Here is a 72,089-nt window from a genome sequence, read left to right on the forward strand (position 1 = left end):
GTCATCTGATAGCTCCTCTGCTCAGTCAGCTAGGTTGTCCACAGATTGCTCATCCATGCATAGGGATACACATTAATCAGTCACTGCCTTTTTACAGGAATAGGACATCATAATAAATTGCAAGCAGACTCCTTTAATCTATACAGGAATACCTACCAAGGCTGTGCCACTTATGTCTTTTTAGGCTGGATGCAGTCTGCTGCATTTTTTTTTTCAAACTGTAGTTTGCTTTTATTTTCATAAGTATAAGAGAGAAATTTCGTATACCTTCTGTCTAAAAAGCAATTTTAAGTTGACTTATTTTTTTTGTTTTCTGTTTTCAGTATTACTTAATGCTAAGAGAGATGGGATCTGTATAATCCATATCCTGACTTCTGCCCTTCCTCCAGTAGCAAGTCATGGAATGGCTGCTGTGATCTGAAACTGATGAATAGGGTCAATATAATTTTTTGAACCATCTTTGTTTTTTCAGGTCCTTACTATACAAGGATATTTTAGTCTTATCCAAACATGTATACTATAAAATCCACCAGCCTATGAGAATGTTTACTAGCACTTTTTTCCTGTTTTGACATTAAAATTGGCTTCATTTGTTGAGTTCACTGTTTTAAAAAATGCTACAGATCTCCCCAGACACACTTTTTAATATGTCCAAATTCTCTTCCCAGGCCTGTAAATTTGTCCAAACTTTTATTTTTGCTAGAGTAAACAGGACCTGTCTGTTTTCTGAGAATCTTTTTACATTGAAAAGTCCATGCAACAAGTCTACCTTTGTCTTTTATTCCTTTAGGTTTTTTTTATAAAAGACAGCAAAATCATTGAGTATTTCCCACGGCTTTCAGTACAGTAATGAACTGATATGTGAAAGAGGCACCATGCTGTAAACTACCTGTGTATAGTGAATTTGATTTCTGTCTTAGTCCTGAAATCTTCTCTTGGTGATATATGAGGATTCCTGCTTTATGACTACTTATGTAATGAAAATTAGCAGAACTCTTGTGGCTACAATTGTCATAGACCGTTTTCATACCTGCTTTTCTCTGATATCTACTGTAAGTCAAAAACAACTAATAGATGACTACACTGATTTTAATAATTTAAAAAAATTAATAAAATTAAGAAAGTATTGTGCTGTCATAATTGCATTCTTTTATTTGCAATCATCAGTTGTTCAGTAGTGGAATTGTCTGCAGTGAACAGATGATAATAACATAAGCAGGTTGTTAGCTGTGTAAGACTGAGTAGCTCAACCCACCTGAGCTTTGCTGCAGAGTTTTCCCTCTCATCTTTGAGAATAAATGTTGTACAAAGCATTAGCAAGAGGCCACACACCATTTAAATTCTGGTCAAACTCAATTTCGGGGGCAAGTGGCATGTTGACCACCAAATAGCTCTTCACCAATAATGAATTATTTTCATCATCTGATATGATGTATATCTTTCACAGAGATCATAGGACAGTGAACTTCCAGTACAATTGATAACACTGAGAGAGCAAGCAATATTATCTGCAGAAAGTCCGTGTTTTATTGCACAAGAAGCTCTTTATTTTTAATCAGTAGTATTTCCAGTGACATTTAGACTATGCATTATACATTCATAGCTATGCAAAGAAACCATGCAAAGCATATTAAGCAGGTTTTCCAAAGAAGACAAAGGAATTTAGATGCTAAACTCCCACTGAAATCAACCGAATGAAAGCACCTAATTCATTACTTTTTGAAAATTTCAGATCAAATAAAGCATTTCAGATACAAATATTAACTGGAATTGCTCTGCCTTATGTTGCTTTTTTTTGGCAAATAAAAAAGTTTTTAAATAATTGTGATGAAATAGAAATATGATTGTGCATATGATCCAAAATTAAATAGTACAGCATTATAGATAGATGTTGCCATATTTAAGATTTATTTTAAATTAATATTTTTCATTAAAAATCCACTGTAATTTAAAGTTAAGATAATGCGGTAATTTCTGTGCCTATTGTAACTTTTGATACACACATCTTATACATCACACTATTCAGAAAAAAGAAGTCTTGTGAAAGATTTATCATCACGCTAATCTCTCTAGTTTATCATTTACTTGAAGTGTATGCACTATATAATTTACTGGAAGTGTATGCACTGTATTTTATAAAATCCCTGGTCTGGATTTGCTAACTGCCCCATGCAGAATTCCAGTGCCCACTACTGAACAGAGAGTTCATTTTAACATCATCTGGGCAAAACAAAAGCATTAAGAAAACTCAAGCAAAACTCAGCTCCTAAGAAACTATAGAATTTTTGGAACAGTAATACCAGCTGTTAAGTGTTGTATGCTACTCCATTAAACTAAGATTTCTCTGGCCCAATTTGAGTTTTTCTTTCCAATTTGAACTTAGCTTATGAATAGATTACTATGTCTGAAATATAGTTGCACAAATCAATAAACTCATTAAAGGTATGTAAAACTTTGAAGAAAATAATAAAATCACTTTGATTTTAAAAATGTTAAATCACGTAAATATTTACAAAAATAGTTTTCATTAATTTCAATTTTTATAAAACACATTAATTGACAATAGTTAGGAACTACTTGAACAGTATTTCTGGCTATAAACTCTAATAGGCCTTGCCATGGCAAAGACAGATATGGTGAGTATGGAAGCTAACTGGGAGTGTAGTAGCTGACTGTCAGATCATAGGATATGAACAACACCATCTGTACTTTGTGAAGGCTATTCTGATTAGAAAATGTTCTTAGGTAAATAAGTATATGTTAAAAAAAGTGCGTAATTTCAAAATTTTTCAGCATTCCAGAAATACAGTCCTTCAGAATCCTTTCTGCTTGTGATTTGGCTGATCTTACCTTCTTAGTCCTTCCTCCCATCCTTTCCCAATAGTACACCAAGCAGGCTTGATTTTTGAATTTATTACACTATCTGAGAAAATAGTAATTGTCACAAAAAGTCCATTAAGTTACTACAAAGCTCAAAATTGTGTGTTTTTAGAGACTTTGAGTACTGCAAATAATGTAGAAATTTTCTTGAGTAAATATGTAAATGTTTAAAGCAAATCATTAACAGACTGAGATATAGGGAATAATGTTGATTCAGGATCTAGTAAAGGTAAAATAAAATTAAACCACACAAATACTAAAGCGAAAATTAAATACATCTCAACAAAAATCATAGATACTTTCTGAAATATCCCCCTCTTTACTTCCATTATGGTGGTTTTTGTTATTGAGATTTGTTTCTCAGCTTTCATTCTGAATATGGACTTACTAGAGCTCAGTTACTAGACAGCAGTAACTCATAACAGCAGTAAACTGACTGCTGTTACCTATCTGTCTGCAACTTGTATATCTCCATTCTCCCAGATGATCCACAATTTTTGTCATTAACTACTTGAATAAATAGAACTAGAGACACTTATAAAGAAGAAATATTTTGGTGTTAAAGTTTCCTCCATCTGGTTGACTTTAGCTGAGACTTAGATTCAGAGAACCTAAACTGCAAGATCCAACATCCCTATGACAGGTCTGTAACAGCTGCAGTTTTGGTCCTCGAATAGTAAAAGTAACAAGCAAAGATAAAATGCTGGTATGAATGGGTACTGTGCCTTATCTCACTGGAGAGAAAAATCACCTTAGTCTTTTCTTCTCCTCCAAGCTGTTAAGGATACATATCAATCTTCCAAGATGGATGTTAGGTCAGTAGCAACTTCACAGCAAAAAAATTTATTGCAAAACTCAAAGGGAGAGTCACTCTGTGGGGAGGAAGGGAATGAGGATATTGTGGTTTAATGTCAGCTGGCAACGAAACACCACACAGCCACTTGCTCACTCCCCTCAACCCCAGCAGAGTGGGGGGAAGAGAGCTGGAAAGGTAAAAGTGAGAGAACTCATAGGCTGAGATAAGAACAGATTAATAACAGAAATATAATATAATAATAATAATCCAATGAAAAGGCAAAAAAATTTTTATTTTTAGAAAAGAGAGAATAAAATCGAAGAAAACAATTGCTCACCACCAACTGACCAATGTCCAGCCAGTCCCTAAGCAGCAGCCCTCAGACAACCTTCTCCTTGTTTATACACTGTGTTGACGTTATTTGACCTGGAATATCCCTTTGGCCAGCTGGGATCAGCTGCCCTTGCTGTGTGCCCACACAACTCCTTGCACAGTCTCAAACATTGGCAAGGGTGTGAGAAGCAGAAAAGACCTTGAGTCTGTGAGAGCACTGCTCAGCCACAGCTAAAGCATTGGTGTGCTGTCAGCACAGTTTTTATCATAAACCCAAAACATAGCCCCATACCAGCTACTATGAAAAAAATTAACTCTACCCCAGTCAAAACCAACACAGAAGACAAGATCTCAAAACAAGCTTGCTCCTGTATTGATGAGAAACCTCTGTGAACTTCACAGTCAGGAACAGAGCCATTATGTTATCAAACTTTTTCCCTATTTTGAATGAACAGTGCTTCTTTGTAGAAAGTTCATTGACATAATAATATACCTGGCAGGTACTGCTCAGGATCTTTTTAAAAACATAAAGCAATGACATTTCTCTCTACCTTTCTTCTCAGGAGCTGAGCTGGAAGTCTTGACATCTAGAGAAAATTATTTACCTTTATTCTACAAAATTTTCAGAAATTTTTGTGATGAGCTTGGAAAAGGTTAAATATTGTTTAAAATTACTATGAAATACAGGAGACAGCTGGTTTATAGTTACCTTTATTCACAATCCTCTGGTCTAGGACCACACGCTAGGAGAGATTTTTCTTCCTACATTGTCTTGCTATATGCCTTGTCAGAAATTGTGATTATAATCCCACTTGCATTCTGTAAACAGAGTGTAATTCTAGTGTCAATGGAGCTATGCAGCAAAGAAGTTAGTAAGAAAAGAGATTCAGATCCATGTATAGCTACATTCACTGTGAATGGAGACTCAATTTCTAAAATTTCTGCTTCACATTGAGATATTCAGACACTGTTATTATTTTTCTAATCTTTTATTTTGTGACAAAAATGAGATTTTTAATGGGTGTGAACAAACATACATATCAAAACTTTGTGCTTTCTCTCTAAAAAGTATTTCCATCCTGTTAGTATTCCTTTGATTTCTATCTGTCATGAGACAACAACTGAATAAAATGCAAAATCGCCCAGTTTGACTAGAAAGTATGCTGAAGAGCTGATCTTTCAAGATTGTCCCTAAAAAAGAGAGAGAGCTGAGTTAATTTAGAAATAGATATATATCACCTGCTTTTTCACACTGCTCAGTGTGATTGTAATTTTTTTCACAAAATCATGTTGGTGAAACACTGACCTGATTGCAGCAATGGCAGAAGTTCTAAGATTTCAGTGTCTAGAGTCAACTCAGCATTTAAAATTACCCATAGTCTATTATCAGCCATTTCAAAATTAAGTCTTCTGGAAAATATTAAGGAAAAAGAAAAAAATTGATAGTTTCATGCTATTTCTATTACTTTCTTATTTTTTGTCTAGTTGTATATTTTGTAGAATGGAATTAACTACTCTGTTTTTTCTATACTTCAGCATATGCTATGGTCAAAACCAGGATGTGAAGACCCTAGCAAAACCAAACATGAAAATTAAGATTTATAGTCAAGAAAGAGAAACTTGTACTTCAATAACATCTGCAAACATGAACGCTACTCAACATATTTAATCTCTGCCCAGGTATCCTAGTCACCATCCTGAGAGTTACCAACATCTTTACATGTGCTGGATTTTATTACATTTATTCAAAAGAGTAGATTTTCTTTCCATTTTATCTCAGTGCTTTTTCACTGATTTTACTAAACATACACAGACAGGAACAAATTAAACGAGACCAGAGGTGAGTTTTATGCTTCTTTCTCTAAAAGAAATTACTGCTATTCAACATAAGGTGTATGTCAGGGCTTTTCCTTGTTAAGAATCTACTTTCAAATTAAGCTAAGGCAGAAAATTCAAGTAGTGGGAGTCACTTTGTTGTTATGATAATATTGCAAACTCTTAACTTTGAAATATTATATCAGTCCAAATGATGTGATGATTGGTGGGAGAAGAGGAGGAAAATTTAAAATAATTAGTTATAGTAATTTTTCTAAAGTGTCTCATTTCAAAGCTTTTTGGTCGTGTTTTCAAGATTCTGCTTGTAAACCTGAGACACATTTCCACACATTTCTTACAACAAAGCTGAAGAACAACATATTGGATTATCTGGGAGACATTTGTGAAGATTTATACCTCAGTAATTATATTCTTCAACAAGAAAATATTTTTTTCTTAAGTTTATAGCTTTTTTGTTGGTGGTTCGTAAACTGTGCCTTGACTTCTGAATTGTCAGATGATCACTGCAGAGTGGATTTAGCATAAAGACCCTGCTCAGGGGAAGCTAAAGGATTTCATAGGAATCAGGGAGAGGGAGGATCAAAGATGTCCTAGACACATCATTGCCTTCTCACCCACTGTTTCTCTTGTGCAATTGCAGCTATCTGCATTAGCAGGAGAAGACCAGGATACTATAATTCTGGGAAGCAGCTGTGGAGCCTTAAGGCTTGTTCACACATCCTCTTCTGACTGCAGCTGTGCAGGCAAAAAAATACTGTTTTGTTCCAGCCTTCCTCCAGTCGCCAACATTTTAACCTTCCCAGCTTCATTTGAACCGAAGCTTAGCAGGGAAGGTTCAGATGAGTTGCCAGTTTCCAGCAGCAGTAACCTATGCGTGAAGGGACAGTGACAAAGAGCTGGTAGAGGAGTGAGAACAGAAACTTCTGCAGGCAGAATAAAATTATGTGTCAACAGACTTGCTAAACAGGGATTTCTCCACGTCTTTGAAGTTCACCACTAAGGCTAAGAGCTTGTCTCTGTTACTTCATTTCTGTCTTGTGATTCACCAAGGGTAAATAAATGCAGTAAGAAGACAAAAAAAAGAGTAGTATTGTCAAATGTTTTAAATTAAAGATTTGCCAAACAAATATTTAAGTCTGTGCTTTTCTATGCTAGTATGACAATATCTGGATCTGAAAATATCATTCATCCTATGGAAGTTTTCATCTGCTTTCATGGGAAATTTATGTGGCTGGATTTTAGTGAAGTCTTAACTCATTCCTTTTAAACGTTTCATAAGTCCTCTATGTTTAAATACTTCACAAACACAAGCTTTTTAAATTTTATGACACAGCAAATAGAAAACAGATTTGTTATCTGAAGACATAAAATCTATGTTTATAAATACAGAAAAATATTTTTATTTCAAAATGTAATGGGAGGAATGAATTTTGAAATTAAATACCAGGAATACAATAATCCTAGACTTGCAAAACCTGAAATAATCCATTCAGCACCAGTGACTTATTAAAGTGGAATGGGTTTGAAAATAATGAGTATTCTCCAGATTCTTCTATGAATTCAGTTCCTTAATGCTTGTACCTTTTGATTTGAATTGAGTTCAATGGTGAAGAAACCTTGTTATCCATGAATAGCAGTTAGCACTATACTTTACCCTTTCCTTCAAAAAAGCCAATAATCTAGCACAATTCTGTTTAGGAGTGTATAAAGGATTTATTCTGACTGTTTTATGAGACAGTTGCCTCCAACTAATTTGTATAGACATTGGACTCTCTCACAGGACCAATACACAGACAATCAATAATTAACTTCGTCAGGTGGCTAGCAGCCATAACCAATTATGTTACTATGCAGACAACTTCAGCCTCTTATAAATAAAAAGGAAAGATGCTATAATAGTGGAAAGCTGAAAAAGTAAATAGAAGAATTCTTTACCAATATGATAAACAACCTATTCCTTATTCAACTGACTTTCACCTTCAGCAGTTCTTGTCTTACTGATTGTAAATAATCGGTACTCTGAAGCAAGATAAACAGGACTGAAATGCCTACAATCTGTCTGATCTGTTTTTCTGTAAGACTGATTTTACCATTTAATCCTTTCCTCTCCCCAGCTTTCTTTATCCTTCATTACCTTTGTGTGTCTCAGAAATGACACACACATTCTCTCTGATGTTAAGGCTAAAATTCCCCACAACTGGCAAAATAAAATTAATTACTTTTGGCTACACAGTCTAACCCTGCCCATGTCACTAATCGCTCTGCTACAGACAAAACAACAAAGATCAACAGGGCTCATTACAGATTCTCTACTGCAATTAAAATCATTTGGGTACCAGAGACATACTCTTGCCTGCCTGACTCATATGGTATGACTGTCATCTGAGCTGTCATGTGGGTATGAGCTTCCACCGCTCAAGTAAATAAGACTTCATCCTGTAGTTACTTTGGTGATTCTCCTACCGGCTGGTGAGATCTTTGCTGAAGATATTAACACATGCACTCTCACTTGCTGTAGCAGCCATATTTCCATGAATGATGATAGACACATGAGAGATGTAACTAATATGTGGACCTATTTAATCAGTTTTATAGCGAGGCTGATCCAGCTGGACCCAGAGGACCACATTAGCAGAGAGCTATCTTCTGCTGCAGCAGGGCGCTTTTGTGTACCTGTGAGTGTCTGTGTGTCATTCTGCCTAGCTCAAATCCCAAGTACCACAACCATGCTACAGCTGCTACTTGTGTGCCTGCGCTTTCTCTCAAGAAGAATCGGTCCCCATCCTTGCACTGCCATCATGATCTGGCTCATCTCAGACAACCATGGCAAGGCTGAGCTCATTTGCTTATATTTTCTGTTTATTGATCTGTCCTTTGATATTTAAACCTCAAATTATCACTATGCTTGTAAATTATAGATGCTTAGATTCTTTCTTGCCACAGTGTTTTATCCTAAATTAAGTCTTTCTGATACTGAGGGATTAAACACAAAACTTTAACTTGAAACTAAACCAGACTGTGTAAATCATACTTTTTTTGTTGACTGGCACAGCTGGTCAACAAGACGTGTCTTCAATACTCAGGCTTAACAGATGCTCTTCCTTTTCAAAAATGTAGTGCTTTCCACAGAATCAACTCTAAAGTTACATGGCTTCCAACTCAAATGGGGGTAGAAAAAACAGCATTATTTCACAGTGTTGAAAGTGGCATACAACTATATAAGGTTTATGGAATTCATCCACACATTAACATAAAAGATTCATGGTGAGTAAATTGTGTTTGGCCAAGAAGGAGCTTATTTCTCCCGTAGCAGTCCTTATACGCAGACTGTAAGCATTTCAGTCCTGTTTATCTTGCTCCAGAGTATTGATTATTTGCAATCACTGAGACAAAAGTGGTGAGCTTGGCATCTGAAGCTAGAAAGATGTTGACTCACCAGTGTTTTGGGTACTGCTGACTATTGGTCCCACAGCATCAAGGCTGTCTCTCCAGCATTCCTCCCCCCACCAGTAGAATAGGAGTAGGAAAGAACCTGGGAGGAGGACAACTCACCCAAGCTGATCAAAGGCATATTCCATACTGTGCAAGGTCTCATCAGCAATAAAAGCTAAGAGACGTGCAAAGGGGTAAGGGGAGGAAAGAGGAAGAGGATGGGTGGGTGTTTTGTTATTATATTTGTCTTCCAGAGTAACTTCTGCACATACTTAAGCCCTATTTCCTGCAAGTGGCTGGATATTGTCTGCTGAGAGGAAGTAGAGAAAAATTCTTCCACTTTCCTTTGACTTTGCTTGCAGACATTGCTTTTTCTTTATTAAACTGCCTTTTCTTGATCCATGAATTTTTTCCATCTTATTTTCTATCCACTCTCTTGTTGAGGAGATGAGTGAAAGGAGACCTTGGTGGGCACCTGATGTCCCAAAGCCAAAGTCCTCCCACCACAATGTACAATCAGAGAAGTTTGAAGTGAAAAAATATTTAAACGTTCAATCAAGCTCATAATTTTCTTCCTCCTCTACTTTTATCTCTACTTATGTCATTCCTATTTCTTGAAGTGTATCAGGATGTAAAATTTGCCATATTTTATATCTGATGATGCACATTTAATTATATTTTCAGATCTCTTATTACATCTTGCTATCTTTTAAATGCAACAGGCCAGATTATCCATGGAATAAATGGACCTTTTAAGACTGAAGTGAATTTACTACTTTACCCAAGTAAACTGGATGCCTAACTGAATCTCAGTTTTGGAACCATGATTCCAGGTGGCCTTTATAAATTAATTCTTCAGTTATGTCTGATAGTTTTGCGCGAGCCACAAGTGTTGTTTTATATCTATCAATGAATAGTACTTTAAAAATTGTAACTTTAGAGATTTTTTTTTGATCACTATCCAGAATCATGGATGCTCAGGATGATTTTCTAGTCTTCTAACTCAACTTTTTTTACTTTCTTCTCTATTATTACCTTCTGAAAACAATCTATCTATTCTAATTTTCAGGTAAGCATGAATTCATCATAGTTTGTGTGTTTACTTAATTTTTCTTTCAAAGTGGTTTATTTATGAGTGCAATCTGTTCTAGTTGTAGGTTGATTAATATTAATCTTGTCATCTGCTGCATTATTGCATAGTCATGACTTTCTCTTTTGGATATAAGCATTCATTACTTCACACATTTCTTTTCCCCTTATCTCCTTCCATATATTAAAATTCAAACATACACTCATAATAACAAAAAAAAAAAGAAAAAGAAAAAGAAAAAAAAAAGAAAAAAAATATGATGATGATGCAAATATCCAAAGCATTAATGAGGAAAATTTGTCCAAATTTTACAACATAAAAAAATAGCAAATTTAAACAACAAAGATTTAGGCACACCAGGGAGCTTAGATAACAAATTACAACAAGGCTTAATGGCTCATGATGGAAATGTAAAGAGATATGAACACAGAGAGACTCAAGCTCATAGCAAGAGAAAAGCTCACAGTGTTCAGCCAACAGCTGAAAAACTACAAGTCAATGCACCTTTAAACAAGGCTGTCCATGCTCAGTATTAGCATGTGCTTTTACCAAACATGCAGAACTATGTGCAATATCATGGAAAAAAAAAGAAAATTGAATATCCAGAATAATGTAGACTTTGTTGTAGACCTCACCAAAGCTATGGCTATGTTAATGTGGATAAATATAATGCTATACCATTTTGGGTGAGGCTGTGATCCTGCGTACATGCTCAAAGAAGAGGAGCTGTCACGTGAGCTGTGGGCTCCTGGAGGCTCTCTCTATTTTCCCAGTGGTTCCTCTCAACAAGGAAACCCCTTCTGCACTGCCCTGGAGTGCTCCACTGTGAATTGTGCCAGCATCAGAGCTGCTCACCTGAGAGACTGAATTTCTCTGATCTCTGGGAAGCAATGAGCAGTGGTCCATGGCAGTGTTTCATGCATTATTTTGCTCATAACCCTTAGATCCTACAACACTAATTAATAAGATGGACAAAAACAACAGAGCAAAGAAAAAGCAGACAAACAATTTTATCACATCCTGTGTGCGGATGAGTGACTCATCCCGAGGTAAGTCTGTTTTCCTCATCCAGATGTGAATTAAGGTTGTGAAAAACTTCAGGAGTCACAAACATTCAGCCCAGATATTCAAATGCTTAGGTAACTGTGGCACTGCATGGATCCTCATAAATATAAAGAGTTATTGCCTGATCAGGCAGAATAAATCCCGTATAGTGGGTCTCACTTATAGATTAGTAGTATAGTGTATAGTAGTATGTTTTAATGGTCAAATAAATACTAAAATTACTTACATATTCCTAAGAGCTATTTACATGCACTAGTATGCACTTATAATGTACTCTTGTCATAAGTCTGTTCTAAAATAAGCTTCTAATACACATAGGCTTGTTTCATGTTATGCAAACCTATTTTTTGGTTGTGTGCTGAAAAATAATTCTCAGTGCTTGATGATGTTCTAAAAAAAGACGAAAAACTGTTCTGTAGCTTTTAAAAAACCTTACCAAAACAAACCAAAGAAGAAACCAAAAACCACCACCAAAACAAAACAAAAAAACCCAACCAACCAACCAAGCAAAAAAAGACAAAAAAAAAACCCAAAACAACAAAACACCAAAACCCAAACAAACAAACAAAAAAACCCAAGCAAAAAAAGCACCCACCAAACCAAAACCAACCCTAATGCATCTGAAGTCATGGAACTAGACTATAGAAAACATATGTTTATAGTACATCTGTGACATTTCTCTCATATGCACCTTCTTATCTGCTTCATTGTCACAGTAAAAACTTAAGCCCTGCTCCACAACAATTGTAATGAAATAATGTTCTTCAATGTCACAGTGCAATTACATGAAACTTTCACAATTCTGCTGTAGGAAATGATAGGAAAAATTTTTTTCTGGCATGGTAACATGGTTGGTGATGTGACAGGAAAATCAAAGGAATCGTGGTGTGTACTTTATAACCAACTTGATGGCAGCAGTACGTGGCCAGGCTCCTAATTTAAATTTTTTGTATGTATTTATGATATGTAATTCATAGATAGTAGATTATTTGGAGATTCTTCTGTGCCTACTATAGAATTTTACCACAGCTCCAAAAAGAAGGGATAAATTGTACATGGCACTCACTGAGTTAAGTATAATGGAAGAGATATGTTACTCTCTACTTTTATGAATCACAGTCACAACAGTGTATTTCCAATTTGTAGGTACATTATTTGTAAGAAAATTAGATTTCCTATTTCAACTAATGGTTTAGTTATATAATGTCCTCAATTTTAAGTAGCTCTGATTCCAGTCCATCAATTTCTCCCATCTTATTAATATTTAAATTCAATAACTGTTTTAATACTATTGATTTGGAACTTTTCATATTTTAAATTGACTCTCTTGTGAAGATTTAAATTACATCCTTTCTCTTCTCCATTTTTATTCCAGACTAATGCTTCCATGGGAACATGAGAGAGGAAACAGAAGCATCTGAAAAAGCACAGAGATTTCTGTCTATGGAATTCTTCCCCACTGCATGGATGAAATATAAAATAATTTACCCTCATTGTTTTAAGCATTATTATAATCATAAAGTAACTATTGTTGCATCTTCCCTGATAGATCAAATTTGCTTCAACTGTTTAGGTATAAGAAAGCAAATTTAATAAATAATCCTGTGAAAAATGTAGTAACAGCACAGGGACTCTAGTGTTTCACCTACTCATCTCTCAGTCCATCAGCACTCCTAAAAGCCATATTATTCAAAAATAATGCGATTATCTATACAAATTTCATGTATTTTCAGTATTATTTTGAGGTTTTAAATCACTGAGATCTATTTACTCTTCTACAATTACATAAAATTAGATTTAGTAGCAGTGAAAACAAATCAGATTAAATAAACGCCAATGAAGCTTTTATGTCACACTTAAGCTAAACTCTTTTAAAGATGAACAAAAATTCTTATTCCTTTCTAAATTATTTTTTGTTTCGCACATTTAATAACTTAAGCAGACCACCTCAAAAGATTTTGTTTTTGCTGCAGAACAGGCATTATTTAAGAACAAGGTATTTTTAGTTTGATTTTCATACACTGGTGGTCCAAGAAATCATTAACCAGATGGATTGCAAATATAAAGTGGCTGCTCATGACAAATTTGTTTACATGTCTTGCAGAAAATAATATGCCAGAGTTTTGGTGGGGGTTTTTTTGTATTCTAAACAAAAGGATATTACTAAACTTGTAAAAGTCAAGATGCTCAAAGTTAGAAAGTGCAACCTTACTTTCTCCTGCCGATGCAGTCAACTTATACTACAGGCTCTGATTCTATATTTGCATAGTCTTTCTTTCTTGACTCATCAAATGCACCATTATGGCTGTAGCTATAACTGACAAGCACCTCCTGTCTGTGCCTTAGTACCATATTCCAGCATCCTATATCTCAAGCTGAAATTCCACATGCATAGATTTTCCTTAGAAGTGTGAAAAGAGAATCGCACATGTGAGCAAAATCCAAACTGTCTCCTCTTGCTGAGGATCACTGCGGTACACAGCCTTATGTGACTACAAGCAGGAAGTTTTCCTGTGAAATTCCTGCCACTGTCCATTTTTGAAGAGAGTCTAAGCAGTGCATTGGAGAGTTCAGAAATCCTCTGACTTGCTCAGGTTGATGACCCAAAATGGGCTGCAAGGAGCCAGTTTGCTAAATTGAACTGGCTTTTGACTGATATCTAATAAAAGCCAGGTCTGCACAAGGAGAGACACAGCAACTGATGTCCAGCAGCTATAAAAACCTATTTTCTCTAACATTTTGTTAAGCCCTCAAGAAGGTTGAAGTTATGGAGCTGACCTGAGTCTGAAAGCCTGATCTGTGCAAGTTTTCATACTCTCTCAACTGCTGCTTGAAAGAGTCGAGTTACTTTTTTCTTCAATGGCAAAGTCACTTTCATCCTAATCGGAGGTAGTGTGAACGTTGGGTAAATTAAGAAGGTATGTGCTCTTTAGACAGACTGCTCCAAGCACTTTAGTGAGACTGTGCTGAATTAGTTTTGGCTGGCCATGGTTCTAAAAGAACATTCAGAGATGGAATCATTTTTTAGCTCCAAGCTGCAACAAATAATTTATGCTTTTAATTTCAAATTCTAAAACGTGGTAGAAGATGTGGGGGGAAGTCAAAGGAAAGAGTTGGCGGGGAGAGAGAGGGAGCAATTACTTGTCAAAAAATCTAAAACAAGGATATTGATCTGGCATTGATTGTGACTTTTTTTTGTATTTTGAAGATGTAAATGTTTGTAAAATGTTAGTTTTTCCTTCAGTTTGAGTGCAAGAGAGAATTCAGATCAGATTCTGCTTGTGTCTCATTTCGCTACTGAAAGATGATTGAAAAGAGCATTTTTTTCTCAAAACACTACACATCCATATACTAAAACCATATAAGTGACTCTCTATCCAAAATCTTATTTTAAGTAGTGCATTAGAATTTCAACATTTAGTTGAACTCCTGACCTCACTGAAGTCAAATGCAAAACTCCCAATGGCAAGTGGTAGTTTCCATGTGAAGTAGAAGAGCTTCTAAAGGGAAGAGCCCTCAACATAGAATACCTGAGAGTCCTAGAGGTTGGAAAGACTATCAGATAGAGTTAACTTTTCTTGAAACAAAGAGAAGATTCAGCCCCCATTTGCACACAAGAGGTATGATCTAATCTCTCAAATTTCATAGAAAGTCACTAAAACAGATAGGAAATAAAGACAACTCTTATGCTACATCATTACCTTGTATTCAATGGATGGATGCACAGGGAAAGGATAAATTCTGAAGTGTTTATTTTTCATATTATTCATTATTATTTTTATTTTACATTCATTTATGCATTTTACTATTAAAAGGAAGTGAGTAAAACCATGTACCATAATAATCTCTCTAGATGTAAATTTTTGTGGGTACATCAGGATTCCTGTATGCACTTAGCACACCCTATGTATATTCCACATTCATTCATTCTTTCACAGTCTGAATCCCAGATGATTAGAAAAACAAAACACTATTCATTAACTCCTAATCTTAAACATTTTACATATTGAAATTTAAAAGCATTGGAATGCACAGGATTTATGGGTGAGAAGACTGAGGGACAAAATTGGAGAAAAGAAAGGACTCAAAATCTTGACAGCAATACCTGGATGAGCAAAGAAATCCTTGGGTTTCAGAATTAGATTGATCCATTAGATCGTACTGCATTGTGCCTTCTGTTCATGAATATTTTTTCTCCATCCTCTAGGAGGAATTACAAGCATAAATCTTCTATGCACTGGAGAGAGAAAAGTCTTTCTTTCATCTTAGTGAATACACATCTGCTACCTTGTATTCAAACAGATTGATTCTTACTTTAAAGACTCATTATATTGCATTATACAAGAAAGTGTTTTATGCCTTGAATTATATTTATGTGTGCTAGAGTATGTAACAAATAGTATAAGGATATGAAATATTAATAACAGGAAACATAAAACTTTTGCTTTTCAAAAAAGCATTTTTCAATTTTTCTCGTGACTTGTCTACATGTTAAAAATTCAGAGTCAGTTGTTTCATAGTGAAGAGATATAAGTCTATACCACAGGGACAGTAGTTCATGTCCTCTTTTGTTAATGATATTAAATATCTGACCTGATTTGTCCTAGTGTCAATTCAACACCAGTTGTGATTAGTCTAAATCTTAAATATTTTTAATACAATAGTAAATATTTATAAGCTTCACAGAGTCAGATATGTGGTACAATATTTGAACTTGAAAGCCATTTTCCCAAACTCTTAGATTTTTTTTCTCTCTGTAGTTCTCATTCATGCTTTTTTATTTTCTTTATAATGTTTTTGAAAGCTGTCCTACATTCCTTGGCCATTTTATTGGCCATGGTTGGGCAAGAAATGTAAGAATTGCTCCATAAGAAGTCTACTTCAAAGTATAAACTTCTCATCAACTTCCGTTGGCCTGAGATCAGACACTACAACCATATTTCAAGCTGAATGCAGAGAAGCAGAAGCCTAAGTTACTGATGCACTCCCCAAAGTTGTTTGAGTGCCCAGACAAAATAGCTTGCAAAATTCTTAGTGCCTGAGTTTGGTTAACTGGCCACAACCTAACAAGATACTCAGACATGCTTTAATGCATTTAAAAATGCTTTGGTGGCTAGCCATGTACTTAAAATGATGCCTACTTGTATGCTCATGTGTTCTCCTGGAACAAGGTCTATCATTAGTAAGGTAATGACTGTTTCTACATTAGTTGTTTAGTTTCCCTTAAGTCTTCAAGGGAAAGGAAAAAAGGGCTTTGCCAAAGAGAGATTTAAATCATATATATTAAGTTCCTAATTTATCCAACTCTGAAGAAGCATATCTCTGTTCCTCTGTGGAGTATAAATAGGAGGATTTGATGGACTAGCATATTGACGTTGATATCTAAGTACCTATCTTTTGCCATAGTGTTCAATATTCTGTAAAATTCCTGTTTTAGCAATCTAGCTCAAAAACTGCGTGGGAGTGGAGAACAAGAAATGGCGTCATAGGCACTCTGAATGCTACAGCCATGTGTGACTGTCTCCAGTTGTGGCTCAATTAGATAATTTTCAGAGAACACGCAACATTTGCCCAGTATGTGTGTGTGTGGCCTTCATAATTCTAGTAAATTTCTGTTCCTTTTTTGCCTACACACAGAAAATGGTTAATTTTTTTCTGAAGTGATGTGTTCTTAGTTTTCATTACTTTAAATGCTTTCATAATAATACTGCATTGTGTGGCAGGAAACACAAAGGAGGCCAAAAAAGAACACTGGATGAAAAGCAGATGAATGAAAGATTCAGTTCTACATTTCAAAAGATGGAACAAAGTTTCTTTTTCTCAACAATTTAAACCAGCATCTCAACTAAAAAAAGTTAACAGAAGCATTGAAAAAACCCCACCTACTCTACCTTATAATGCACCTATAATGGCTAAACAAGCATGTACAAGAAGGAAATAGTACTGCATTACTGAGAAGTAAGAATTCGTGTCCTGACTATAGGTGTAGCACATGATGTCTCTGCTGCTGGCAGGATAGCCATTCCATGATACATTTCCATAAAATAAAAGGAATAAAAAGCTGTACAAAGATAGTTCCTTCCTCTTTTCCTGCTACTTGTGTCCCCTTTGGTGTAATTCACTGATCTCATTTGGAGTGATGCAACCCTCTTTGTTGGGTTATACCATAAGCCCAATGAGGAATATGAAAAAAACACTTGGAAAACCACTTCCAACACTACTTGTTTAATTCAGAATATTTCACTGATCCAATTTACAGTCCATCCTGCAGGCAACCAGCTGAAAAGTAGATGTGTAAGTGCACAGCCTCCTCAATGAGAAGGAGGATATGGGCAAGAACCTCTGCAGTCAGCTTCACTCATTGGGGAAAACAGTGCACAGCTGCAGACTTTATGGAAAAGACATTCAGTGTCACTTAAATAGTCCCTGTTTTGTGCTGCAAGTATGTGCCTGCTGTTGGACTAGATGATCATTGTAAGTCTCTTCTAACTGAAATATCCTATTTTCTTCTGTAGTAAGTCTGTGTCTGCAGAAATTGTACCCTTACAATTTCTTTGATTGTAGCCTATCAAAAAAATGCAGTCATTAGATTATCAGTATGTAATTAGCTCTATGGATTTATTTCCTTTTTCAAATTCCTTTCTTTCTACCCCTAAACCTGCATTAAGAACTTAGCATAAAATCAGATTCTTCTGTGGTTTGGGCAGTCAAAATCTTGAAGGAGCTTTCTAAGAGTTACACTATTAATAAGACTGCTGTTAAGCAGTCCTATAAGCTCACCTTTCCCATATTCCTTTCTGGTTGTATTAATGTCATGTTTTGCCTTGAAAATACAAAAATGAGGGCTACAGAAATCAATAAAAGATTTGTATCATTCTTCTCATATGTAATATATGAAGCATGTAATAAACTTAAGTATTGGTTCCAATAATAAAGAACTGTAAAGAATATAAAGAACTATAAAAATGATAAAGAATGCTAAAAAAATAAGCTAATTGAAATTTACGGAAGAAATATGAAAGTTACAACATAGAGCTGAAGAAACCATACAAGTGCATTTGCATTATGAAATGTGTGAAGGAAAGAGATAACACAGAGATAATAAAAGTATATATCTACATATTTATAGTATTTTCTTTCCCCATAAATGCCTAGTATGTTTTATTTGTATTTTGTTGAGGTACAAAATGAAAAACAAAATATGAGTGCTTAGAAAGATGATGGTGAAGGATAGAAGAGTGGGTTAAAAAATGAATTCTGACACAATAGTTACTGAGTGAAGTTACAGTCCAATTACAGGACACTGCCAAAAAAATTGCTTCTTAGAAGAAGAGACAAACTGCACAATTATGCTGGAGGTAAGCCCTCAATTTTGAGAACTGAGGGAGGTGACCAACAGAAAACCCCTATATAATGGCTAAAACCAGACTTACTCCATGGGTATACCCTATTGCTGAATTAATTTATTTTTCCTTTTTTTAACTTTGTTTTCATAGAACGATAGAAAGGTTTGTGTTGGAAGACACCTTAAAGATCATTTAGTTCCAACCCTCCTGCCATGACAGGAACACCTTTCACTAGACCAGGTTGCTCATAGCCCTATCCAGCCTGACCTTGAACACTTCCAGGGATGGGGCATCCAGAATTTAACATCTCTGGGAAAACTTCAATTTTGTAGCTAATATTTACCATAAGAAAACATATATATATGCACAAACACACACACATAAAAAATTTTCCTCCTTCATTTCATCTACTAAGATAAGATATTCTAAAATGAACTGAGAAACACTGTTATCTTCATTCCCTAAAAAACAGCAGTTTCATATGCGTCAATTATCAGGCATTCTTTTTAGGCTCTGCCACCCAAAATGTGTTTTGACTTTTTGATTTCTTCCTCAATCAGTATGTGTGGATAGTAAGGATGCTGGTATCAGCATGTCTATTAATGAGGAAGAAGCTCCTGTGACAGGTGCAAATGTGCATTTTATGGATGGGCTAAGTGCTAAGGAGACAGTCTCTGGCACAGGCATGATCCTGGCGGGGTGTGAGTCACCTGTGGACATGGGACAGCTCAGCAGGAATGGCCACTAAGAGGTCTCAATACAGTAACCATACTTTCTCACTCCGGGGGCCTCACAAAGAGCCATCATCTATCTGCACACCAAGTTGCTGTCACAACCAAAGACTAGCTTAATTTTTAAGAGTTTTTTTGTAATCTCTTGGGGTTTTTGTTGTTCTCTGTATAACTAAAAAAATATACTTGATTAGTCACATAGGGACCTCTTCTTTGGAAAATGCAAGCACTTCAAAAATACATTATTGTTTGTTGGGGTTTTTTTGTCAGTGCTATGTGGCATGCATGTGTAATATGAACTGAATCTTGCTGGGTTTTGAGTTTAGTGAGTAGTTTGGGTGTTTTTAAATGTGTTTAGGTCTTGCCAGTAGTTCCCATTTTCATGCTTCCAGAAAGTGAACACAGTTAAAAACTACAATCTAGATTCTACCAAGTTTTTGATTTGTCACTTATAGAAAATTAATAGATTTGCCATCTAGGCCAGTCAATAAAATGTATATATCTGGAAGTTTCATAGGTTAGATTGTAGTTTCATAGCCTTCAGCCTTCCTGTATATGAAGGGATTCTACAAGAAAGATGAAGAGGGACCTTTTACAAGGGCATGTAGTGATAGGACAAGGAGGAATGGCTTCAAACTGAAAGAGGGTAGGTTTAGATTAGATATTAGAAAGAAATTCTTTACAGTGAGGGTGGTGAGGCACTGCAACAGGTTGCCCAGAAAAGCTGTGTTCCCTGGCAGTGTTCAAGGCCACGCTGAATGATGTTTTGAGCAACCTTTTCTAGTGGCAAGTGTCACTGCCCATGGTAGGGGAGTTGGAACTAGATGGTCTTCAAAGTCCATTCCAACCCACCCCCTTCTATAATTCTATGACTTGTTTTCATCAAATTTAGTAAATATTTGTTTCTCTAGATGCTAGAGGGGAGGATTAGAAATTTTGTCCTAACTGTTTTCAGGAACAGTCACCAGAATGGTGTTATATAATAGGCATTTATCATGAGAACATGGGGAAAATAAGGGTATTACTGTGTTGGTATTGCATTTAAAAATATGTGGTACCCGGGGTAAACTTCATATATAGCGATAGCCTGGAAATATAGAAGATTACTTCTGTGTGCACACAGAATACAAGACAGGCAGGTATGCCATCCATCTGTCCAAGGGATTATTCTAAGATTGCAGTGTTGTCCCCTGGATGCGTGGATGTTGGGAAGAGAACATCAGGTGGCCCACCCTCATTTAGATCCCCTCCTGGGACTGCATTCTAACTCCAAACCCTGCTCAAATTAAGCACACGTTTTCTGTGGGAATTTTCTACAGTTAGTTTAGAAACACTGCTTCTCTGTTTTCTTTTAAAAATCTGTCTGTTGCTTGGCTGACAGAACACCTGAATATACTTTGAGGAAAGAGGCGTATGTGTATACTTCTTACTGAATAGCTTTTTTTCTGCTGGTTTCACCTCTCTGTTTATAAGCCCTTTGTGAACAGATTGTGATAGTCTCAACAGCACTTTTTCTATTTAAATAATGTAGCATTCCTTTTCAGGATGATTTCCCTGGCTTACTGATAATGCCACAGCACTTTCTGCCTTGTCAGAACCTGTCACTATCCCTGCACCCAGCACTCTAAACATCAAAATGATTTGCAACCAATTTACTGAAAAGCTCAAAATGTCTTCTAAAGTAATCTCCGCCACTGGAAAAATGCCATTTTCATAAGAGGCAGCTTCATATTTATCAAGCTTTATAACACTCATATATAATAGATTGGACATAAGACTACAATAGCTCACACTCTTAAAGATCAGGTGTGAGAATCCTAGAAAGGAGTAAATGACTAAAGCCTTGATGAAATCTGCATTAATTAAAACATGCAGGTGCTATATTTAACTAAGTTGAGTGGAGCCCTGACTAGTTAACAAGACCAATACACTTAATTTGAAATACAGGTGTGTAGTCTGCATGGTGCTACATAGTTGCTTCCATTAGTTGTTCCTGTGGTAATCTGGCATCAGTATATAATTACAGATTCAACTATTAAAAGAGCTATGCAATTTCCTGAGTAGCTGGCACTATTTTTTTCTACTCAAGCCTACAAAAGACAACAATTATGTGTAATGAAATATATTTAATCTCTGTTGGCATTCATAGGAATTCAAGGAAGAATTGCCACTATAGCAAGAATGTAAGAACTATATTGGGATGGACCAATGCTCAGCCTAGCTCAGTGTCCTGTTCGTGACAATGGTTTGGAAAAAGAATGAAAGTAAGACAAAGGTCAAAGATGCAAGATATGTTTTTTCCTCATATGCATTTTAAATCTCAACAATTCATTGAGAGCTCCTCTATTCATGTCATGTTAATTTGACACCAGGCAAAATATAAGCTTTTTGAAGCAGTGGTAAAATTGCAGAAATAGTTACAGAAAGAAAACCTCCCCTCAAATTCAGTTTTAAAGTTTCGAGGTATGGAATAGCTGCCACTGACTTAGAGAGGTGTCAGATGCAACCTAAACTTGCTGTCATAGAAGCTACATCTCTCAACTTAATTAGTGTAACTTCTAGTTCCAGTCATTAAACCTTTTTTTTATGGGCTGTGACACCATATTATCAATTTTGGATCCTACTGCTCGTACATTTAGATTGTGACTGAATTGCTGAAATTTTTACCTATTAATTACTCGATGGGAGCTCCTCAGATTTCTTTATATAAGGTTTTTATTTTATTCATTTAAGCATTTGGTTGGACTTTCAGTATGGTAAACATATCCTTCTTGAGATGTGGACACCAGAACTGGACACAGCCTTCAAAGAAGCATCATATCAATTCCAAATATTGTTCATATAGGCTCATTACTACTGCCTTATATTGCTATCTGCACCCTAAATAGTAAATTGGCCTTATTAACATTAATAATGACTACCACACCTACAATGCCTATTTCTCTGAACCTTACTTCTAAACCCTAACCAAAAAAAATAAAATAAAAAGAGTCAGTGTCTCCTTAGCATCTATACTTTCCATATGTGTTTTCTCTTGTTCCAAAATTAATTATTTGTACTTGGTCTTTTTAAATACATCTCATCCTGAACTTATTAAATGGCCCAATCAATTGTATTAGTGGTCTGTGGTCTGCACAATCCCATGATGCTCAAAAAATTTCATTTTTCTACTTTGCCACAGTATAAGGTCCTATGGCCAGAGATTTATTAAAAATTTTCAGTGCTGCAGCCCCTCAATCCCTTTTGAGGACAAAAGCCAAATGACACTGTCCCCAGTTCTGGCCTTTTTATTTGTTTCAAAAGAGGACATATATCCTAAAGCGAGAACGGATTTATGGTCTGACTCAGTCAGAGCAGAGTCATTTTCACAGACTGACCAGGTACTCAGATGATTGTCTCTAAATACTTTACATGTTTTGCTTCATCACCTTTGTTCACTGTACCATAGAATCCAAAACATTCAGAACTTCCTCTGTACTCCTGGACAATTAGGAGAAGGCTCAGGGAGGACTTCATTGCTCTCTATCACTACCTGAAGGGAGGTTGTAGTGAGGTGGGGATCAGTCTCTTCTGCCATGTCTCAAGTGAAAGATGAGAGGAAATGGCCTTAAGTTATGCCACGAAAGGTTCAGATTAGGTATTAGAAAAACATTTTTCACTGAAACAGTGGTCAGGCATGGGCATAAGTTGCTCAGGGAGGTGATAGAGTCACCATTTCTGGAAGTGTTCAAGAGACATCTGGATGTAGCACTTGGGAATATGACTTAGGGGTGATTAAGGTGGTGCTGGGTTGATGGTTGGACTAGATGATCTTACAGGTCTCTTCCAACATTGATGATTCTGTGACTTTATGATTCATAACAAAAGTGTACAAAGAGAGGGTGGTTTACATGCAAAATGCTCACCAAGCCTGGGGCAATGAAAACCAATCTCAAAAAGCCCCTCCACCTACCATGTTTTCCCCCAAGCAAAAAAGGAATACCCTTTCTTCCAGGAAGCGAGAGAAAGGGTCCCTTTCCCCTGCCCCCTGCCTATGATGTCAGATGATACTGAATAACATTAGGGTCTTGGCCATGCACACTCTTGATGACTTGAGCCAGAACCAGGACATACTGTTAAAAAATCCTTTCATGTTGTCCTTAAACTTTAGTGGTCATGTGTCTTCTGTGCCTTTGCTTTCCTTCTCAGTTTTCTACAGTTTATACTCAGTTTTGCCTTGTAGTCATTCACATCAGCTACCTTTGTTTTCATCATTGGCCTTTAGAATTTAAAAGACCCTGTAAACTTAGGAGTTTTTTTCATTCATCATTACAGTATCATTTCTTGACACAGTGATTATTATTTTGGCACACATAGTGAAACATTCTTTAAATTCTCCCAGTTATCATTCAGATTTTTTCAATTTATTGCTTCCCAGCTGATTTATCACACAACTATTTAGAGTTTCTTAAAGCTATCCTTCCTGATAACCCAAAAAAAAGAAACAAAAAATGATGTATGCGTGTTTACATATGGAATGCCTGTGCCAATGTATATTCTGTTGGTTCTAAAAATGATCTCTTTTTACAGAAAATTACATTCCTAAATAAGCACAAGTTCTGTGATAATTTTTCCCTGTATATAAATGAGTCTAATAAAATTATTTTCAGATATACTCTTAAGATATGAAAGTAATTCATATTTTTGCATTTTTTACAGTGAGAGAATGATAGCTTTATCTCATACTACTCAGCTCAAATAAAGCAACAAAGTCTACTTGTTCCTTGCCTCCCACCCTATCCTAGGGGCCCATATTCTATCATTAATTTCTCTTACTGTGCAAACGGGGTGACCAAGTACAAACTGCCTATTTGGAGTGGTCCCTGTCCAATGCTAACATCCACAATGTGCCAGGGAATTGTTTGGAAAAGTACTGGTTGATGCAGGCCAAAACCACGTCAGAGATTTTTCTAAGCTTTTAGCAGGATGGACAATGAAGTCCCAAAGTGCAATAAAGTTTCCCAACGTTGTTGAATTTACTAATATAGATACAGATGGAAGGTACAGAGTACCTTTTTTAACAGAGTATACTGCCATCCTCCTTAGATACTTTGGAACAAGTGATTTCATGTCTCTAATCTTTCAAGAAAATGTCAGTGATATCATGTTAATAAAAATTGCTCCGGAGTTGACTAATAGTGCAATATTCTTTGTTGTAGTCAAGATGCTAGCAGAGACAGTCCAGGATTTCTTGATTTCATTTCCTACAGTGCTTCAATTAATTTTTTTCTTGATTTTATGCTAAGAAATTTTTATATTTTAACTCCTTTTCTCACTCTCCTCTTGTGGATTATTTAGCACTGTCCTGATCAGTTTGGTTGGGGAGACCTTCCAGATTCCACAGTTGCTTCTTTTCATTGAAAGTGGTCCATTGCTTGAAAATACTAGTCTTTATTTTTATCCAGCAGTTCATTTCCAGAATTATATAATTCCTGCTTTCTGTAATTCAGAAGATACAAGGAATCTTGAAATTTCCTGTCCTTTCCTTTTTCTTTGCAATTCTTCAGAACTATCTGATTCGCAGAAATTCAAAGAACCCTTCTACTGCCTATTTATTATTGAAGAATGATTTTTTTTTTTCTGCAGAACTGTCTCTTCTTTTGCTTGCTTATATGATCTCTGCGAGCATGTGTAACAGTACTTGATTGGGTTAAATGTAGATTTTTGTTTGACCACCAGGCTTTGAAAGATAGATTTTGCAGTTTTCCTTTAGAAACTTCATTGATATTTAAGAATTTAATTTCCTCATTTTGATTCCAAAATCAGTGTTTCTTTAAAATAACAAAAGTTTTTTAAAAAAAAACATGTCCCTGCAGTCAGAGAATGCTGTTTGACCTCTGTACAAAACAGTGTTTTGAGAAGAGCATACCCTACATACATTATTATATACATGGACTTTCAAATTTTAAGTAACTATAATGGATTAAGAATTATTGCATGAAGGCTCTATCTTTCCTCATAACAAACTTCAACACTGCATCAGTTTTTACATAATATTTAAAATTTTCTGAAGTTTCTATGTCTTTCCTATAGATGGTCATCAACATTCAAAGTAATTTAGGGGAATCTACCCCGTGCTAAAGTTGTTACATGATCCTCCTAAAACAAGGACAATTGTAAGAGCAAAGAAAGGTAAGAGAGCTTAGAAATAATTCTCAACCTTTTTGTATGAAGAAAATCCACCTCAAGACATTTATGAGTTGCATTTCAAGCTACAGAATTTGGCATTGTGAACCACAGTATGGAAATCACTACAAGTGGCGAAATAAACTCAAGAAGCAGAATAAATACTCAGGTGGTTAATCCCTGCTGAGTTTATTTCTAGTAGTTTTATAAACTGCTGATGTAGCAGGGACTGGATCCCTGGCAATGCAGAGCCCCACAGCCACAGCAGGTCTATGACCACTTACAGAACCACAAGCATAAATAAGAACTTCCATGGAACTTTTAGCAGTCTCTCTAGCTGTAATCAGTATCTAATCTAATCTATCAAAAAGCTTTTCTGATTAGGGGGCATGTTCATATAAGAGGCATTCATTAAAAAGAGCAACAGGGGGAAGTATTATTGTCTGGCATGTGAGATTCCTTGTGGATAGCAAGACCATTAACAAAACAATTTGAGGGCTTTTAGCCAAACACTCAGTGCTGTCACAGCAATGTTTTTCATTAGCAGTGTACATACAATTTTATCAGCAGTAATATTAATGTCTAATTCTTTCTTATGCTCTTTTAAAAACTATGCAAATTATGCAATGCGCAGTTTTTTACTTGTACTTAAGACCTTTTTATGTAAACAGTAAATTTAGTATATATATTACAACAACATAACCAAAATATCAACAAAAATGAAATAGTAATGAGAGATTTCACAAGCAAATGAGTGGATAAAAAATAGGAAAAAAATGTATAGCAGGAAGAATTCTGTAGAAGAGACAGGGACAGATAAAAGGACAGGCCACATCGCATATCTGGCAATGACAACCCATCATTAAAAGTCAACTTTGATTTTAAAATACCATTTAGAGTCATCTGAGAGGAAGTAGTCAATTATGCTATTTATAGGGAAAGACTGTGGAAGCTTAGATATCACTGTCTTCCTTTCACCCAGTATGATGTTGCCTTCTCAGTAGTGACCATGTACTCAGTCATCTTAGTGGCAAAGACTAAATCAGAATTCAACATCAAGACAAGAGTTTTGATCCATTTCAGAAACCCAGCATTCCTGAAGGATTTTTGCTTATCAGTTTATGACAAGATACCAAGAAGGACCTCTGCTCTTCTGTATTCTGCCAAAGTCCTTTCTCTTAATTCAGTTATTCTTTTGTTAGAAGAGAGAAAAAAGGGAGGTAAAAGAGGCAGAGAGGCATATATAACTTCCCTGATGTGACCAGTCACAGAACGATCAATTAAAGAGAGGTTTCTTTTTCAATTTTAAAGGCTTTGATGCTCCACTAAGGGATTTTCCTATCTCTTATATTTATTACACAGAGAGCTTTCTAAATATCAGTATTTCCACAGGGAAGAACCAAAGTAATGTTCATCCTTTTCTCCTGATCTGGAACTCTTGTAATATTTTTCATCATCTGCCTCTAATATGCTCTTCAAACAAATAGCAGGGAATCATCAGCCTCCTCACTAGATATAAGCAAGACTTTCCTGATATTGATAAGCTTAAAATGAAAAAAAAAAAAAAAAACCAGTCTAAGTAGAGGTGAGATAGCAGAAAAAAAAATTAATTCTCTTTGCAATGTATGATTAAAATGTGAGACAAAAAATGTCTCACAGATAAACTGTGCTATAAGAAAAAGAATGAACATGCCATTAAGACTGCTGAAGAAAGTTAAAGATTTTTTTTCTCCTAAAAGTTTTCTATTGTCAAAGTGTATGGTTTCAAGGTAAAAAGAAGTTAATACTTCCATTAATGAGCCTCCTTGACATCTGATAGACTAAGCTGGCAAGCCTGGTTTTTAATACCAGGTATGGCAGGTGACCAGGTGTGGCAGGAGACCACAAGACTGTACCAGATCATGCAATAGTGAGTCACGAAAAAACGAAAATACTGATTTAGATGTCTGAGTCTCACAGGCATTCTTTCCTTTTAGAAAGGAATTTCTGTTTTATATAATGCAAATTATCCAGATAATAATATCATATTGTATTGGATGATTTTTTCATTGTTCGTGGTAGACTATTTTCAGGATTTTTATATACACGCTCTGAGACAGATTGAAAGATATGTTTAGTGTTCATCTCATTTTCCTCTCCGAGTCAGCACATGAAGCTGTTTACAGTAAAAGGGAATTATGCTTCAAGATCATGAACTTAGTATGCACCTTCTGTCGTAACCTCTTACAAATGTCACATTTACGAGATATAAAAACATACAAAGTGGGAGACTAGCATCCATCCTAGGGTAATGAGGGAGCTAGTAGAAGAGCTCACCAAGACGCTCTCCATCATTTACCAACAGTCCTGGCTCACTGGGGAGGTCCCAGATGATTGGAAGCTGGTGAATTTCACGCTCATCCACGAGAAAGGCTGCAAGGAGGACCCGGGAAACTACAGGCCTGTCAGCCTGACCTCAGTGTCTGGCAAGGTTGTGGAATACATCATCCTAAGTGCAATCACACAGCACCAACAGAATGGACAAGGGATCAGATCCAGCCAGCATGGGTTTAGGAAGGGCAGGTCCTGTCTGACCAGTCTGATCTCCTTTTATGATCAGGTGACCCGCCTGGTGGATGAGGGGAAGGCTGTGGATGTGGTCTACCTGGACTTCAGCAAAGCCTTTGACACCATCTCCCACAGCATACTCTTGGGAAAGCTGGCAGCCCATGGCTTGGACAGGGACACTCCCTGCTGGATTAGGAAGTGACTGGAGGGCTGGGCCCAGAGAGTGCGGGTGAACGGTGCTGCATCCAGTTGGCGGCCGGTCACTAGTGGTGTCCTCCAGGGATCTGTGTTGGGTCCAGTTCTGTTTAATATCTTTATCGATGACCTGAATGGGGGGATCAAGTGTACCATTAGCAAATTTGCAGATGACACCAAGCTGGGGGGGAGTGTTGATCTGCTGGAAGGCAGGAGGGCTCTTCAGAGCCCTGGACAAGCTGGAGAGACGATCTGATTCCAATGGAATGAGGTTCAACAAGGCCAAGTGCTGGGTCCTGCACTTTGGCCACAACAACCTCATGCAGCTACTACAGACTGGGGACAGTACCTGGAGAGTGGTCAGGCAGAAAGGGACCTGGGAGTTTGGATTGACAGGAAGCTGAACATGAGCCAGCAGTATGCCCAGGTGGCCTAGAAGTTTTTAAGATGAGACTGGATGTGGTACTTAGTGCCACGGTCTAGTAACCATGGCAGTGTTGGATCGAGGGATGGACTTGATGATCTTGGAGGTCTTTTCCAACCTGGTTGGTTCTATGATTTTATGATTCTGTGATTTTTCTGTGCAGATTCTGTATTCATCTAACAACTTTAATGCTTGATCTGACTTGCCTTTTAAAAAGAAATTTAATTGCTTGCAAAATGTAAGACAGGAATAGTCAGTCTTTTGACTTTTTTTTTTAGCATTGTAATCTTTACACAGAGAGAGGTAGAGCAGAGGTAGTGAAGGAATGGTGGTAGACTGATGGGAAGTCAATTATGTTTCCCACTGACTTTCGCATTATCAGCATTGACTTTAGTTAAAGCTGTGGGCTGAAGTATTCTAATTTTGTTCCCTGGAGGAGAAACCTAAGTAATCCTTAACCAATTGAGAACAACTCCTCCATACCAAACAGCCTCAGGACATTTCCAGACAGTACTGCTGGAGGATGCATTAATCATAGATTTTCATAAACAACCACTTCAAGTTTTTACAGGTACCAGGAAACTATGTGTTTCATAAGGTAATGTATTAAGTACATTTACTGTCTTCATTAGGCATGTCTAAATCAGGTGTGATTTAGCTGACCTTCTCAACTTATTGGTATGGGTACATATTTTGTCCGTGTCCTGACTGCAGATCAGGATAAGATTGGGATACAAATTATTCTTCAGTGTGCCTTGAGTTTTAGTGGAGCAAACTCAACCACCAATACAGGAAGGAAGAGAAAATAGTGCCACCAGTAATCCAGGGGAACAAGGCTGTAGGCTAGACTTGCATAGCTCAGCAGTTCTACAGTTTAGGCAAAACCAAGAAGGTGTAAATGGCACTTAGTTTTTTAAATCATCTTTTCTTTGAAAGAAAGTAAGGAGAAAGAAAAAAAGATGTAATTTTTGCTTCTACCTTTCACTGATAGCAATCTTAGATAACAGTAACATGATATTTGAAAGTAGTTGACAAAGAAAAATGAGAGAAGTATTCTCAAAAATAAATCAACGAAAAACTGCATGTTTTAAGTTGAACATCAGGAAAAGAACTAGCATGATCGTTGATTAAATGAATAATTTGTTTTTCTGAACAAGAGTTTGGGAAATTTTTCTGAGTCAATTCATAGTTTAGACGACAAAGTTTTTGCAAGGATTTTGTCTCAGCAAAATCAGAAAAAAAATTCCTCAAATATTTAGTAAATGGTAAATAAAAAAATAAAAGCCATCATCATTCCTCCTTCCAATTGGGAAACTTGAGCATATGAAGTTGTGTAGTAGAAAAAACATTTTACTTATCTGCTTTGTCACATAGGTGACATCTGTACATTTGAGATCTCAGGAGAATGTTGATTTCCAAAACACCTCCACTTAATGAAGGTACAAAAGTGGACAATTTTGTTTTTACTTTCAGCGGAAGACAAGCAGTTTAGAAGGTTTATTCTGCTTCATAATGATGAATTCAACATTCCGAGAGAGGATTTTAAACAGTTTAAACCTGAATCTTTAAACAACTGCATTCCCACTAGGTTGATGCTATGTCTTTATGTAGCTGTTTAAGTATCCTCACATTAAAGTCAGGTGAGGGCTCTTTCAACTCATCCAGGTCCCTCCTAGCCCATTCCCAACTCATCTTGAAATCAGAGGTCATTCAGATAAGAGTTCTCTACAAACTCTTTGTCTGAAACTTTCTAGTTGTTTTATGGACTTTTTGGGTTACTAGCTCATATTTCTTCCATGCTTTATGCCTGGAGTTGCCTGCTAAAGCTTTGAATTTCAATGATCAGACCTGACCTGCCTTTTAGATAACTGTCTCACCTCACCCTCATTTCACAACAATCAGGATTCCCTGACACCTCAGTATTTCACAAACAGCAAGACCTTTAGGAAATAAACCTGAAACTTTATTTGATCTTGGCTACAAGTGTGGTAAAACATGAGGATACCAACCCCCACTGCAAAGTTAGAGGACAGCAAAAAATCAAATCAACAATGTTGAAAATTTATTGCTCACTAGTCACAGTACTTTTCCATTAATACAGGCAAGTGTGAAAGAATTTGTAACTGAATTGTCTTAATATATTTTGGGGATTTAGTAAATCAATGTAGAAGATGACAAATCAGATTTTATCTCTTCTACTATAAAGTACAGCTAAAGCTGGTCAAGGCTGGAGCTGCGCTTGCAGAGAAGGCCTGTTATTGGTGCCTTTGTTTCCAGTTTTCACATGGCTTAAGTTCACCAACTCTGCAAGGCTTGGACAGAACAGATGTAAGTAGAGTAATAGCTGGAGCAGACACTGCCATCAGCAACTCTAATTTTGGAGAGATCTTTCCATCACCTCCGTTGACAAAAATATGCCACAGGAAAGACAGGGTAACTTTTGCAGCTGGCATTTTGTCACAGCATTGGTGAGCCAATGAGCAGCTAATAATACAATCTCTTTGTAGAGAACACTTATGGATTCAAAACATCTAGAAGCAACATCAAGATACTCTTTTCTCTCCAATAATCAATCCCTTACTCTTTGCTCCCCATCATATACACACCAACCAACAGTACAAAAATATGTGCCCAAAGCTTATTTACCCTTAACTCTGTCCCTTTCAGAACGTTTATATACTGGAGTAGGAAGTCTGAAGTTGACTTTATAATTAGAGTCAAAATTAAATATCACTTTTCTTCTTCCTGTTATTGTGTTATGTTTTTAGCACAATGAAAGGTAAGAAGGCTGCACAGATCAGTGCATTGAAAGCCCTCTTGTTCCTTGTGAGTGAAAAATGGAACTATTCACTTTTTTCCCCTGGGAAAAAAAAACATGAGCAGCAGGCTCATTTAAACAATTGATTATTTGGTTTCTAGAGTTAAAGCATACAAGTCTTATCTCCAAAGCCATGAAAAGATATTATTTTTTGTTAAGAGTCCCAGTAGAAAGGGCATTACTTAATGTCTGGAAATAAACTAGCTATTTTTTTCTTTTCAGTGTATGTTAAGCAACAAGAAAATGTAACTTATGTGTAAGAAAACATTCAGATTTACCAGAAATTTATCCTGAATCAAAATAGTTTTCACTGTCAGATTTTTTAATTCCGAGTATCTAACATCAGGCTTTTAAAGACTTTTTTTGGCAGTTAAAATTACATAGACTTCCAGGAGCTGCTGGGCATTTGTAAACTCTGAACTTAGTGTAAACTGTAAGCGATGACTACCCTTGAGAATATCAACCAGGATTTAGGATTTAGTAACTCCAGCTTAGTTCCTGGTCTGAATGTACATGGCTACTTCTCTGTTCTAGTAGTCGGCATCCTCTAAGCTGACTTTTGGAGACAGGATAGTAGTCAATGATAATAAATATACCAGAACCTTGTCCTTGAAAGGTCAGTCTGATGCTTTAGTCCAAGGAAAAGATGTTGTTATAAACCATATACAGAGGTTATTTTCTGCAGGCGTAAGTTCCCTTGCTGCCAAGGCAACTTCACACATGATCCAAAACAAAATATTTCCTTCTGTTCTCCACCTAATATGGAATTTTAGCTAAAACCAAAATTAGGGCTTACAACTGGAGCTACAGTTTTGCTGAGATACTTGCAGATAAATCACTGAATAGAATTTCATTGTGTGGAAACAGATGAACTACACATTTCTGTGCAACCATTCAGTTTAATTTGCCAAGTTTTGTATATTATGCCAATGCTTAAATTTCACTTTCAATAAATTAGTGCTATTTAAAAGCTCACTGAATTTTTTTTATAATATCCCATTTTTACAGGAGTTTTCAAAGTGTCCTTGAACCTTCTATGATCTGAATCAGCTTTCTATTAACAAGTGTAAGTAGTGAATAATCAATCTTTACTGCCAAAAACATTGAGCTGTTCATGAATTGCCATGTATTGAGTGTCATGGGAGCTTCAATTAACAGATCTCTCCTGCTCAGTTGCCTCATATAGTGTACTTGAAAATATAAAAATTTTGAGCTTGAAAGTACTCTCCCGGAGATTTTCCATTGAGAAATGACATATTAGTTCAGTGACAATTTTAGTACCTCATCCAACAGTTTAATGATTCTTATTACAGGAAAACACATAGAAACAGGTCACTATTAAAACACTGTTCCAGTCCATCAAGCTATTTGACTAAACTTCTCTTTTACAGAGTTTCAAAGAAAATATTGAAAGCTAACGGGCTTCCTTAGAAAATGGATCTGCTTAAAGTCTGTCCAAATGTGGCTTCCAAGGAAGCGAGAAGAGGAAGAGTACTTTAAATGAGTCATGTTAATTACAGACACAAGAAAAGTTTTGGCCACCAACATCAAAGAAAGAGAGATATAAAAGGAAAAGACAAAAATTAATTCCAGAAGCAAATATATTTCACAGTAATGCTGATGTTTTTGACTTGGAAACTGCAGTAGGCATCAGCTTACTGGGATGTGAGCAACCAAAAGAACAAAGATGAAATCAGGGCCATCACAGAAAATGTGAGGCATTACAAGAGCAGGCCCTCAGCAACCTTCATCAAGACAAAAATCATCTGATCAGAAGGAAATATTCCCCAAAAATTCTAACAAACATTGTGGAATTGAGGCCTGAGAAGCAGTTCTGGTGTCAAGAACATCTAAGCAGCCATTTTTTTTCTTCAATAAGCCACAAATTTACACTTTATAAAGAACCTCTCAAGATACCCTAATATCAGTTCTTCCAGGACCAGCCTTCATTGTGTTTGTGCTTTCCCACATGTTCACAGCAAGTAACATAATGGCCACCACTATAAGAGGTTCAGCGTATTGCAACCTTTTAATATCCTCATTGATTTTGTTTGTTAGGGAAGAGAGGAAGAAAAAGACTCCAGACAAGGTTGATGTGTTCAGTCCCAAATGTTCGACTCATATCCAGGGCTTCCTATTGACAGCCTCAGGCAAATCTCTCCTCAATATAAATGTCCCAGATGGTTAGAGGAAGTTTCAGCAGCATTCATGGGTAGAACCAAATTATGTTCCCATTGCCGATTAGGAAAGAAATCATTAATTCCTGAATGCAAAATGTAACCTTCAGATTCTTGCATCAGGATCTGGCATGACCCCAGATCAGCTGTGCACCAAATCTCCCTTTCATCAGACCTCAACTGTGAAAATGCTCACGGTGTCAGTCCTTCTCACACATACATCTCATCCTGCTCAACTTTCATTTATTTCTGCTTAATTGCTCAGCAGAAAGAAGCAATTTTTCCAGAGGAAAAAAAGTAAACAAAAATTGGAGTTCTAAGTAGCGGTCATCATAATACAAACCAGATGACTTCCTCACATTTATGGAGCTGAGGCTTCTAACACCCTTACCAGTCCTGTCACTCCTCCCCTGTCTGGGAAATGTAAACACAGACTTGTTCTGACCTGGCTTTTTCCCTCAAAGGTCAGGCAACTGAAAACAGATTCTTCAGCTTTCTGCTTTTGATGCCGTGAGAAAAGCTCTCAGGAATCCAGGATCTGATCCTTCAGCAGATCACTAGTAAACAGAAACAAATATAATTTATTCCTTTAGGATGCTGATTCTCTGGTGCCACATAGAGGGGTCATGGCTAATCAGTCACAGTTTGAAAGGATCTGTCAGACTTAGAGTAGTTGGTAAACTGTCAATGAACCAGTGCACACTTTCACTGCTGGGTACTGATCTTAGCTTGGATGGTGGTTTGGACTTGACTAGTGCAGCAAAAATCATCTTCAGCTGCATGGATATGCTAGATGTTTTCCCATTGCCTTTTCCACAGATATCCTTAAGGGTATCCTTTTCGATCATGCCGTCTCAGTGAATAATGAGGATGACTGATCCCAATATTTCACTAGAAAACATGATAAATCATAGATTCATAGAATCACAGTGTATGCTGAGTTAGAAGGGACTCAACAGGATCATTAAGCTCAACTCCTGGCTCTGTGCCAGGCACCCCAAAAATCACACCATATGCCTGAGAGCGTTGTCCAAATGCTTCTTGAACTCTGTCAGGCTTGGTGCTGTGACCACTTCCCTGGGGAGCCTCTTCCAGTGCTCAACCACTCTCCAGGTGAAAAACTTCTTCCTGATGTCCAACCTAAACCTCCCCTGACTCAGCCTCATGCCATTTCCTCGAGTCCCATCACCGATCATGAGAGTGAAGAGACCAGTACCTGCCCCTCTGCTTCCCCTCATGAGGATGTTGTAGACTGTAATGAGGTCTCCCCTGTCTCGTCCAGGATGAATAGATCGAGTGATCTCAGCCTCTCCTCATAAGGCTTCCTCTCCAGACCCTTCACCATCCTTGTGGCCCTCCTTTGGACACTCTCTAATGTCTTTGTATAAGCTCAATTCGTGAGATACTTTGCCCTTTCTCAGACAAACCTCTGGTGACAGTTGTCTATGCATCCATGATCTTAAGACTACTTCACTGTGTTTCTGACAAGGAAGGGAGGAGATTCCCCTTCTCAAGGGACATAGCAGTGTGAATATCCTACCAGTAACCTCCTCAGTAGATTCCAGGCTTCTGACATTATTTTATTGTTATGCTACCCAGGCTTCACTGATTATATTTCACTTCCAAAATTTACTAAATTAGGACCATGTTTCTGATTTCAAAATTCACTGATGAATAAGTGTCTTGTTATATCTACAAAATTTCTATCTACAGCTAAACAAGTGAGATGATTTTTGAAGACAAAAAATTTTTTAAGACCTTGAAACTAAGAAAGCAGAAGACATGTTTCCAGGAAAAGTCAAGTAAAATATCTTCAAGTGAGATGCTGAAAAAAATTCTTGAAGATATTTACTGAAATAGAGTTCTACTGCCCTATAAGAAAAATTTATAATATACTTTATTCTTCTCTCACACTTAATTTGTGTATGATGTTTTTGCCAAGCAGAGGAACCTGGAACTAGAAAATAATAATTCTTTAATAAGTGTGTTGCATGTGGTCATGCAAATGTTTTTTATTGACTGAAATAGCCATTTAAATTTTTGCTGGACTCTGATTTCAGTGGCTCAGGAATTCCATCAAGTAATTAGAAAGTATGAAGTTTAATTTTAGTAGTCTGATGGATAAAAATTACTGGATTTATTCACTTCTGTTTGACTCCTACTTTTTATTAAACCCTAATAGGATATCATTCCTGTTTTTTCTTTCTTTGTGATTTTTATTACCTTCTCAAGCTTGTTTAGCAGGAGCTATCATCTGGCTTTTAGGCATATTCTTCAAGTTAATATGAAAATACTTTAGCACTGAGTGGGAACTAGAAAGAGAAAAGGCTATGGGGCACTAATCATGCAAAAAGACTAGGGTTCCATCCAAAATCCATTTACTCTCAAGTAGAGAAATTGCATAAGAAAGGCCTCTCACTTGTTTCCTTTTATTGTCTGATGATCAAAAAATCTATCAAGACAAGCAAGTACTGTTAAAAAGGCTGAAAACCTTCAGATGCATTTGGATTTTTTTCAGTTTTTCTTTTACAGAAAAGTCATTACTGTGTCTAGTTCTGTTGTGAAATTTTGCCAGTGACATCGCTATGCATAAAATTCCCTTTTTAGAAATTCAGTTCTCTTATAATAGATGTCAGTGTTAAGATTCAGAGCAGCTGTAAAACTGAAAGTGAAATCCTAGTGGAGCTATCGTAAGTATTTTTAAAGAAATATCAGATAATTCAAAACATGCTTCAGTATGTTTTAACCCACAGAAATCCTTTATAGGTAGACCACAAGCTATTATATATAAATACTTGCTGTATTTTTAATATTGAAAAATGAATCCTTGAAAATATGGCATTGGTCTTGATTTAGAATTATTTTTTACTATGAAAATAGAAAAATATAATTTTTTAATTTTGTTCTGTGTAAGTAGATACTAAGTTGTGGTCTATAAGTATATTTTTTTTCTCTTTACTGCCTTAAAATTTTACTTTGAACTGCAATTCACAATTGAAGGGACCATTGAAAAGTTGCTGTTTCTTTATGGATCTTATTATAGCAAATTAAGTTTTAATCAATTATATTTACAAAACGTGAAAAGACATTTGAGTTAGACTGGGTTGAGTTCATAGACTAGCAGCAGTATGTGAAACTGCATTAAAGGCAGTTTAATTTAATTGTCATGTTCCCCTATTTAATAAAAAAATTCAGCTTACAAGATTTTCCCAGACAATAAATAATGCAAAAAATCAAACTGAGTGTTCAAACAAAACATACCTCCATATCACAAAGAGTATAAATTATACATTGCTTTCAGAGTATTTAGGAAAACCAAAAAGTTTCAGTTTGGGACTACTTCAGGAAGAAAGCAGTTCCAAATGCTTTCAGAAGTAGTGGCAATAAAAAATGAGCTCATCTCAATAACAAATTATTTGAAAACTAGTTTTTGTAGCATAGAATACATAGTATTTCTTCACTTTAGTATAATCTAGGTTTTTATTGTTGTTAAACTGAATATTTGTTATTACTGTGGAAAATAATGTTTTGTGAGATAAAACCCATCTAAGTAGAAGATACATGCTCATTTTATGAGATCACTTTCCAAAACACTTGGTATCCTGTGATTATCTTGCTACAACAATAGTACCAATTTACACAGAGGATTAGAAATCTCAGTTTCTATCTGCATCCATAGGTACCAGAATGCATGAAGAAATGCAGCCCTTTTCTATTATTTGGGTTCACGCAGGTTGAAAAACAAGCTTTCTGACACGATGGAGAACAATATTTTCATTAGCTCAAGTCAGCAATGCTTGTATTGAGAAAAAATTAGTTTAGTTCAAAGTGACTTGCATAATGAGATCCCTTTATAGTAGCAGGCAGAGTTTTCAATCATCTTCAGCTGTGGTCAAGAAAGCAGGATAATAATGAGGTACTGGTGTAAGTTAGTGTCTCGACTGCCTTCTTCTTACTTATAACATCTTCCCTTATGATGTCTGAGATGTATCACTTTATGGGAAAATTAAGCAAGTTAATGTCATTTGAAGAGCAATCTACCCCAAAACCCCTTAGTACGTGTTTTCTACCTCCTGTAGAAATAATATGAATAGGAATAGTTTATCAGGAGTAGGTTAGGTACTGCTGCACAATTAGGAACATGTACTACACATAATTTCTGAAGGCACACTGCTGGGCTAATTCATACGGGATATAATTCATTTTTGGCAGATGATCACTAAGGAAAGAATTGCCTTCTTTGGATGTCAGGATTATTAAAAATTACAGCTGTTCTGAGAGGAAAGTTAGAAAACAAGGTGAATGATAGGAAAATGAAAAATAACTACTAAATAAAGGCAATGCATTAACAGAAGCAAAAATATTAATTTAAAAGAGAAAAAAAGTTTTCTGGTGAAAAAATTTGCTCTTAAACTTCTTTATCATTGAAAATATTAGCTGCCAGCCAAGTTGATGAAGTGAATTATGTAGAAGACAGATAACAGTCCTAGCTGTGTCTTGAATGAGTACTGACTGCAGTGAGGCAGACTTAATAAGCAGCTCTGCTGACCTTTCTTCAAGTGATGTAAATAGGGATTTATAGTATCAGAAAAATGTAGATTAACTGCTCCGAGCCATACATCAGCTCAATATGCTTGTCTTGTAGAAGTATCCTTTATTCTGAGCCACAGAAAGAATTTACATTGGAGAAAGAAAAAATAATAACCAGGACAACTGGATTTATAAATTTAGTGATGTAGTAAATAGCGGAAATGAGTAGAAGAGAAAAGTAGTTTTAAAAGATAAGAATGTTTCACTTAGATGTGGAAAAAAACCAGCCTGTTTTGTTGTATGTTTTTGATTTACCTAATGACCTGGAAAAACAGTTTGAGTATGCCCTATGAAGAAAGCTTTTTATGTTTCCTAAATATACTGCCACTTTAGAGATCCCCCAATTACTTTCCTTAGGTATCTCTGTATGAGATGCACTAAATCACTGTAAATCCTACTAAAAGTAAATTGAAATCTTCCTATAATAATGTCTCATAATATGATATTCAGTTAGGTCCTTTAAGTCTATTTTCTTTAAGGAAAGACATGAATCTGTTGAAGAAGGTCCAGAGGACAGCCACTAAGATGATTAGAGTGATAGAGCACCTCAACTATGAGGAAAGGCTGAGAGAGTTGGTGTTTTTGAACGTGGAGAAGAGAAGGCTCTGGGGAGACCTTATTGTGACTCTTCAGCATTTAAAAGGGGCCTAAAAGAAAGATGGGGACAAACATTTTACTATGGCCTGCTGCAACAGGACAAGGGATAACGTTTTTAAACTAAAACAGTAGTAAATTCAGACTAGATATAAGGAAGAAATTTTTAAAGAGGATGGTAAAACGCTGATGCACGTTGCCCAGAGAGATGGAAGATGCCCCATCCTTGTAAAGTCAGGCTGGATGAGGCTCTGAGCAATCTGATCTAGTTGAAGATGTCCCTGCTCATTGCAGGAGATGTTGGATTAGATGACCTTAAAGGTCGTTTCCAATCCAAATTATTCTATGACTTTATTATTAAGTCAGATAGAAAATGAAAGACAGGAAATTATAAATATGTGCATATATCAGCGTACAGGTAAGCACAGGCAGACATTGATGGCTGTGGTTACTGTGCCCACTTACCTTGAATGGAGTTGACAGCTGAAGCCCTGTCCCATAAGTGGGCATTAGATACATCCATGCAAGGCAATTTTGTAATAGCTCAAGTTGTCTGAATTAAAGACACAGACAAAGACAATCAGAAGATCTCTCTTTCAAGGAATGAACAACTGAACAGTCTCTCTGTCAGACACTGCTAGTTAGAAGTATGTGCCACTGCTCAAGCCCAGGCAATGCTGGCAGGTTGTGCTTGTGTGGTACCTATGCGCTTCTGGGGTTCACCTGGGCCCATTCCCTTTGACTTGCAGAGAAAACAACATCCCTGTAACTCAGGAGTGCGTTAATCAAAATAACATGGCTTGTTTTTCTGTTCTAAAACACTGTTTGAAAGAAAAGTGCGGGGAAAGGATGAATGTGAATTTGATGAATGTTAAGTCTAGGATTCTCAAAGAAATTTGTGATTGAAGTCTGACAAAAGCCCTCACAGTTCATTAGGTTTTTAGAACAGTTAGAAGGGAAAAGTATAAGAGATGCTTAAGCCTTTTAAAAACAAAACAAAACAAACCACTACAATTTTACTGCATTTTTTTAAAGTTGCCTAGGTCGTGAAATATAAAATATTAAATATATATAATTATACTTTTTTATTTTAAATTCACTTGCTATAGTTGTAAAGCAAGATTTTCAGAATTTCCCTACAAGAGAATTAGTTATCAACCAACTATCCTTAACACCTCAGCCTGTGCTTGCAGCACAGGAAAGATATGCTATGCTCCCTTACATTCAAGTGGCAGGTGAACATCTGGTGTGAAAGCCCAAAGTAACATGTACATGGCTTGAAGTTTGATTGCAGAAACAGCTTCAGTCTTCAGAAAAAAGAAAAACAAACAGTTGGAACTCAGCTAGGGAAATGAAGAGTTAGGTGAAATCTCTTACTCTCAAAACAATATGAACCTGGGGGGGGGGGAAATGGATTTAAACACTAGGAAAATGGTGTAATACAGATAACACCTTTTTTCCTAAGGCAATTTGTGCAACAGCTTTGGAAGACAGAAGAGAAATCAATAGTGATGATTACTGGGTGGCAAAGAACTGTCACCATACTGAAGTAATTTTTTCTCTGAGGTTCACATTGGGTCAAAAACACTAGAAAGATGGAAGCTAGTCTTTTGAACCTCTTTACAGTACATGGCAGAACTACTTATTATTTCTTATGGTTATTATCTGAAACAACATCTCAGCCTCAGCCATATTGATCAACATAACTGGTCTACTCTGACCTCAGATCAGGAGGCCTGGAGACACACCATCTATAACGCTGCCGTTTCCTTTGAGAACGCACACAGGATCACTCTCGAGGAGAAAAGACAACACAGAAAGAATCGTGTCTTGCAAAATATACCACCTAAGGAGTCTTTCTGTTGTGACTTTTGCAATCAGACATGTCTATCTCGTATTGGCCTCATTAGCCACCAGCGTGCTTGTAACAAACGTGGATAGAGCCCTTCCCAAATCTTTGTTCGCGAAGCCCAGCCATGATGATATCTGAGAAATGGTGTCTCAGGAAAACCTTCAAGTAAGATGTCAACTTGGTTAATAGATTCATTGATACAATAATTCACTATATTGAAAGACTTTAAGATGAGATTATGTATTTTTCTAAAAACTATACAAAATCTTATTACAGATTCAGAATCACATACACTTGCTTCCCTAAACAGGTAACCATGTTAGATGTTCGAAATGACCTCTCCATGAATTTCTGATTTACATATATAAGTCCCTAGGGATCTTGTAAAAAAGAATAAGAAAGAAGGCATTATCAACTAGTATACTTAAAGGATAGGGAGAAGGAGGGTGTGAATTTTGAGTATATGGGAAAGTGGAGAAATACTGGGAGATAAATGGTGAAAAACCAAATTTATAAACTGACAGTTATGTTAGATTCCCCAGATAAGCTGTTTTGTTTTAAATGATGGATTTTAATCTTTTATGGCTTTTTTTTAGTCTTCCTCATTTTTTTCTTTCCTTCTTTTAAAGGAAATTTAAGACTTCCTTTTTCCTTCTACTCCAGAACTTAATTCTTTTCAAATGTAATCTTGTTAGATTTCTCTGGTTATAAATGAGATGACTGCAAGAAAAATATTACTTAAAGACATGCTTTTCTTGCTATAAGACCAGCCAAGAACTTCTTCCTCATATTATACTAAATGTATCCTTATTTTTTGTACTTTTATTTCCCCTGAAAATATCAAGGCACTTTGGAATATATGTACCCACTTGCCTTTTGAGACATGAGAGTTTAAAATTAAAATTATGTATGCTATGTATAAATTAAATACAATACAAAACTTCATCTACAAAAGGTTCTTCATTAATGAGTATGAAAATATGTTAGTAAATGCAGTGTGATTTTAAACAACAATGTGAGAAAGAAGCGCATTTTCTTCTATAACTATCAACTCAAGACAAACTTTGTTAAAAGCAGTCATTATAAGCCCTTGAAGTTTAAATTATATCTCTAGTAAATTGTAGGTATTGACTTGAATGACCTTAAATGATTTCCATAAGTCCTTCTATACTGATCACACTAGATTATCAGTGAACAGATGAAAAGACATTGATTTAAATCCAGAACATCAATTTGTAGCAGATATGAAAAATTTCTTATCAAAGTTGTCAACCAAGTAGTTCCTGACTGATCAAACTCAAGAGACAAATATGTATTGAACAACAATGGTTTAGCATTATGCAGTATCTAGTATGCTTTTAACATGAACCATCTGACATGGTAGCCTATTTTTTTCTTTCAAGAAACTGATCCTTCTTTCTCAGTCACAAATTTCAAATGGGAGCATAGGGAAAAATTCTCATGATAAACCCAGTTATGTCCTCATTTCATTACAATTAAAATATCCAGAGAATTCTTTTTTTTCTAATTCTTCTTTCTACTGTATAATTTATGTATTGGATTTCCTCTGTTTCAAAAGTCTGAAGACCTCCTTGCAGAAAAGCTACAGTCAACTTTGGCTGTACTTCTTGCAGCTATACAAGCACGTTACTTAGGTCTCAGGTTTGATGCAATGTAATTTTACACACCTTGACACAGATATCCTTCTACTGCCAATGCCAAAGTAAAGAGCAAAGAGTGAGAGAGTGATTATATTCACTGGTCTTTCATTTGGCCCTTTTACTAGGACTTAGGTTTCTTTCAGTTAATATAGAAAACAACCTCACAGAAGCCATATGAACTTTAATAAATGATTATAATAAAGAGACTCTTAAATCAAAAATATTATGAGAGAGCAACACATTATTTATTATTAATTGCATATTTTTCCACTTAAACCTGTGGTAAAACCAGAAGCTACATAGACTTATTTTATTATTATTATTAATTTCATTTTATTTTCATGGAAATAATTTTATCTATCTCAGGAGATTTATTTTCCAGGTTGGCACTTTCTCTGGCACTAGTGTTATTTGAAAAGTGATGTATTATGGAGGTCTCCTGAAAGAGAAGAAAAGGTAACAGCTGTCCTCAAAACTCAAGAAAAGTATGCATACATCGAAAGAGATGAGCAATAAAATGAATTTCTTTTAAATAAGCAAATCATCAGTCAAGCAAGGTTCTTATTTAAAAGAGAAATACCCTTCAGAGAGGTGATAAAAGTATTAATGAAACATCTAATGAGGCATAGGAAATTCAGGAAATGAGTAAAGAACTTTCATTATTTATTTGGTTTCCTATGTTTAAATGGTGGCATATTTTCCAATCACTACTGATGGGAAGTAGAGAATAAACCGTGTTATCTTTTGCTTCACTTTTGTGCACCCAAGCTTTCAGTTTTGCTTTAAATAAACTGCCTTAAACCAACCCATGAGTTGTTTTCCATCTTACTCTCTCCTCTGTCCATCTGGGAAGGGGAGTGATAAAGCAGCTGGGTGGGCACCTGGCATCCAGCCAAGGTCAACCCACCACAATCATAAATCAAGGAAATTACTTGTACTGTAGGAACACTGAAATTATTTGATTGACAGTCAAAGGATGCAAGCAATAATTTAATTTGAAACAATGGCAGAAAAATATTTATAGTATAATAAGACAAAAGATATTGTGTTCTAAACATATTATTAAAGATTTTTGCAGTCTTAGCATAGACTGTTGTGAATCTGTCGAGATATAAACAGATAGAGAATTGTGACCCTGTAGTTTTAATGCTAACTCAACAAAAGTTAAGGTCAACAGAACTCAAACATATGGTATTTATCAAGTAAGTTTATTTTACTGCATGTGATCATATGATTTTACTTTTGCTTAGACTTCCTATAACTCATGTATTCTTCCTTTTCAATTACTGAAGGTAATTTAATAATTCTGTCTTTTAAACAAAGAGCAGTTACTGCTCAAATGCCAAAGAATTGCTTTGGTAGACTAAAAGCAGGATATAACGGCTGAAGATGTTAATCTGAAAATTTTACTGTGGGAGTTTAGATCATTTTCTGAGTTTTATTTTGTGCAATGTGGGAGACCAAAAGGTACACTAAAACTTGCGTTGATTGTGATTAATGCTTAATTGTAGTAAATTTAAAATCTATGTACTTAGCACCTGTGATCTATTGATCTTTCTACTCTATATACTAAGAAAGGACTGTTTAAATTAATTTCAAAAGTATTGTTTAAATTATTTTTTTTAGAATATCCTCTTTTTTTTTTCTGTTGTATAAGCATATAGTAACACAGATTTTCAGAGGTGAATGAACAGATGTGAAAAATTAATTCAAATATTTTGTGTACCAAATAGCAACAGAAGACTCCCATTTGTTGACAGTTCGTTTATAAAGCAAGCAAGTTCTATCACGTCATATTAGACTAGAAGAATCTTTTAGAGAATACTTAGAGAATATTAAAAAATAATAAAAAAAAAGACAATTTAAATATTTCATGAGGACAGGGGAATGTGGCTAAAATTATGAGTAATATATTAGGATTTCCATTGTTATATACAGTCAGAATTCTTGAGACGTAAAATGAATGAAATGTAAACTGGAGCTCCAAATGTGAATAGTTTCTTCTCAAAAATTAATTTTCAGAGTCATACCTAGGAAAGTCACATTCGTAGAAAACTTATGGCACAAGAGCAATCCCCTACAGTAACTGTAGTTCCTTTTGCTACCAGAAAGTTTTGTTCTTGGTTTGTTCCTGCCGTTTTTAGAAATGGAAACCTTAAGGAAGGTCAGACCTTCAAGAACAAAACCTGTCAAAGCAGGCCATGTGTGAGACAGACTTGGCAATTCTTCTTAGTAGGATTTTGGCTCCAAAAATGTGTAAGAGATTATGCAAAGGTAGTGCAACAGTTTAGAATTTACCTCAGACCTTCTCTTCAGCAGTTTGCCTCCAGTCACTGTAGCAGATCACCTTCCTCACTATTCCTGTGTGACTCCTTCCCAGTGACTAACTCAGTCTAATAAATGTTCTCAGTATTTCCTGGGATAGTCACAGTGCCCCTGTTTGCAGATATTTGGCTTCATGATGCTGAAAAATTCCAATATCTCATATCAGATATAGCCATGAGATTTATCTGTACTGTAAGAAACAAAATGTTTTCTCTTTTCTATGGTGAGTCAAAAGCTCATGATTGTTCTTGTTACTTACCTTTTTTCTCAAGAGCAAATAAACCCATTTTTCTTGACTACCTCATCATTCCTGATTTCTTTCTGTCAGGTATTATCACCTGTTTTTCATTTTTTTCTGTTATTCCATTACCATTTAAGTATCTTGTATATGATTCAGCTGCAATTCCTTTATCATTTCGGCAACAGAAAATTTCTCTGTTGACTCCTAGCAGGATGGTTCTCAGTTATTTGCACACTTGTCAATCCGTCCTTCCCTGTTTGTTCATTAAACTATCAGATTTATTGTTTTAAATTTCATTCAAAGGGGAAAGACATTCTACTGTATCCCCGTCATCCCTAATACAGTACATGAACTCCTTGGTCATCATGAATTTATGAAGAATCAAGCTTTCCAAAAGTGGTTTCAGCAGAAGAGAATTTCTGTGTAGTAATAGAAATCTCTGTAGATCTAATATCTTGTATATAATGATCAGATCCATATGAAATAATGACAGCAGAAGGAGTGAAGCTTTGAACAGAACAAGCAGAATTGGTACCTAGAATGGAAAAAAACACAAGACAAACACCTTAGTGATGAGTTCCACCTCCTTTCCTTTAGCTTTTATTGCTGAGCATGACATAATTTGGTATGGAATATCTCTTTGATCAGCTTGGGTCAGCTGTCCTGGATTTATCCTCTCCCAGCCTCTTTCTACCCCCAGCCAACTGGCCTTCATGGAGTGTGAGAGAGACAGACGATGCTGTGGAAGCAGTGCTCTCCAGTAGTGTGTACTTGTGTCTCATCAGCACCTTTCTTGCAAATACAAAGCATAACACCACAAGGGCTGCTATGGGAAAATTGATTCCATCTCAGCCAGATCCAATACAATCTCCATGCCTTACTCTATACCATTTGCATCATATTTAGGTCACACAACATTAATACATTTACAGGTCTTCTAGCCATCCTTTGTATCTAGTTCTAATAATTGAAATCCCTCCTTAGCAACACAACTTATACTGCATACTTACACCACTCTTATACCCAATATATGGATTTATACTTTCCCATTAAGTACTATCCCCTGTCCCTTAACAGATAGTTATTATTATCCTGTTCCATGGGCTTTCTCCACTCCTTCTAATGTTTATGAAAACAGGCTATGACTTGGGCCCTATCAGTCAAGATAGGTGCTCAGGACAGAGGAGCAGCATCGTTAAATATCAAACACCAATATCACTTAAGTTTGGGTCGTTGTTACACTTGCCTGGTTCCTCGTGAAGCTCACTGCTTTGTCAGTTCAGGTCATTCCCGCTGTATTACCTTCTACGAGATATAACTCACATCACAAATTATTATTCCCCCAATGAGACACATGAGGGTCTCCCCATCCTTACACATTACCCACCAAGTACACTCACATGCTGGAGGGAAGAGAATCCCAAAAATACGCTTGCCTTTTCCTAAGGGAAGAACAATCCACACGATCTTCCCCTATCACTTTCCTATGCGCACTGTGGGGACCTAAACTTCTCCCATAGTATGTAGGGGTTTTGTTTGGGCAGGACATAATTTTGTATTCTGTTGTAATTATGGGAGTTGTGGAACTTGGCGTCTCAAAAATAAGTGTCCTACATATAGCAATGACTGCAGATCTGCGACACAGATGGGCATGTTGCAAAATTATGCAAAGAAATACTGTGCATACAGTCACAGAAGTTGAAATTAAAGCTGTAATTACGGCAGCAGAAGAGCCACCTATACAAACTATGCCTAATGCAAACAATAAAGATAACCAGAGAAACTCTCTTACCAGTAAACTTCAGATAGACATCCAATGTTCCTGTCAGAAGATATCTATAATAATAAAGAGGTATAAACCTAGAAAGGGAGGTGAGATAAAACAATCAGAACAGCAAAAAAAGTCACCATCAAAACACAATCACCAATATTCAGCTTAATGAATCTTTAGTATAGTTAGCCTGGGAATGTGGTGAAAACCTAATTACTTGGAACTGGACAAAGTCCTAAGCAATATAATATTTTACTGACATGAGAGAAATGAATGATCTAAAAAATATTTCCATCTTAATTTTCCATTTCTAACCCCTGTGATTTTATGCCTCCCAAATAACAGGTTTTTATTTCGTAGTCCAGTATTTGGTGAGAAAACTCTATAAAATTCTGTTATTTCTATTAGAAGAGAACCGTAAATAATTTCCATTTTTCTCTTTCTACCAATAAACACCTCTACTGCATTTGTTACTTTACAGGCACAGGGTACGGTCAGTGTCTGAAAGACCAAGGCATCTGGGAGCAAGGTATAGTTATGCCACCTATGTAAGCTTTTGGTAGGACTGTGACTTCTCTTTTTCTCTTTGCTTATAGGCAAAAGGGAAGATGATTGACGTAAAGGATACCCAAAAACACCAGCTGTGACAGGTGTGGAACATGTGAAGGGCCTTGAGAGGAAGCCATATGTGGAGCAGCTGAGGGCACTTGGTCTGTTCAGCCTGGAGGAGACTGAGGAGAGACCTCATTGCAGTTACATCTTCCTCATGAGGGAAACAGAAAGGGCAGGAACTGTTCTCTTCTCTGTGGTGATGTAAGGGAATGGCCTGAAGTTGTGTCAGGGGAGGTTTAGGCTGGATATGAGAAAGAGGTTCTTCACCCAGGGAGTGGTTGGGTACTAGAACAGACTCCCCAGGGAAGTGGTCACAGCAGCAAGCCTGACAGAGTTCAAGAAGCATTTGGATGATACTCTCAGGCACATGGTGTGACTCTTGGGGATGATCCTATGCAGGGCTAAGGGTTGGACTTGATGATCCTTGTGGGTCCCTTGGAACTCAGCATACACTGTGACTCTTGACTGTGTGATTCTGTGATGTGAAAGTCAGGAGCTAAGAACAATCATTCTGGAGCAGGAGGTTAGAGAACAGGCAGCTTGAGATAGGGCTAAAATTTCTAATTATGTGGAGAATTTAAAAGCTCTGTCATCATATAGGGCTTATTATGGATGCCACTACAATTACGGCTCTCCCTCAAATGATGATAAAAGGATGGAAAGTAGGATAAAGTATAAAAGCAGGAAAAGGCCCAACGTCTTAACCACTGGTCCTTCCATGTTTTCTGCAGACCTGTCAAACTTGCCTTCATTCCTTGGAGGAATCTCATATTCATGTGTTTTCTTCAACTTTATGTATCTAAAACATTTATAATATGGGCAAGGACTGTTTTACACTATGTAGATGTCTCATGTGAAGTACAACAGAGTCCAAGACTGTAAGAATGTTTTTATTATCTGAGAAATTGTAATTATACATGTAAAAACATGAACATCCTAACATGCCATCTGAGTTAGTGATGCACAAAAGTGCACGGGTAGAAAGAGTGGATGTTGCATGAACTTGAATGACACTAAAAGATGCATTACAGGGTCCTTTGTACAGGTTGATGATGACCATCTGACCAGCCTCATTATCCAAATGAAAAGGTTAAATGCATTTCCTACCATGTGGCAACCTACATGAGGGAAAACAAGCAATGCTTATTCTTTCCACGTTAAAGCAATCAGTAAACAAAATATAGAAAGATGCTATTTAATAGGCAATTGGAAATAGCAATGAAATAATTCTCCCTTTCTGTGGAATTCAATTAGTCTTGAATTGTCTGTGCAGGGACATAGCTGCAGTCAGAAGAAAAATAATAAATATCTCTGCTGAACTGATAAGCTGATAGGAGAAAAGATATGGACTGGAACTCTTCCATGCTAGAAAATATTGAACCTCTTTTTTCACCTCTTGAGTGAGTGCTTTTATACAAAAAGTACCATTGATGCCACAGCATTCTTCCACAATCTTAAATAAGATTAGCAATGGAAGTATAAGTTATGTAGCACTCATTACTGTTAAGCATTTGTGTTCAGGGAGTATCTATTACATTGAGTGCCTCCACCTCATTGTGGAATCCAAATCAGATTCTGATGGGACAGAATTAGTGAGCATATGCATAGACAAAAGCAAAAGTCTAGACAAACAGAAAATTTTAAATTAAGATAACTAAATATAGATTCCTCTGGTTCTGGCAGCAGCTAAGGAGAGAATTTCAAAATCATTGTTTTTGTTTAGGTCTCTCAGTACTGCCTGTGATCCTTTATTGGTCCCAGCTCCAAGTGCAGGCTTTCAACAGGTTCTTTTTCTGGAATACCATGGAAAATCATCACTGTATATCTTGCAGTGTCACATGGAGGCATGATGTGGCAATTTTCAATACATTAATTTCTTGAAAAAATGTGGAAAAGGGTGTATGAGATGTAAGTAGAACATATAAATACAATAAAATAAAGTATATGTGTACTTCAGAGGGTACGAATATGCTCCATCTCACTTATCTAAATATCAAATATCTAAAATCATATCACAGAATCACAGAATATACTGAGTTGGAAGGGACCCACAAGGATACAGGCCCATCCCCAAGAGTCACACCTTGCGCCCGAGAGCATTGTCAAAATGCTTCTTGAACTCTGTCAGGATTGGTGCTGTGACCACTTCCCTGGGAGACTGTTCCCATACTCAAGCCCCCTCTGGGTGAAGAACCTTTTTCTAATATCCAAATATGACTACATTTATCCTTGTTCCTTTTTCAGTCAATAGAGATAAATGAAGGTCCAACTTGGTTCATGTTAGTTATGTATTTTAGGTTAAAACCAGTCACCTTCTGCAACTGTCTTCTTTCTACCTGTGATTTTAAATGTGTTACCAGATCAGACTTAAACAATTCAAAGTTAAAAATCTCAATTTGGGCAGAAAAATCCAACCTTATATGTCAGCCTGATGAAAGGAAAGGAGTAAAATATTCCCGAAAGACATTTACTAATCGCTAAAACAAATTCAAGATTCTTATTCTTAGCCAACAGAACTTGTTTTCAAATAGTTCATGCAGATATAGTTTCAACCGCATGCATAATGGTTCTTGTAGGATGCAATTCTCTTTTATTAGCACCAGTAAGAGAAAAGCCATTTCTGCCGTGTCAGTGTGGAACATCAATGTCATCTGAAATCTAGCGACCTGTTAAATACAGGTATTTGCGCAGGGGTTGTCTGCCCCCCTACCCACATACATGCTTTCCTGACTGTACATCTTGCATGAAAACATTAAATATGGTAGTGTTTAGTGTTTTTGGTTGTTTTTAATTTTCAAATAAGGCTTATATGATTAAAAAAGGTTCTGATTTTCTGTTTTGTAGCATTTTCTTAGTTCTCTGGTACATTACAATGCAGAAGTATTTGGTGTACTCACTGTATCGAGAAAATGGCAACAAAGGAGAAAATGGAGAATGTTAATGGATATTGTTTCCAAGGAAACAAAGCACCAGAGAATAAAAGAAAGCCAAGAAGGATGTAGGTTTTTTTCTCCAAGAAAACAAGGGAATAGAGGAAATGGAAAAGCTAATGAGTAAATGACTTAGGTAAATAACTATCCATTGAAAAGATCATTGTATCAAAATTCTTTAAATACTGTCACATGGATATCTTTGACTTATTTTCAAACCTGCCTTAACTTCATTTTTTTGTTCTTCTTCCACAGTACTTCACATTGTGAAAAGTAAAATGCCATTCACTGCTTATGATGTAATGTTTTGCAATACATGCTTTTTGTTCAAGACATTATCCATGAACATACTTTTTAATTTTTGAATCTAAATCCTGACTGCATAGGAAGGAGTTCTAGTGTATTTAATGGAGCATTGGGGGCTGCTTAGGGGAGTGGGGTGGGGAAAGTAAGGGGAAAAAAGAAAAGTCTATTACACTTTTCAGATATCCCTGGTTCAAATAGAAGTCAAAAAATATTTTCAACCTATACAAACAGGTTGATGTCTCAAGATTAAAGTAGGTTTTGATGTTTTACTATCAAATAGATATCATATTATGTCATCCTAATACCCAGAAGTTCAGAGGTTAACAGTTTTAGTAATCAGGTTTCCAGTTTTTAGACCAACAACCAGGTGTAACACTAGGAGCATGGGCTGGTTTGAGGTACATAATTAGGACAATGATCTGCTCCCAGTCCCAAAGAAAGCAGGGAGTCTGAGATGAATCATGAGATGCCAGAGAAAGAAATGAGAAAATGACCACATTTAAAGATGTAAGCCAATTTGGAGATACATAAGAAACTCCTGAGTGAAAAAGGGGAGCAGTAGTAGTTAATAGGCATGTTTAGGTTTCACTATCAATTTTTATGTGTTGTTTACAAATAATTTGACTAAAGACAAGTGTGACGTGACTGATTGAGCAACAGATTAGATTTGACATATATATATAGATATATATGCATATATATATACCTATAACTGAATTTTTGACAGAAAGGCATGTAACAGTTTTTTTCTCCAGCCTGTTGGCTGAACAGTAATTTGCAAAGTTTTTCTATCACTCACACACAAAAATCAACTGAATTTTATTATTTGGAGGAAGTTTAAGTCAGAAAGAAGCTATCCCTTAAGATATTTGTTTATCGTATTCGTTTGTCGCATGGCAAAGGGAATTTTTGTGTGGTACAGTCCTGATGGCAAACTGAACTGCACAGAAGGTGGCAGAAGAAAGGTTTCAAAGCTGCGCAAAGAGTAGAATTAATAGAATGATGAATGGAAGCTCTTGGAGCTTTCCCTCCACTACCCCTGCCCCCTCCCAACCCCTGATGCGCCCCCTCCCCCCCACAAAGAAAAAGAAATGCTGTGGAAGAGAAAATAGAGATGGAGGCTTTCTGAGATCCTGAAGTAAAGCTGAAAAAGTGAAGAATGGCGAGACAACAAACTGTGACCGTGTTCAAGATGCTTTCACATTCTCTATTTAAAAAAAAAAAAAATCTTAAGATTGATAGAGGCACGCAAGATGAAGGAAAGTACACCCTGAGACAATAGAAAAGAAGAAATGAATATTTATTTTAGATTCTGCTAGACAACTTTTTAATGCTTAAGTTATGCTTGTTTATAATGCCTATGTGCTCATAATGTATATTAGCTTAAAACACAACCAGGACCAATTTATTTCAATCGATAAAGTTATCTTGACTCAATAGAAGACTTTCTCTGAGAAAGTATGTTGAGTTTTGGAGAATTCATTTGGAAGTGATTACCAAAGTTTTGAATGCTGAATAGTTGAAACCCAATAAAAAGATGAATGCAGATTGTTTTATGAGAGATTCAATAGAATCAGTATGCATGCTCCGGAAGTTTTACATTAGGAAATAGTATAATGTTCTACCTTCAAATGGGAACTTTTTCAACTTCTCAAAATATATGGGATTTATTATGTCTATATGTACACTATAAGTGCAAAGGTGGAGATAATATTTTTCATATATAAGTAGACTGATGCATGCTATAAAGACTTGGAAAGATTATGCTAAAGGTGACTTTCAAATTAAAATTTAATTAAAAGATCTTTTTATGAGTTTAATTACATTAAAAAAATCATATTGGAATTTAGAAAAGCCAATAATGAGAATAATTCAAATAATATGTCAAATGGTTGAGGATATTAGAAAAAATATATTTTATTTTAAAAAATAATGCAAAGACAATTTCTCCTATTAAACATTACTCTTTCAGTGTCTTTTTTTAATCTTGTGCAGTAAATCTTCTATCCAAATTATTTTTATTTCATCAGTGTTGTCTTCTTTTTCTCATAATATCAAAATATTTTCTCCTCAAATAATATTAGCTACCAGGTTAGTCACCTGACTGCAATATCCATATCTTCTTTTTCTCATCATGACCCACTCTGATCAGGGTTACTGACTTTTGATTACATTTCCAAGTTTTTAAATAGAAGTCTGTGGAGAATCAATTTTAAAAAAAAATGATGATTATCCAAAATTGTTAAAAGTTATTTAGGGTGATACTAGAGCATCCAGTTTACTGGGGTTTTTTTATTATTTAAACAAGAATAGAAAATCTGATTTAGAAAGATTGTTAGACATATTCATATATTTTGGCGTTATTCCTGAAACAGAGTATTTGATTTAGTTCTCTAGTAATGAGAAAATATCTTTTTGTACTACTCCTGTTTTCACAGGCTCCTGTATTGGATTGTATAGTGTGCAGACTCGTGTTTCAAAATGCATCATTCATCCTCAGAGCCGTGACAGGTGAATTTAAAAAGACAGTGTATTTAAAAATAACAGTCACAGATGCTCATCTAATGAAAGAAGACTCACAGTTTGCACTTTAAAGTGTACTGACTGCTGTGTGCTCTCATGGAAGTGTGTGAGACAGTTACTGAGAGCGCAGAAAACACTGTGAGTGTTGCTGGGTCTTCCACAGAAAGAAATATGTGTTGTGCAGTGCTTGTTTCTGATGTTGCAACCTTTCCTCTTCACTGTAAATATTTGTTGTTTTGTGGGAAAAAATGAGGAAATGAGAATTGGTGGAGCAGAGGGAGGTGCTGGTTCTTGGTTCCCAGGAGTATTGAGCATATTTGGGCTGGCATATTTGAAGTGGGTTTCATAAGAAAAACTGAAGCAAAAACTTCAGGTTTACAAAAATATTCAGAGTTAAATTTACACAACCAATTAAAATATTTGGAGGAAGAAAAAGAGTTTCTTAATTGAAACTCTATGTTTAAGACCTGTATTTAAAATTCATAATAGCAGGCAGAGAGATAAAATAGAGTTTGCAGGCCCTTGTGGACATATACAGAAATTGTATTTTAATGGTTAAACCAGGTTCTAAAATAAGCAAATACAGAAATGAAAATTTATTTTTTTTTAAACTTAAATTTCTATGCAGGATAGTCTGTTCTGGGTTCACCAGCAGAAACTCAAACTTGGTGGATTTCTAAATCTTTTCTTCTAAAAAAAGTGCAGTGTTAACAAACAAATGTACAGGACTAAACATGGTGAAATAAGCAATGTATGAAATCTGTCCTTGTCAATGGATTCTCTAAGGAATTTAAATTAGAAGAGTTTTGAGTTAAGGCTTTGTAAACCCTATATAAAGAACACGGTTTGATAACTCTGCCAATAGAGGGACATCCACAACTCCTCTGGGCAACGTGGCCCAGTGTCTCACCACCCTTATAATAACAAATTTCTTCCTTATGTCTAATCTAAATCTACTCTCTTAGAGTTTAAAACCATTGTCCCTGCCCTGTCACCTCAAGCCTTGGTAAAATGTCTCTCTCCATCTCTCTTTTAAGCCCTGTTTAAGCCCTGAAAGGACATAATAAAGTCACCTTGGAGTCTTTCATTCTCCAGGCTAAACCCCCTCTCTCTTAGCCTTTCTCACAGGAGATGTGCTCCAGTGCTGACCATTTTTGTAGATCTCCTCTAGACCTCCTCCAACAGGCTGAAACTCTTCTTGTGCTGGGGATGCCAGAACTAGGTGAGGTGTTCCAAGTGGGGTCTCATGTTATTTACTTGGTTGAAATGATTAATATACCAGTAATTTTGGTTCTGGTTTAAAGGAAAAAAAATACAATAAAATACTCTTCAGAAAGTCTGACATGTGGCTGGATTTTACATTACCACTGATTAAATATGTCTTTTTCTCCATCATTTGATAGAATGTTCCCTATGTAAGTGGAAGGCAAGGAAATGTACAGTCTCTTTCCCCAAAACCTGTCATGCATATAGTTTTCAGCAAGAGGAAGCTGAACATTCCAACGGAAAAGGTGTTACCACAGTAATAGCATTCTCTTTCCTCCCACATTTGCCTCTTCCTCAAAATAGATCTATGGATCTCTAAAAAACTCCATTCACTCCTGTTCATCACACAACTTTAAAATGTCTGTGTCTGAAATGCTGACATTTGAAGATGGTATTTTTGGATATAGGGGCTAAAGGGAGGTGATGAGAGGTTGAATATGAGTGATACTGCCCAGAGCACCTGTTGTCTCTTAGAAGTGAAAACATATAGCACAACTTCCCAAGACTCTGCCTTCCAAAAGCATTCATTAGTAAAATCAGCTATGGTATGTAAGTGTAATATAGAGTGAAAAAGGTGGAGGTGGATGGGGTTTCCTCACCCTACTGACTCGGGGAAGAGATCTCAGACTTCTTGGAAGAACATAAGGAACAGTATTCACTTCTTTTTATTTACACTGCTATGTAAAAGATTTCCTCATTATATTCCTGGCATAAAATTTTTGCAATAACTCTCATGAGAAAAGATGTTGCCCTTCTCATCTTTTCCTCAGTTAGTTTAGACAACATCCTGAAGTAGTACAGAGATGACTGGGATGGGGATACAAACAGGAATGAATCCTTTTTAACAATGTAGTGGTTTTGATTTGAAAAAAAAATCCAAGTCCTTTCCTCTTAGTCATAATAGAGAGGACCAAAAACGTTTAAGACTCGTGTCAATGTCTGAACCACATCATTTTTCATAAGACAGTTTTCTATTACTTAAAATGCTTCCCAAAGAAGAGTAGATGCACAAAAGATTCCTTCCTTTGAATAAAAGAGAAAGCTTTAGGTCTGGGGGAGATCTAAGTGAGGGAGTAAGTGACTTAGTAAGGTCTGACTTTATTCTTTCTAGAAGTGCTTGAAAAAATTCTAGAATGGTTTATTAATATCACAGAGATACATTAGTTTCTCCCCCATGGCAGGTGGAACAGCACCTCTTACTGAACAATAAATGTTGAAACTCAGCAGCTGAGGTTGAAAACATCCCTGTCTTTTTTTCTCCACAAATACCAGTAGTGACTATTACAGAGCAAATAACCAGTCAGTTAAAAGAATTATTTAAAGAAAATAAGAGCAACATTTTTAAAAAAACCCTCCATAATTAATGTGGTAAGTCCATGTGTATGGACCAGTCAAAATTCCATTTTTATTAGCAAAAGGTAGTCTGCAAACCTATAGGTATTTGTTTCTTTTATTTCTCATTTCCTTTAGTTGTTAGAGATCAGTGGTCACATCAGTGAATACTGCAGTGCAGAGTGATGAATAGTACCCTCTAATTATCTAGGGGTTTTGTAACTGGGATCCCATTTTGTTGAAATCAGAAGACTTCCTGTGTTTTATAATAGTTTGTCAGATAGATGACCAAGTAAAACAACAAGTAACATGTATTAAGCTGAGTAACACCTAAACAATGTATGTAGGATTCAGAGAAAGCATCTAAACTGCCCTAATCTTGTAAGACATATACAGGCATTTGAAAAAGCTAAATGGAAATATTTATTATTATAGATTCATTTAATAGTGTTATTAAATATTATATTCATTTAATAGTTTTGATACCATATTAATATTATTGTATTAAATTATTGCCACTTGGGTATAAATCCATATGTGAATGACAATGTACCCTTGGTTCAATTTGACAATTCACATTGCATAATCTTTCCTCTACATTAGTCCCCAGAGGCACTAAGATAGCCCATGCATTTTAAATGTAGGTCAGGGTGACAGCTAGAGGGTTTCTCCAAAGAGAATATCCTCAAATGTTCATCTCAAGATGCTCTTCTAAAGAGAAATTTTGATTCAGTAATTTTGTCTTCAAAAATTGTAGGGTTCCTACAACAAGATCTGTTTTATTGACATTAAATAATTGAATTATTTTTTTTTCTAGTTTATTTTAAACATTATTCTCTAAAATTTAGTCTTAGCCATTCCACGGATTTAATGACTTGACTAGCTGTCTGGCAACAGAGTGAAGAAAGAAAGGCTCACTCTTCCAGCTACTACGTTTTCTATGTTTACACACAATCACTATATGGCCTCAGCATAGCAAAAGGAGCCACTTGCCTGAACACAGTGTGTACTTAAGCCATAACCAACCTGACCGGCTTTTGAAAAATTGCTGCTTTTTTATGCGGGTTTTTGGTAGGGAGCCCTAGCTTATGGTTTGTGGAAGGGGTTGTTTCAGCTCCAGGCTTCTTCTGCATCCTCAAAAATGTAGAAATTGTAGCTCTTACAAGCAGGTTTAAGCAGAGCTGAGAGAGACTTTCTAAATTCAATACGTACATAAATGAAACCAAGTTCTTTTCAGAAACTATGCTAATTTATGTTTAAAATATACCTGGAATCAACCAAAGAAATAACATGATCTAGATCCTTCATGACATCTCAGAAGATGTTGCATGACATAAGTACTCCTGCTTCTCCCCCTTTTCCTATCTCTTCCTTTTTTATACAAACCCAAATTTTTAGACTGCTTGTTTTGGCTAATTTATATTTCCAATATTGACACCTGTTTGATTGGCACAGTATCTCATTAACTGCTGTTCTGTGATAATATCCTACAATGTTGTTTATATGGCACCTCTGATGTGATGACTGCTACACTTGAAGTAACTAGAGCAGAAATTTAGTACAAGTTCAATACAGAGCTGAGCAATTTAAAGACAAATTGCACTGTAAGCTAAAAGACTGTAAGCTCTCTTTATGTGCAACTCAGGCTGCCTGCTTTGAAGTGGAATCCTATCAAGAAAAACCCTCAAGGCCTTGTCAATAGAAGAGATTGACTGTGGTCTGGTAGATTATTTAAAGGTCATTATTTTGGAAGAATTTTTGGCAGAATTCACACTGCCTTTTTGAGATATGTGTATTTTTAAAAAATTACTATTTCATATTTTAAAACAAAATAGCTCTTTACTGTTGAAACCTTGAAGGTTTTTTATTTTCATTGTCAGTTACATGATTGTGCACAAGCTGGGATAAAAAGGCTATTGGACACAACTGTGCAAAATCCCATAAACTGTGATGGACAGAACACAGCCTAATGCAGGACAGACGGGTTGGACCAACACACTCTCTGCAGGTTTTTAAAAAATGGTAATAAACTCAACCCTTCTTAAGACTCAAGAAAAAAATAATCTTGCAATTCCATGGTGTCCTGGTTAGAACAGCTGGGACCGATTTATCATTGAATGGGTATAGCCCAAACTGTGTATTCTATAGCCCTCCATGCCATTTCCCAGAAACTGTTGTCAGTAGAGGCCTGCAAGGTGTGTGGGGGGAGAATGTTCCTGAGCACCCTCATACCCTTTTATGGAATGAGCACCCTCATACCCTTTTATGGAATTCCTCGCTCTGAGGGAAGGACTAAACACCCTTTTACGGAATTCCCCACTCTGAGGGAGGACTGAACATTCCTGCCTGAACTGGAGAGTATATAAACCTGGAGTTTCGGAACCTTTTTACCACTCGTGGGATCCAGAGGAGGATTGCAGCTCATCGCTCTCAACCAGACTGCAGCTCACCGCCACCCTTGGCCGGACTACAATTACTACTTTTGGCTGGACTGCAGCAGCTCTCCCACCAGCAGGTTTTTCCCCTCTCCCTTTGCTTTGGACTCGAGGTGGGGGGCCCAGGTAGCACCGCTTTGTTTGTGCCCCGGGGTGCTGGGTTGTACATTTGGGCTTTGTGGGTCAGTGCCCGTTGCTTGTCTGTGTGGTCGTACTTATTGTATTATTTTATTAAATTGTTATTCTGACTTGTAATCTCTCTTTGAGTTGGCTTGGTTTCCTCTGCTGGTTAACTTTTAAAACAGCACACATGGGAATATGAAATTAGAAATTGAAAAAAGACATGATATAATAATTTATTAATTCGAGAATTGGACAATGAGAGTGGTTCCTGTTGTAAGAGAAATTAGTGGTGTTTGATGTTGTTTCTCCGCAGCTTTTTTAATTGTTAATCAGTGTAAACAGGTTTATTTGTCTTTTTACTTTGACAAAAGGTGAAACAAATCCCAAGCTAGGAGAAAGTTCTACAGTGATTACTATTCATCAGACACCAGGCACAAAAGTGATGAACAGTTTATCAGAGAATAATAGAATCAACCGGGTTGGAAAAGACCTCTGAGATCATCAAGTCCAACTCTTGATCCAACACCACCATGGTTTCTAGACCATGGCACTAAGTGCCACATCCAGTCTCATCTTAAAAACCTCCAGGGACAGAGAATTCACCACCTCCCTGGGCAGCCCAGTCCAATGTCTGCAAAGAATGTCTTCCTAATACCCAACCTAAACCTCCCCTGGCACAGCTTAAGATCGTGCCTTCTTTTTCTACTGCTGGTTGCCTGGAAGAAGAGACTGATGCCCATCTGGCTACAACCTCCTTTCAGGGAGTTGTAGAGAGTGATGAAGTCTCCCCAGAACCTCCTCTTCTCCAGGCTGAACAATCCCAGCTCCCTCAGCCTCTCCTCACAGGACTTGTGATCCAGTCCCTTCATCAGCCCTGTTGATCTTCTCTGGACCTGCTCCAGTACCTCAACGTCCTTCCTGAACTGAGGGATCCAGAACTGGACACAGTACTCAAGGTGTGGCTTCACCAGCGCTGAGTACAGGGGAAGAATCACTTCCCTGGTCCTGCTGGCCCCACTGTTCCTGATCCAGACCAGGATGCCATTGGCCTTCTTGGCCACCTGGGCACACTGCTGGCTTATGTTCAGCTTCCTGTCAGTCCACACTCCCAGGTCCCTTTCTGCCTGGCCGCTCTCCAGGCACTGTCCCCAGTCTGTAGAAGCTGCATGGGGTTGTTGTGGTCAAAGTGCAGGACCCGGCACTTGGCCTTGTTGAACCTCATTCCGTTGGAATCAGACCATCTCTCCAGCTTGTCCAGGTCCCTCTGAAGAGCCCTCCTGCCTTCCAGCAGATCAACACTCCCCCCCAACTTGGTGTCATCTGCAAATTTGCTAATGGTACACTTGATCCCCCCATTCAGGTCATCGATAAAGATATTAAACAGAACTGGACCCAACACAGATCCCTGGGGGACACCACCAGTGACTGGCCGCCAACTGGATGCAGCACTGTTCACCAGCACTCTCTGGGCCCGGCCCTCCAGTCACTTCCTAATCCAGCAGAGAGTACCCCTGTCCAAACCTTGGGCTGCCAGTTTTCCCAAGAGTATGCTGTGGGAGATGGTGTCAAAGGCTTTGCTGAAGTCCAGGTAGACCACATCCACAGCCTTCCCCTCATCCACCAGGCGGGTCACCTGATCATAAAAGGAGATCAGACTGGTCAGACAGGACCTGCCCTTCCTAAACCCATGCTGGCTGGATCTGATCCCTTGTCCATCCTGTAGGTGCTGTGTGATTGCACTTAGGATGATGTGCTCCATAACCTTTCCAAGCATTGAGGTCAGGTAGAGAGACCTGTAATTTCCCGAGTCCTTCTTGCAGCCCTTTTTGTGGATGGGCGTGAAATCCACCAACTTCCAATCATCTGGGACCTCTCCAGTGAGGGAGTCACCTTTGAGCTCAGTCTTTGCCTCAGCAATGGTGTGTTCCTCAGGTACCTTTTTTGAGAAATAATGCACCCTAGAATTCTAAAGACATCCCAACTCTCAAAATAGGAGTCACTTCAAATAGGATAAGGAGCTTATGTTCAGCTGTTCTGCAACTTTAAAAAAACTTCAAACAGATACTGTTATAACCATGGACTACATTGTAGTCTTCTTCAGTGTTCTCCATGAAGAAAATATAAAGTAATTATTTGAAACTATTATTTGAAATTATTTTTAATAACCATCTCCTAAAAACCTACCCTTCAGTGTCATCTGAGCAAAGATTTCTATGATTAAGCCTTTCCAGGAAGATATCATGATGAGTTATTAGGTGAATAATACACATAATGTTTTTATTGTCCTTTCATAAATTAGCATACTACTAATAATACCTCTTTGCACTCTTTTAAAATATGGTGCTTTCAGTGGCAGTTTCTATAATGTCCTTTCAGAAAACTGTCTCTTTTATCATCACACCACAATTGATTTATATATATGATACCACAATTGAATTACAAATATGCAATATTTTTACTTAAAACCAAAATACCACAAAAGTGGTATTTACTATGAATGTGGTTTGTGTACATAGCAATACAGTATGGAATTAAAGAGCAGTGCAATGCTTATATTTTTGCTTTAGTTATACAAAGGTCTCCTGGGGTACTGATCTGACTCTAGAGATTAAACTGTCTCTAAATGAGATGGCTATTTCCAACTGGTCCAAACATGAACAAATCAGATATTACTAAAAACTCTTAAGACGACATTGGTAAATTGATGAAATGTATTTGTAACGAAACCTTTGAGAAAATGTGTTTTCCCTTGAAAACAAAATATTGAATAGCACTGCACTCAGTATAAAATACTGAATGAACAACAGATTTCCTACTTGTTCCTAGATGTTATACACAACTTCAATCTTTTTGAAACAAAGCCAGACAAACTGCTTTATTTTATATACATCTTTTCTTTCAAGACTGACAACTTCTCTAGAAAACAGTGGGAACATCACCTTAGAATAATCTATTTTTAATGTTAGAAAAGCTTCTCCATTGAAAGCAAGATACTCAAATTCCAGCTTATCCAGTAAAATTAATGTATTTTCATGAACCTTTTAAATAAGCATTGCAGTGCAAAACACTGCTTCTGGCTAATTGGATATAAGTGGAAAATTGGTAGAAAGCTGGATGCATTGTTTTGAAGATGTTAGCATTTTTAATATGATTGGAGAAATATAATTATGCTAATGCAGCAAACCCTAAAACAGCTTTGAATGTTTCTTTTGTCATGTATTCAATGTGAGTTATATTACTCAAATCTTATCCACATGAGGAGGATGCAAAAATAGCACAGCCTTGTTTGTAAATAAATCACTGTTCCATTTAAATTTCAGTGTCTGAGACTTTGAAATGCTTTTCATAGTCAAGTAGCCTTTACAATTTTATCTAAATATATTTTTATTAAAATGATTTTTTTAATCACTGAAATGAAACTCCAGAGCTTTGTCTCTCAAAACTTGTTTTCTTCTCCAGAAAAAAAAATATATGGATTGACAGTAAGTAGTAATACATTCCACATCTGCATTTCAAGATTTAAACTAGTAAGTAGGCATCTAGGTGAGGCTGAAAATGTTGGTGTTGTTTTAAAAACTCTACACTATTTAGGGTAAGCCACCTGATTTTGTCATTTTCTAAGCCAGGTGTATCACAACTGAGATCAACAAAGACATTTTAGGAGAGATGATTAGAAGGACTTTACCTGTGAAGTTTTCCAACCTCTGTAATGCATGCCCTCTGTGAACACAATTCAGTCTGAATCAGGAAGGACTAATTCTGATTCTCATTGTCTTTTGGTAGGTAAAAGCAAAGAAAAACGGCTATCAGAGTTTGATTCTCTGAGTCAAAGAAAAGCAAATTCCTTCCCACACTCTCTATATTCTTTTCCTCTTGTCTCTCCCCTGTTCCGAGCTCAGTAGCTAACTCTTTCAAATACAGTTAGTAACAAAGGCCTACTCTTGGAGGCAAAAATTTTCATCTTGGAAAGCAGAATGCAGGCAAACAAGATTCATAGCAAAGAAGCTTTTTATGCTAATAATAAAGGAAAAAGCATGCACGCTGACTTTATAAATACATATATAACCATACATGTATATTATATGGGTATAATACATGCCTATAATTTTCACAAATGTATATATATATGTACACATATTTGTAGGTATAAAAATATGTATATATATACACGTATATGCATGATATAATTGTTTGCACGCTCCAGGGAAACATACCTTTCCTTTGACGTTGAGAACAAAACAGTAGGGTTTTTCCTGGTTACAAGTTCTGAGTTCCTTGGTTTGCTGATGCTAACTTACACTGGCAAATAATAGTACGATGATGGTGCCTGAAAATTAATGTCGTGTTTTTAAATTAAGTAGTCTTATGGACACTTGAATCCTTTTTCTAAATAAAATCAAATATTAAAATATCTGTGCTTGGAGCTTTGGATTTAAGTAATTGATAGAAGATTTTTCCATTCCATAAGCTTCAGAAGAAGGCAGCAAAACATGACAAAATTCCTGAACTACCTTCACTGAGCAAAAGTACTTAGACACTCAGCCCCCAACTTATTAACTGTGTAAACTAAAGTAAAATATTTTTATCTCTTTAAAACAGTATAATCTTCGAACTGTCAACAGATATAGTTCACAAAGTTGTTGTAATTCATTCTGTCTTTCTTTTCTCACCTAATGGTAGAAACAGCAGTTGAGTCATTCAAAATAAAGTACAATTTCATGAGATTGAGACAGGCAATTTCTAGCCATCTAATCTAAAGAATACCTTCTCAGATTGGTTTATTTCAGAGCATGATTCTTCTTCCTGCCTTAGAATTAATAGCTTCTAACTCCATGACTAGACTGACTGAAATAAATCCTGTGAGTGGGTATATATCATGTGCCACTGTATGTGTTTAGTATGCACTGGAAATCTACATCAAAAGTGACATATGTTTGGCAAGTACTAAGAAAGATACCCAAATTCAAACTTGTGACTTAATGCTGTTTAACAGAAGCTTCATAATGCTCTGGACTGACAAATATACGGCAACAGCTTTGAGGATTATTACGATATATCATACAGAGAGTCTTCATAATAATATCTTTATGCCATAATGTATCATCAAAAATCCCAATGCAGTATTTTCAGGATATACTAATGACTCATCAAAATGTATCAAGGTTCTGTCATATTCTATTTTATTTGTTACTTGCTAAAAAAGTGCTACTGGGAAGCACTTTCAAACATTTTAGGGAAACCATTTGCTTTTTCTTGATTATTATTAAAAGGAAATAAAATTAGTTTAAAAACTGTTACAGAAATTAATGCGTACTGCATAGGAAAACGCTGCAAAAAGGCTAGAATTTTATTGACCACCAGATCAACCTATCCAATCCCCTTTATATTTCAATATTTAGGAGATTATCTCCTTCCAGTAATTAAAAAAATAAAAAAAACCCAAACCAGACATTTTAGAACTCTTAGCTTTTGGGATACACAAATCTATGGAATTCTCGATCCTCTAATTTGGAAAAAACATATTGCAAAATATATTAATAAGGAGAACAAAGAGGAAATAAAATCATATTTATTTTGTTTTGACAATAAAACAGGCCCTGTAAGAGCCTGGAATCTTTGCACTGGATGTTGCATATATGATTGTACGTCCAAGGACAGGAAAAAATGCAGGCTGTTTGTGATCTTTGATGGTAAGGTGTTATTTCTTGAATCCAATGTGTGCAGCTACAATTCTCTCTTTAAAAAAAAAAACAACAAAAAACCAAAAAAACCCCACCAAACAAACAAACAAACAAACAAAACCCCAAACCCACCAACCTTATTTTTGTTCAATCTTTTTATTATTGAGAATGAAAGAGAGAATTCTTCAAATGCTTTTTGATGTTATTGCTTCCAAGAAAAATTTTATAATTTTACCTCATGGATTTGGTGTACTTATGTACAATCAGAAATTTTTTTTTTTAAATTACACAAAAAGACCTATCAAAACCAGAAATACCTTAAAGAATTTAAGGGATAGCAGGTGATTGAAGTGTAATGAGAGAACTCAAAAAATGCATATCATATAGAAACTTAAATTAAAAAAAAAGATGTTTCAAGTTGAGGTGTAAGGAGGAGGGGCTTTAAATCAAACCAATGAAATGAACATCAATAACAAAAAAATGAGAAAATACCGTAAGATCACTACCTAAATTTTCAAAACTACTCTTCCTGTTCTATATTCACCAAATCTCTCATAGTATGAATAATGATCCTGTATACATAGATGTTTCTAACAGGGACATGGCAGAGAATATATCCATCTTTAGTACTGGGCAATTTGATTCATGCCATAATGAAGAGCAATAATATTAGCAAACAAATGTGCAAATCCAAAAAATTAGAGAGGAATTATTACTATATGTACTGAAGGAGGAAGTGTCATGGTTTCACTCCAGCTGGCAACTAAGTACCACACACATGCTTGTTCACCGCCCTCCCTCTGATAGGATGAGGAAGAGAATTAGGAAGAAGCAAACCCTGTGGGTTGAGAAAAGAACAGTTTAATAATTGAAATAAAGTAAAATATAACACTAACAACAAAAGATTATTAGTATTATTATCATTATTATTATTATTAAAGGGAGATAACAAACGGAAAGATGAATAGAACTCGAGAAAGAGAACTCGAGAAAGACTACAAGTGATGCTCTACTACACACACTGACCTATACCCAGACAGTCCCCAAGCAGCGGTCAGTGCATCCCAGACAAGTTCTCTGAGTTTGTATACCAAACATGATGTTCTATAGTATGGAACGTCCCTTTGGCCTGTTCAGCTCACAGCTGTGTTCCTTCACAGCTTCTTGTGCACCTGATCACTGGCAGAGCATGGGAAATTGAAAATTCCTTGACTCAGAGTAAACATGGTTGTTTAGCAAGAACTAAAACGTCAGTGTGTTACCAACATTGTGCTAAAACTAAATAAAAAAAAAGCCTCACAGCACTGTACCAGTTACTAGGAAGAAAGTTAACTATATACCACCTGAAACTGGGACAGAGGGGAAAATCCTTACACAGCTGGAGGGACTAATGAAGATGTGACTAAAATATTTTGATTAACATAGCATACTTGAATTTCCATTTTGGTAAGCAACTGACTGGAACTTTCCTGACTAAAATCAGCTTTAGTGTCTGACCACAACAACACAGACTAGCAGGCTCAATCAATCTGGAAGTCTAAAAGTATAGGAAAGCATCAAAGGGAAACATTCCTACTCTACATAGTATCTCTATACTATAGAGATATATGTATATGTAGAAATATATGTATAATAGCTATACACAGTCACTCTGGCTTGCTACAATGATTAGTACTTTCAAAATGTATGCATGGCTATATAAATCCAAACTCTGAATTTTGAATGTATGGATTTCTTTCTGTCTAAAACCAGAATTTTTTTAAGGAAATGTCATTTTTAGTGAAGTAATTTCCTCCATTGCATTATGTATCTTTTCATGTATCTTTTTAAGTGCAGCATTTAATTTTAATTGCTTTTATGTAATTCAAATAATAAGATAAATTTACAATTACTTATTTATGCACTACTGTATGTTTGTATACATTAAATTTAATTTCATATGTTAGGCAGCGGCACATCTGGTCAGCTTCAGAGCATCTGGTTGAATTCATAAATGTACAGTCATACAAAATAGGATGTTCTTGGCTGACTCATTTTGTTTGCTGTTTTGTATTCATTCTGGCTATTCCAAATCTTTCATATGCTTTTCAGTTACACATAAATGCAAGACATTAGGATATAAAAATAATTATACTATCAGTGAAAAAGAATATCCTTTCTTCTAAGGACAGAATTCCCCAAGGGAATGATATAGATCCTATGGTTAAGCTATGCAGTATTATATAGTGATCCACGCAATTTAAGCACTGCATACCTAGAAATAGATACATACATATATATGATATTACAATTTAGTTTGCTATATATGCATATATTTCAAAATGAATTATTGAAATAACACGAAAACAGAAAATCTTTAAAACTCTGTGGTTTTACCATGTCTCACAATGTAGTGACATTTTAGACAACTTATAGACTGTATTGGGAGGAATAGTATAACAAGTTCTGCCAGTCAGCTCAGAGTACGGGAAGTTTGGAATATGGAAATGTGTCCTTGCCTCCTCTTGCATGCAGTTATATAGACAGAAAGGAGGAAAGCTGAAAAGCATGATGAGATTGAATTGTAGTTGCCCATTAAGAATTTAGCACATTTTTGAATAAAGAAAAATTAGTGCGAGGAAGAAATTCTTTGGTAATGCTGATTAGATCACAGATAAAAGGTGCATGGAGTACTTATGAATCAAAAAGAAATGGAAAATATGCAGAAGAAATTGGACAATTAACTTCAGACAGATGTTTAATAAAAATTATTAAAAAGTGGTTTCACTTACAGGATATTCTTAAATATAAAAATTATATTGAATATAGGATTTGGCTTATCTAAAAGCTTTTGTGTCTTTTAGCATATTTCAACTCTTTTGCCACTTGCTGCTCAAATAAATTATCTGTGAATAAAATAGCAGAAAGTATTTCAAAGAAGGTTTGAGGTTCACTGGAACAAAGACAGTTTGGTCCACATGCATTGATGCTACTGTAAAACCACCACTTATTTCTACTCCTGGACAATGCAATATACCTAACACTGAAGGATGGACAAATGGAACAGTGTATAACACGAACGACACTTCTGTATGTGCAACAAATTAAAACTATAAATTTCTGTATTAATTGAATGATTTTAATCTTTATCCCAAAATGCCACTTACATCTGGGATCAGCCAGTTTTACTTCTCTCATTCATCTAGAGAAATTAAGAGGGAACCTTAATAATTGGCTAAGAGTTTACACATTTTATCATCATTAAGAAACACTTGCCACAGCAAGGAACCCTAACGGTTTTAACTAGCTCCCATGGGGAGGATCAAAGCCAGTTTAAACAGGGTAGATTGCACAAAAAGAGGAAGACAAAGAGTCCAGGGGGGCTCTTCTTCTAGGAGAATAGAAGTTGTTTTCATGTCAGATAGGAAGGAAATCAACCTAAAACTACAAGTGCATTTTGTGGGGCTAAGCCGATTTTTCCTTAACCCCATGAAAGCCATGGAGCCGCAGTCGAGATATTGTTGGATTAAAGAGACAAGACAGAGGCAAGACATGTTAGAGCAAGGTCAGAACCATGCTAATGTGGCCACATGGACATGTCCCAGAAAAATCATCAGGGACAGAACAAGCTCACATTTGCCATCCATGCACAACTCAGAGATGTGCCACATTTGCTTGCAGTGAAATTTGAGTTTACAAGAGATTAAATGTGCATATATGGGACATTTCAAAAATTCTTTCTGCATTCCCTGTCAGAAATTGAAATGCCCCATTTGAACTGCTAAATGAGATTATTGATGGACAGCCTCTCAAGGCCCTGAAAGTGAAGTGCACGTGCACAGAAAGCTGTGGGGCTGTACATGGTTCGTATACATAGAGACACACACTTGAGCCTGCTCTGGGAGCAGCAGAACGACAAGATATTCCCCTGAGGTGTGTAATGGTGAGATGGCTCTCTCTGGAGACCGCTGTCTCAGAAATTGCAAAGAATACAGCAGTGCAGCTGTCACGTAACTGTGGCAATGGCTTTCCCGGCAGGGAGTGTCCCTTGGAACACAGCTCCTGCAATTTATTTTTGTCAGCCAAATTACACTAGAGTGTTGAGCTGCTGGAGTCTGTCCCAGGCTGGGTAAATATGAATGAAAGGTGTGAGCACTGCAGTCACATAAGATTTTAAAATAATGTGATATAACATCGCAATTTCTTATGTCCTGCAGTTTCAAAGGAGACATCCCAACAAGTCAGGATAAACACAGTTGTTTTTACATGCACAAAGATAAATCTCAAGACAGGGATCCATAAAGGCCAGATTGTTGACAGGAAAGATGCATAAATCAGATAGTATGAAACGCCAAATAAAAAGACAAGGCCCACGTCTCCCCATCCCTAGAAGAGAAGTATTATGGACTGTGAGGAGGTATTTGCCTCTGCTTGTGTCTGTCTGCACAAAAAGCTACTTCTGGAGCTTGGCAGTTAAGATAACTTTAAGTCATACCCTCCTCATAAACTTCTGGAGTAAGAGGAGAGACTGTTATTATGGTTAACACCTGCTTCCCCTGGCAAGTAATCTCTTCTTGCCTGCTAGGACTGGGGACGACACTGAGTACCTACACCCACAGCTCTTAGTTTCAGGTGAGTGCTCTGATCACAGCATGGCCTCACACAGTGTTCTTTTGCTTGTTGTTATTGAAACTATCTCACTACACAGACAACATTCAATATTCATTAAGCCAGACAGAAGTGAAAAAAGTATCTGCAAGGGTGAAGCTTATATTCTAGTCCCCTCTTCAGTAAGTATCTAAAAATTTCATGCCAAATGAAATAAGCACTAGAAGAAATGGAAAGAGCCTACCCTGAAAATGCCTTGTATCTTGGATACTCCCCAAGAAGGTAAGTGAAGATTTAGGTTCTCTTAGGCAGAATGAAAAATTAAAATTGGACTTCGTATGTTCAAGGTGACTGCTTTAACTGAAAAGCTTCTGCTTAGACATGGTGATTCATTTTACTTACCCTTCTGGCACTTTGTGTCAAACCCAGAAAGGTTATGTGGAATTTGAATACTTTTAGATATAACAGAAAATTTGAAACCAGAAGTGGTGAAAGTTTAAGCAGGTTACATTTAAACTTTGGTAGTAGTATATATTTGGTGACATGAAAGGTTTCAGCATAGCTGATGCATTGTTTCAGAAAGATTTAAAATGAATAGTACTTCTGTTTCAACTCTGGATATTCAATATAAACCATAGAGGGACTTAGTTTTTTTTTTTTAGCTTAAACTATGTCTTGAAAAACAAAACAAGATGACAAGATTTTGGTCAAAGTTATCAAGAGCTACACACACAGAGAATTCCTAGATGGCTTTAGTTTCTAAATTCCAGATGTTTGGTATTTTAAATAATTTCGAACTTTTTCTAAAGATACATCAAAGAAAACTTAAGGTGGTAGTGTTGTCAGTTGAAGGAAATTGTAAAATAAGACACTGAACAAATACTGTGTATGTATAATACCAGAAGAAAAAACGGGAATGAGTGCATGTATCTACTGGAATGTTTCACATAATTCAAAGGTCAGCTCCATACAGTTAAAAAAATCGAGGACATAGACCTATGATTCTGTTTGCTTTATTTATTTATTAATGTTTTTATTGCTTACTGTTCTTCACAGTGTTTGTTTCTCCTTGTAAAAGCATTTATACTTTTATTATATAATCATGGGAGAGCTTAGCCGTCAGCCATGAATGAATACAGTAGATTATTTAGGCCTTAAATTTTTAGTCTGACTTCTCTTCCCCATGATACTTTACACCACTAAATACTTGCTGCTTCATCAGTTTTTTCATGAAGAAACATCCATATGTACTCAAATATATTCTATGTGTCTCTCTCATTACTAATTCTGTCACAAAAATATTCAACCTAGAGGGATGTTTCAAAATTTTGGGAAAGAGCTACAGGCAAGAACTATAAGTAACCAGGAAAATATACCACAGTAAAAGATTCATGTCTTAGACTGGGAAATGTTCAGAAGTTTTGGGTACACAACTAAGTCAGGAATCATTTTTTAGAAGGGATATATTTTACACAGGCAAGATAAACAAGTTAGTCCAATCACGAGTAAGCTTTTTTTTTTTTACATAAAATCTGTAATATAGCACAAAGGGTTTTATTTGTACACAACCTTCATGAAATGTGAAGTAAACACCAACTGTCTCTCGTCAGCACTTCTCAAAGGAAACAAAAGAGATTGCTAGGAAGATTTAACCTTCAGTCACTCAAAACACAGCTTTGCTCCCTGCTCTCATTTGCTCCCAAAGAAGAAAGCAATTTTTTTCTGCTCTTTCCAAATATCCTGCTGTTGAAATTCCCTTCTGTCAGACACAGTGAGTAGGTAAGGGATAGTTACTCCTTCTCTCATGTTAAGACACTAACTTCACATTCTAGTTTAAGAAATAGTAAGGGAATAAAAGCTTTATCAAAGACCAATTCAAAACTTAAAAGAAACTCTGAATTACCATTTCTTCACCCAAAACATCTGCATTCATGATAGAGGAAAGTCAGTACTAGATGTAAAGACTTCCTCTTACTAAAGTGAAGCAGAACCTCTGTGAAGGAAAGGAGTCATAGACCCAGCATGGTCTCCTGTAGTTGACTAGCACAAGGCAGGGTCTTAGCATTAATTGTCAATTCTCTCTTCCTAGAGCGAGTGCTTTCACCAAGTTCAGCATCAGACTTTGACTCCACAAGCCCTTTGATGGTTAGTGCACATTTACCAAGACACTTAAAATTCAGCATGAGCATTGCGAGGATTACTGACTAATACTGTTTAAGGCAGAACCTCCCTAGAGAGAGACACATGCTCTGAGGAAATACAAGTGACATGTGAAGCTGAAAAGCACTTGATTTCTTGATGTTATGCACTGTTCTAACATTCCAATGTATTTTGAACATTTTCTTGTTTACATTAAAATAAGACCAACCTAAGGAGTGTTTACAAAACTGACAACAGGGCAAGCTTTTTTCCCAGTATGACATTTGAAATAACAAAACTAGAGCTTACTGCTAAGGACCCAAGGGCCTAACCAACAGCTTTGTCTGCCTCTGCCTAGTCCACTGGGCTCCCCCCTCCCCTCGAGGCCCAGGATTCCACACCAGCCCCCACCAGGGCCATCTGTTCCTGCCCCAGAAATGCTGCTGCAAGGCCAGTCTCTGACTCCCCACAGCCTAGCCCAGCCCTCCTCTTAGCCAGGCCCATCTGCAAGACTACATCCCATCCCTGCCTTGTCCTCTCCCATCTCCAGGGAAGTGCCCAAAACACAGGGATAGGGCTGCCCCGGTGGTTCCCTGGCTGCCCTGCTCCTGGCTAGGGTGGTAGGAGATGACAGGCTATCAATCCCTTCTCTGCCATCCCCACAGGGAGCCCCCAATGCTCCTGGACTTCCTGGCAGTCGCAGTCCCACGTGTTGCCCTGACAACACCATCTCAATCAAAATGTTGGTAGTCTAACTAAACATCCAAATGAAAACCTTCCAAAAAGTCTTTTCAATCCTCTACTCTGGAGATCACCTATGGGCAGTGCACCTGCACGTGGTTCAAGCACATGGATAAATGGGGCAATCAGAAAATTATCTAAAAAAATTTTTTTAGATAAAAATGAGACAAAGGAGCCACTTCATGTAGTAACATGAAGTTACACAGACAAAACTGCATGTCTCTTCTGCTGGCTGTGGAGCTACCTTCAATTTCCATAGGACTCAGTTCTAAGATCAAGAAAACTTTGTAGAAGACAGCCTCTGATTCATGCCTCAAAGTAAGCGAGTCATTTTTACAAATGAGTAAAAGTCCAGGACTTTTAATCAGTCCAGGACTGGGACATTTATTGCAGAGGAACATGTTTCTCTGGAAGGTTTCATTCTGCTCATTTCAATCAAGATATAGGTCCATATATTAAAACCAAATACAGAAATCCATCTGCTCTCCCACATATCACGAGGAATGCCAAGATATTCCCAGAGCCCAGAGGCTGCAGCCTTACCC

General features: G+C 36.5%; 1 long non-coding RNA gene across 1 annotated transcript; it reads right to left on the reverse strand.

Moving 5' to 3' along the window:
* Positions 1–4,435: 4,435 nt before the first annotated feature.
* LOC116798090 lies at positions 4,436–23,020 on the reverse strand. Its single transcript, XR_004360822.1, has 3 exons — positions 22,938–23,020; positions 15,006–15,009; positions 4,436–4,447 (listed from the first exon to the last, which is right to left on the reverse strand). It is a non-coding gene; the product is annotated as an uncharacterized LOC116798090 (long non-coding RNA).
* Positions 23,021–72,089: the final 49,069 nt, after the last annotated feature.

The sequence above is a fragment of the Chiroxiphia lanceolata genome, chromosome 1 (assembly GCF_009829145.1).
Source record: "Chiroxiphia lanceolata isolate bChiLan1 chromosome 1, bChiLan1.pri, whole genome shotgun sequence".
In the NCBI taxonomy this organism is placed as follows: domain Eukaryota; kingdom Metazoa; phylum Chordata; class Aves; order Passeriformes; family Pipridae; genus Chiroxiphia; species Chiroxiphia lanceolata.